We start from the raw sequence: 72089 nt of genomic DNA, 5'->3' as shown, positions 1-72089 counted from the left end.
GGCTCCAGACTGTAGCGCCTAGAACCGCACGGTCACTCCGGCCGGCGTCTGATAACAATAAATTATATTGTTGATGACCTGTGTCCCCCAGTTAAGTTGGTTTATGTGTCGTATTTAGGATCAAAGCGGTATGCGATAACAGCAGAATTGAAATAGTCTTTACGGAGGCCGCTAATTGACCGTAATTGTCTTCCCAACGTTCGCTCTACGAATTTGTAACACCTATGGGAAATAAACACACAAGCGAGCGCTAATCAGGCAGCGTTAACGACGCCTGTTATAATATTCTGTCGCGTGGAACTTCACTAATCGCCCGTACGTTGAAATACTGATTGGCACCCATTCAGCAACGGTTGTCCACTGGGACTATCACATTCACCCATTCACAAGGGAATGGTCCAGCCAAACAACTTGACACCTACCATGAAATTTTGATCCAGGAAGAGTACACCGAAAGGAACACAATGTCAATACTTTGGCTACTAAATCATACTGCAAGCATTTTTAAAAATGCTGAAAATTGCCAAATTCGTAGCTCGCCAGGCAGATAGAGAATTGTACACCCTTGTCATCGCTGTAGCAGACAGTGCATCCGTAAAATATCGGGCACACATCCTTACTCGATGGCACAGTGGGAAACAGATAACACGGTACAACGTCACTATAGTTCTTAAAGCCAATTTCAGTTTCCAACTGCAGTTTTTTAACACAATTGTTCACAGTTATCATTCACTCAAATTTGTAATTTATTCGATATCCATAATAATTAGCAGTTGCCTTTCGGTATCGCCAAGTATTAATTACGGAGATAAAATTATTTAATTTTCTTTGTTATTTCTTCGTACATGCTCGCTAATAGCGTCCATCTTTGTTCAAGTTCCGGAGTTTGACAGGCGCCTGGAGTGGGCACGCGGTTTGAGGCGTCCTGTGACGGGCTGCGCGACCACTCCCAGCGGAGGTTCTAGTCCTCCCTCAGGCATGGGTGTATGTGTTGTTCTTAGCATAAGTTATTTTAACTTAGTTTAAGTAGTGTGTAGGTACCGATGACCTATGCAGTTTGGTCCGTTAGGAATTCACACAGATGTTTGGAGTTTGACAGTAATGTGGAATCCAGTTAATGTGTTGAGTCTTGCAAAGAAGAATACGAAGAATGTTATACGCAATCGAAATCACCTACTTCACCTAAAGATCTATATATCTGTTATTTATTAATTAATTTATTGGTCGTTAAATCCAATGATATCGACATTTCGTAAAAAATTACAGTCCTGATTTATGAATGTTGTCAGCAATGTAACATTCTACGCTACATCGATTTTCATTCCCCTGTTGGTCGCTTGTGTAGAGTCCACGCAAAAAACACTACTGGCCATTAAAATTGCTACACCACGAAGATGACGTGCTATAGGCGTAAAATTTAACCAACAGGAAGAAGATGCTGTGATACGCAAATGATTAGCTTTTCAGAGCACTCACACAAGGTTGACACCGGTGGTGACACCTACAACGTAAAGACATGAGGAAAGTTCCAAACCGATTTCTCATACACAAACAGCATTTGACCGGCATTTCCTGGTGAAACGTTGTTGTGATGCCTCGTGTATTGGAGGAGAAATGCGTATCATCAAGTTCCCGACTTTGATAAAGGTCGGATTGTAGCATATCGCGATTGCGGTTTATCGTATCGCGACATTGCTGCTCGCGTTGGTCGAGATCCAATGACTGTTAGGAGAATATGGAATCGGTGGGTTCAGGAGGGTAATACGGAACGCCGTGCTCGATCCCAACGACCTCGTATCACTAGCAGTCGAGATGACAGGCATCTTATCTGCATGGCTGTAACGGATCGTGCAGCCACGTCTCGATCCCTGAGTCAACAGATGGGGACGTTTCCAAGACAGCAACCATCTGCACGAAAAGTTCGACGACGTTTGCAGCAGCATGGACTATCAGCTCGGAGATCATGGCTGCGGTTACCCTTGACACTGTGTCACAGACAGGAGCGACTGCGATGGTGTACTCAACGACGAATCTGGGTACACGAATGGCAAAACGTAATTTTTTCGGATGAATCCTGGTTCTGTTTACAGCATCGTGATGGTCGCATCCGTGTTTGGCGACATCGCGGTGAACGCACATTGGAACCGTGTATTCGTCATCGCCATACTGTCGTATCACCCGGCGTGATGGTATGGGGTGCAATTGGTTACACGTCTCGGTCACCTCTTGTTCGCATTGACGGCACTTTGAACAGTGGACGTTCCATTTTAGATATGTTACGACCCGTGGCTCTATCCTTCACTCGATCCTTGCGGAACCCTACATTTCAGCAGGATAATGCACGACCGCATGTTGCAAAGTGCTGTACGGGCCTTTCTGTATACAGAAAATGTTCGACTGCTGCCCTGGCCAGCGCATTCTCCAGATCTTTCACCAATTGAAAACGCCTGGTCAATGGTGGCCGAGCAACTGGCTCGTCACAATAGTCCAGTCACTACTCTTGATGAACTGTGGTATCGTGTTGAAGCTGCATGTCCAGCTGTACCTGTACACACCATCCAAGCTCTGTTTGACTCAATGCCCAGGCGTATCAAGGCCAGAGGTGGTTGTTCTGAGTACTGATTTCTCAGGATCTATGCACCCAAATTGCGTGAAAATGTGATCACATGTCAGTTCTAGTATAATATATTTGTCCAATGAATACCCGTTTATCATCTGCATTTCTGCTTGGTGTAGCAATTTTAATGGCCAGTAGTGTATATCGTGGCCGGTAGATATGTAGTCGGCAGGTCGCATATGAGCACGGCAGTGGTGGAAGTTACGGGCAGTCGCTGTAGGCTAAATGCCGAGTGGTGGAAGGGAAGTGCCGTTCCAAACTGAAGCTCACATTTTTTGTAAACGTTAAGCGGAGCCATCTCTATGCCCACACTTTGTAACGTCTGAAGAGTTTTTTTTTATTTCCGTAACCTCGGAATAAATGGGTGACTAACCTCTCAATAAAATTGTGACTCATGTATAACCTTTCAATAATTAACTGACTGTGAACCTAAACTGGTAAATCTAGACGTCAGCAATGCTGCGTCGTGGCCCTGAAAAATCATTCTGAATAAATTGAAAATTCTTACCTCAATGAAGTCGCCGGATAACGAGTATATATCTGCTCCTATTAGAAATTTTTCTGGCACGGCCCAGTGTAATGCTGGCCGCTAGATTTGTCATGTATAAAAAGAAACAACTGATTTTTCTTTACGATAGTCGGGATGACCATGGATAGGAGAAATTGGTAAAATCTTTAAATTCAGATGAATGACCGTCAAAAGTTATTTTTATAGGAAAGATTATAATTAAAAGATTTTTTGAAAAAAACATTTAGATGGGAATTGATATAACGATGTAGAAAAACAGTTGTTACAAATTACATATTCGCGGGCAATAATTTTTTTTATTTTTATTTATTTATTTATTTATTTATTTTATTTATTTATTTTTTATTTTTTATTTATTTATTTTATTTTTTTTTTTTTTTTTTTTTTTTTGCTTATACTACATCGCTCGGGCACCGCCATCGCTCTCTACGACTGGCCCCGGTAGTTCCATACAGGACACAAGTGCTCTGTGTGAGCTATACAACTGGACAACTGCTCTCTACGAGCGATCTGACCCAATCCCCCGGCTGCGAGCTACTACTACTTCTACTACTACTGACACTACTGTCTGGTCTGCGATTCTATTGTAGCTTACGTATCGCAGGCAGAGCGTGAGCAATCCATCGATATTACATCTACTCGAGTGCGCTAGCAATAAATTCTATAGTCATAGACCTCTTACAGCTTGTTTGGTGATCATTTAAAAAGATCTGCCACCTCTGCTTTGGTTAGTATTTAAAAAGAATTCTGCTGAAAACGCAGAGATTTATTCTCTCTTGGCTCATTAACCATTACTAATATTCAGAGAAGCGTCGTGAACGACAAATTTTGAGTATAACCAACACATTCCTCTTTTTGCCATGTCTAAATTTTCTTCTTTTAACAAAACACAGCGGAGTTTGCAAAATGTCATCTCACTAACACGTTCCGCAGACATAACTGCGAGAGAATTCTGAAACAGTGTTTTATTAGTTTATTAAATGGGGAACTGACGAAAAGTAAGTTCAGTATCTTATGAAAAGCACATCCTGGATACAAAATAAACGTGTAATGCCTTCGGTTATGTTGTTCACAAACCCACTGCATATATTGTTTCACCAGTTATCGATGGCCCTTAAGAATTAAATTCTTTAATAAAAAAGCCCATAGTTAGTGGAATAACACTGTAGAGAATGAGGTTTTATATAGCAAATATATGACAAAATACTCTTTGCGTGCTGTTATTTGCCACATTCTCTTTCATATATCTCAAATCTTTTATGAAATATGAGGAATGTTGTGGATATTTCGCTCTGGTTTTACCGCTGTCGCAGCGCGACGTAAATGACTGTGCTACATCAGATCAGTTTTCTCGAGATTGGCGATAGACTGAGACCTCTACCCAAGTCTGAAGATAATTCGATACGATAGATACACTACTCACCATTAAAATTGCTACACCAAGAAGAAATGCAAATGATTGGACAAATATATTATACTAGAATTGACACGTGATTACATTTTCACGCAATTTGGGTGCATAGATCCTGAGAAATCAGTACCGAGAACAACCACCTCAGGCTGTAATACCAGCCTTGATACGCCTGGGCATTGAATCAGAGCTTGGATGGCGTGAACAGGTACAGCTGCCCATGCAGCTTCAACACGACACCACAGTCCATCAAGAGTAGTGACTGGCGTATTGTGACGAGCCAGCAGCTCAGTCACCATTGACCAGACGTTTTCAATTGGTGAGAGATCTGGAGAATGTGCTGGCCATGGCAGCAGCAGTCGAACATTTTCTATATCCAGAAAAGCCCGTACTGGACCTGCATCATACGGTCGTGCGTTATCCTGCTGAGATGTAGGGTTTCGCAGGGATCAAATGAAGGGTAGAGCCACGGGTCGTAACACATCTGAAATGTATCGTCCACTGTTCGAAGTGCCGTCGATGCGAACAAGAGGTGACCGAGACGTGTAACCAATGGCACCCCATACCATCACGCCGTATGATACGCCAGTATGGCGTTAACGAATACACGGTTCCACTGTGCGTTCACCGCGATGACGCCAAACACGGATGCGACCATCATGGTGCTGTAATGGATTCATCCGAAAAAGACGTTTTGCCATTGGTGTACCCAGGTTCGTCGTTGAGTACACCATCGCAGGCGCTCCTGCCTGTAACGCAGCGTCAAGGGTAACCGCAGCCATTGTCTCCGAGCTGATAGTCCACGCTGTTGCAAACGTAGTCGAACTGTTCGTGCAGATGGTTGTTGTCTTGCAAACGTCCCCATCTGTTGACTCGGGGATCGAGACGTGGCTGCACGATCCGTTACAGCCATGCGGATAAGATGCCTGTCATCTCGACTGCTAGTGATACGAGGCCGTTGGGATCCAGCACGGCGTTCCGTATTAACCCCCTGAACCCACCGATTCCGTATTATGCTAACAGTCATTGGATCTCGACCAACGCGAGCAGCAATGTCGTGATACGATAAAACGCAATCGCGATAGGCTACAATCCGACCTTTATCAAAGTCGTAAACGTGATGGTACGCATTTCTCCTCCTTACACAAGGCATCACAACAGCGTTACACCAGGAAACGCCGGTCAACTGCTGTTTGTGTATGAGAAAAAATGGTTCAAATGGCTCTGAGCACTATGGGACTTAACAGCTTTGGTTATGAGTCCCCTAGAACTTAGAACTACTTAAACCGAACTAACCTAAGGACATCACACAACACCCAGTCATCACGAGGCAGAGAAAATGTGTATGAGAAATCGGTTGGGAACTTTCCTCATGGTAGCACGTTGTAGGTGTCGCCACCGGCGCCAACCTTGTGCGAATGCTCTGAAAAGGTAATCATTTGCATATCATAGCATTTTCTTCCTGTCGGTTAAATTTCGCGTCTGTAGCACGTCATCTTCATGGTGTAGCAATTTCAATGGCCAGTAGTGTACATTTCATTGGCAGCAACATATTATGTGGTATGCACCAGACGCAAAATCATAGCGACCCCTATGTTTCACTGCAAACTTTTTCAAATTTCTCGCAGTGTCTTACTTCGATGTAAATATCACAATAACTATGACCATTAACGTAAGGATGGTCACATCATTATGAACCCGACATAAAACTGGAAGTAACGCAGAAATGACACTTTTCACCGGACAGTTTCCGTAAAATTGTTTGAGAACGACTGCAGGGCGTGCACCTCGATTCTTCCATCGCTGACGGGCGCGAAGGTGACAAACAGTGACGGCGTCCATTTCCGAACACACTAGTGAACTCACCCAGGGCTGTGGACGAAAATTGGTCACTGTGCATCGGCCATCGTATCCTGGGCAGACTATCGAGTCTAACTGTTGATATCAACTGCAATTTATTCAAAAATTAATGATCTGAGACATTTTCGATCTGCTTTGAAATTCGCGTGTTTGCACTTCAGATTTCGCGTTACGCGTCGCTATTCCCTCTTGTCACAGCTGCATCTGATAATTAGCCGATTCGATCACCAGGCACGAAGAACCGTGCAAACCGCTATTCTGAACGGTTCTCTATGCGGCTAAAACGAGTAACTTCTATATTTTTTAAATACTTGCGGTGCATGCTAGCAGCTAAAATTTTGACAGTGGACTTCTTTCGGTGTTTCTTCCTGTGTAAAAAATTTCATGGTATGTTTCGACATGACGGAAGGGACCATTCCCTTGTCATTCGCGACCATAAGGCCATCCGTGGTTATCCGAACAACACAGACAATATCGTGCAGCATGATGGCTGCATATCCCTACTTGCCGTTGCAGTATCGAGCTATGACGCAGTGTCGCGGTGTAAGCTTCGTTCATCACTGTCTGTAATTATTGTCACTATTAAATATAAAGCATTTGTTCACCATTCAATGTCACGTCCATTGCGGCTTTGTATGTTTCACTTGGTAATATCAATTGAAGTACTAATTCGGTTTGTTTCTCTACTGTTCGACCGTCACCTGCGATGTAAACTGCTCTCGTTCATCTCGCATCACGAACTTTCCTGTCGGCGTTGTCAGATAAGCCATTTTTCTTAATCGTTATATTCTCTCGGATCAACTATTACGAGAATTTTACTATGTATAATTCTCTTCCAGAAATACAGTGACATACAATTTTGTGTCTCCTGCAACATCAAGGACATGGACGAGTCCATTATTCCAGATCCAAGGGGTAGCCCTTCAATCAAATCGCATTGCTGATACCTGTGCTGATTCTATCATTGAAATGGAGATGTTACGCAGCATATTTTCAAGCCTGTTACATAATTTCTTCTTTAAACTTCCGTAATTTCGTAGTATAGAGTCAATAATGAGTGTGCGTGGGGAAACAAAATTACCGCCGCCACGTATCCCATTGCCTTATGACGGTGACGTCACAACTGTACTCTGAGACCTGCTATATCTGCAATTAATTTCGATCTAGGTTTTCCACAGTTCGCCTGAATTGCGTAACATGAAATATAAATATGGAGTGATTCCTTTGGGCAGTACACAGTTGATTACATTCCCCATCCTTGTCCAATCAAAACCTGTATTCCTTCTCTACTGTTCTAGACAGCAACGGAAAATTAAACATTAATATTCCTTCTTTCCTCTGTTGTTGTACTTTTCCCGATTTGAACTTCCTATGTAGCAGGTACAAAATTTAATTCTGATTTAATTTTCTTTCTTACAGTAATATCTCGTTCGATTTGAGTATTGTAATGCAAACAAAACGAAGCCAGAATGTCTTAACTGGTAAGTACAGCCAATATGAAAATCATTTTGTAAACCGTGTGGAAATTGAAATAATGAGGAAATCGAACAAATACATTTACGTTACCAGCTACAAACCACTCCTATTCATCTCGCTATCGGTGCAACATTAAACTGTAATATTTCTTCCTTCCTTCCGGTTGTACATTTAACGCAGTTTTACACTGATACTATTTTACGCTGAGTACTACCTTTCGTTGCAGTTATTCATGTATTAATCAGTGTACACATTCCTCAGGAAACTACCGTAGTTAACGTTAGCAGTATTAATAACTTTGGTTTTGATCGTCAGGAGCACTCGTCCTCTCGTGCTTCAATCTGTCTACCGCTCAGTTCAAAGTATTTCCATTCTGAATTAGTAAAAAATAGAGAAAAGGTAAGAGACTGTTTCAATGCATGATGTCAGTGCCCTTCTGCCCCTCCCCTCACCATCCCCACCCCTCACTTGAGAAAAATGCACAGATCGTGTGAAACTTCCAGAAAAGTCCTTCTTTTGAATGTTGTTCAACTTGCGAATCATATTGGCTCGAACGTCGATTATGCCTTCAAAGCGTTGAGCCTTCACATGAATTTCTGCGCTTCGTCGCTTTGTGATAGTTTCGTACTGATAACACCAAGTCTCGTCACCCGTGATGAATTTTTTTTTACAGTTTAACCCGCGGCGGGCGTCAACGCATCGTTGTTTTTGACTGGGCGTCAAGACGTGTGCGTGACAAACTTTGGACACGCTTTTCTCTTCTCAATTGATTTACAAAGGAGAATTTGCTCCATTTCGATTTGTGACTACATCTTTGACATATTACGGCCGCATACATACTACTTAACACTACGTGCTCACAACTGACTGGCCGAATCCACATCTGTTGTTTATAGTTGTTAACTGAAGATGGAACCGTAGTTACTGCGCTAACGTCGCTTACACGCCAGAAATAAAATCAGGTTCCGGACTTTCTGGGCAGACGATGTAATGTAAGTGACCTCATGTTGCCAGCTCAGGTTCGCTGTGACGCCTGTGGCATGGAAAAGTCTCGATTCAGCGCATTAGCCACATCCGTCGGTTACAAAACACACAACGATAAACAATCTCCATAACTGATTAATTTCTGCCTCGTAAAGGCTGTATCTTTTTTCTTTTTCCTACCGAACAGGTCAGAGTGGGTTGTGCGAGGTTCGATCCATTCTAGAGCCCAAACATTTTCAACCAAAGATCAGGCGAGCTCGTAGTGGGAGAGACGAGGTCTCAATCTGCAACATTTAGGAGGAGATTTCCAGTTAGGTCATGTGATTCAGGACCAATGAAAACTTCCCGTAACTGTGATCACACTTGGAGGTTGAAATTGATTTTACGAGGGCAGTTCAATAAGTAATGCAACACATTCTTTTTCTCGGCCAATTTTGGTTGAAAACACCGGAAATTTCTTGTGGAATATTTTCAAACATTCCCGCTTCGTCTCGTATAGTTTCATTGACTTCCGACAGGTGGCAGCGCTGTACGGAGCTGTTAAAATGGCGTCTGTAACGGATGTGCGTTGCAAACAACGGGCAGTGATCGAGTTTCTTTTGGCGGAAAACCAGGGCATCTCAGATATTCATAGGCGCTTGCAGAATGTCTACGGTGATCTGGCAGTGGACAAAAGCACGGTGAGTCGTTGGGCAAAGCGTGTGTCATCATCGCCGCAAGGTCAAGCAAGACTGTCTGATCTCCCGCGTGCGGGCCGGCCGTGCACAGCTGTGACTCCTGCAATGGCGGAGCGTGCGAACACACTCGTTCGAGATGATCGACAGATCACCATCAAACAACTCAGTGCTCAACTTGACATCTCTGTTGGTAGTGCTGTCACAATTGTTCACCAGTTGGGATATTCAAAGGTTTGTTCCCGCTGGGTCCCTCGTTGTCTGACCGAACACCATAAAGAGCAAAGGAGAACCATCTGTGCGGAATTGCTTGCTCGTCATGTGGCTGAGGGTGACAATTTCTTGTCAAAGATTGTTACAGGCGATGAAACATGGGTTCATCACTTCGAACCTGAAACAAAACGGCAATCAATGGAGTGGCGCCACACCCACTCCCCTACCAAGAAAAAGTTTAAAGCCATACCCTCAGCCGGTAAAGTCATGGTTACATTCTTCTGGGACGCTGAAGGGGTTATTCTGTTCGATGTCCTTCCCCATGGTCAAACTATCAACTCTGAAGTGTATTGTGCTACTCTTCAGAAATTGAAGAAACGACTTCAGCGTGTTCGTAGGCACAAAAATCTGAACGAACTTCTCCTTCTTCATGACAACGCAAGACCTCACACAAGTCTTCGCACCCGAGAGGAGCTCACAAAACTTCAGTGGACTGTTCTTCCTCATGCACCCTACAGCCCCGATCTCGCACCGTCGGATTTCCATATGTTTGGCCCAATGAAGGACGCAATCCGTGGGAGGCACTACGCGGATGATGAAGAAGTTATTGATGCATTACGACGTTGGCTCCGACATCGACCAGTGGAATGGTACCGTGCAGGCATACAGGCCCTCATTTCAAGGTGGCGTAAGGCCGTAGCATTGAATGGAGATTACGTTGAAAAATAGTGTTGTGTAGCTAAAAGATTGGGGAATAACCTGGTGTATTTCAATGCTGAATAAAACAACCCCTGTTTCAGAAAAAAATGTGTTGCATTACTTATTGAACTGCCCTCGTAATATAGAGGTTTATTCTAAACGATGGACCCATTTTCAAAAATTCGTATGTATTCAAGTATAAATCCAAAATGGACAAACTTTATACCAATGAAAAGAGGAAGTTTCAAAGTTTATGGCGGGCGGTGGTGGGCGGGCAGTGATTGTTTCAGAAGCGGCCGGTAGAGTTCGCGCGGCAATAGGGCGGTCATTCCGTTTCACTGTCAGTTGTGAGTGAGATGGCGACTGTGGAGCGCAAGGTTTTCTGCGTTCCTGAGTTTGCGAAAAGTGAGTTGCAAATTGCAGTGCAGCGGGTTTTTCGTACCAAATTCGGTATTCAACACCAACTCGCAAAATCATTAGTCGTTGGTTTAACAACTTAAACAGACTGGAAGTGTGTGCAAAGGAGAAAAGCACAGGCCGACCGCGTCTGTCAGAGGATGATGTCCGACGGATTCAAGAAAGTTTTGTGCCCAGTTCAGTAAGTCTACCAATAGAGCCAGTCGAGAACTTCGAGTACCCCAACCAACTGTATGGAAAGTTCTCAGACGGCGTTTGCTGTACAAGCTCTACCGATTACAACTTGTGCAGGCTCTCAACTCCAATGACAAAGAGAAGCTTCTCACATTTTGTCGGATGGAGGATGACGAATTTCTACAGCGTGTAATTTTTAGCGATGAAGCGACGTTCCACCTTATTGGAAAAGTCAACAGACACAATGTTCGCACATGGGACTTGGAAAATTCACATTCACCATTGCAACACGAAAGAGACTCACCGGTGATCAACGTGTTCTGTGCCGTATCCCGTGCAAAGGTTTATGGACCATTTTTTTGTGTGGAAAGAACTGTAACGGCAATCACGTACCTGCACATGTTGCAACAATAGCTGTTCCCTCAAGTTATGGAAGATTTCCAGGACTTCATTTTCCAACAGGATGGAGCTCAACCCCATTGGCACCGTGATGTACGAGGCTTTTTGAATGACTCACTTCCTCAGCACTGGGTCGACCGCTTGGGACTTGAGGACCTGGCCTTGCACTTCTGCCCACCGAGATCTCCTGATCCCACACCCTGCAAATATTTCGTATGAGTTAATGTGAATAAAGCTGTTTACATCCCGCCTCTACCAACCACTCTGAATGATCTGCAGAACCGGATCACTGCTGCCGTGCACTCAGTAACAGCAGATACGCTTTCGCGTGTGTGGGACGAGTTTGGGTGCCGCGTCGATGTTTGCCGTATCACATTTCTAATTATTAACTAATTATTAAAAAGTAATTAATTACAAATTATTAAATTTTAAACTGATATCAAACATTATGAAAAAAAAACTTTGAAACTTCCTCTTTTCATTAGTATAAAACTTGTTCCTTTTTATTTGTACTTGAATAAATACGAAGTTTCGAAATGGGTCCATGATTTAGAGTAACCCTGTATTTCTGGGACAACATATCCCAGCCAAAAACAAGAAGGCCTAGTGTGTATATGTATAGTGTACGTTTGTGTAATATATGATTGTGTAACTGTTGGTGAGTGTAGTAAATTCAATTTCCGTAGTCTGAGTACCTTATTTAATCTACATATAAAGGCCACAAGGTAACATATGGCGCCTGGCGGAGGGTATCTCGTACCACTACTAGCCAATCTCTTTCCTGTTCCGCTCGCAAATGGAGCGAGGGAAAAACGATATCTATATGTCTCCATACGAGCCCAAATTTCTCTTATCTTGACTTCGCCGTCCTTAAGGGAAATGGGGCAGATGAATCTTTTTGGAGTTTCTGTCAGTTCTTTTTTCCAATTTTCTCAACAGAATTTCGCGAAAAGAACGTCGTCTTCTTTCAAGGGATTACCATTTGGGTTCACGAAGCACCTGCGTAATAACCGCGTGTCGATCGAATCTACGGGTAACAAATCTGACAGCACTCGTCTGAACTGCTTCGACGCCTTCCTCTAATTCCACTTGGTGGGGATCTGAAACACTCCCCAGCACTGAAGAATGGGTCAAACAAGTGTTCTGTACGCGATCTTCTTTGTGGATGAGTTACACTGTTCTAGAATTCTCCCGGCAAAGCGAATTCGACCATTCGCCTTCTCTACTAACGACCTTAAGTGCTCGTACCATTTCATATCAATTTGCAGTGTTAAACATAGATAATTAATCTTCGTAACTGTGTCAGGCAGCACACCGCTAATGCTATATTCGATCATTACGAGATTCTTTTTCCTAATCGTCTGCATAAACTTACAGTTTTCTACAGCTGGGACAATCTATCATTCTCAATAAAATCCTTCAGAGTATGTGACCGCAGTGTCGACGTGTAAAATTGTCCGACCTTTCGCCCACTGTTGCAGATGGCCTTCCTCAGGTCGTTTTTGCTGAAAAAAAAAAAAACCTGATGAAGGCCACTTTCAACAGTGCCCGAAACGTCGGACAATTTTACACGTCGACACTGCGGTCACAAACCCAGAAGTATTTTATTGACTGTGACAAATTCCGCGGAGGCCTTTGTTTACATTTAACCTTACATTCGTCACGCTAAATAGACACTCTAAGTTACCCTGTATATTCCTGCAGTCACTCAACAATGACACTTTCCCGTAAACTACAGCGACATCAGCGAACATTTGCAGGTTGCTTCTCACACTTTTGGTCAGATCATTTGTGTATATAGAGAACATCTACATCTACATGGTTACTCTGCAATTCACACTTTTCACATTTAAGTGTCTGGCAGAGGGTTCATCGAAACATTTTCATACTACTTCTCTACCATTCCACTCTCGAATGGCACGTGAGGAAAAGGAACACCTAAATCTTTCCGTTCGAGCTCTAATTTCTGTTATTGACTCACTTGACGACTGAAGTGAAGGTTGGTGGGCGGTGGAGGATTTGGGAGGGGGGCGGTATTATGTAAGGATAGAATTAGGGAAGCGCGTGAAATAAAAGTGCAGGTGAGAATTCTGTTGCCGAGGGGACAGGTGCAACTGATAACGTGCCCACACGATAAGATCCTTCTGAACGAAACCGAGGATGATTTATGGATATCGTTCTGAGAATGAGCAAAGAAATTATCACTCTTTTCTCCTAAGATCGATCTCACTATTATATCCAACTAACATAACGGCCTTACAATAGTTATGAAAAAATTTAAATAACTGATTTGTTACATTTTTCGTCCATAGGTTGTAACGTAGAAAATTATTACTAGTTGTCAAATTGCGTTGAAAACGTAGCTTTCCATGGAGTCGGGAGGAGAAGAGACGTTGGTTCTCACACTCGTACAGCCGCCGCTGGCTGCTGTGCGGGGCGAGCGGTGCACTTGACCAATGCTGCGTGCACTACGTTACACATACTCTCTATGAATCTGAAGAAATACTATTAAATAATAATCGATCTTTTTCATCCTTTTATTCCAAATTCTCCGTATAACACAACCATAGTGTTAAAATTTCAAATCAGTAACTTCACTGCCAGCCGCGGTGGCGTAGCGGTTCTAGGCGCTTCAGTCCGGAACCGCGCGACTGCTACGGTCGCAGGTTCGAATCCTGCCTCGGGCATGGATGTGTGTGATGTCCTTAGGTTAGTTAGGTTTAAGTAGTTCTAAGTTCTAGGGGACTGATGACCACAGATATTAAGTCCCATAATGCTCAGAGCCATTTGAACCATTTTTGTTTTTTTGTTTTTTTTTGTTTTTTTTTTTTTTTGTTTTGAGTAACTTCACTACTTTCGGAGATAAAATGTTTTACCTAAAACACATAATAAGCGTTCTGCCATTGTGAAATCGAGCTGGTCCTGTAATGCATCTATAGTATTAATTGAAACTACAACCACGAGGATAGGTTCATATAATCTAATTTTCTGGAATTTTCTTTAGTTTCAATGCTACAGATCCTAGAAATAATTAATAGTGCATTCTAAAATTATTATTTCATCCCGTTTTGGTTGTATGAGTCTTTTGGAGGGACAGAGAGTGAATGGAGATCATATATAGAGTGAGAATGTGAGATTTAATTAAAAATATAAATGTAAGAGAGAAAATTGTTGTGTAATAGAGGAATTTGTGACGTATGTCCGAGTGAGATTGATTTTGTAAAAGGCAGCAAGAAAGAGCGTTGAGTATTACATTTATTAGTAATTTATTTTGTGAAAAGGTATAGTATTTTGTTTTCTCTAAGTTTTATCTGGTTTCGAAATTACGAGATCTCTAGTCCAATTTACGTGTTGTAATTTAAATGGCTGACATTATTAATACCGCGAGTACAGAAGTGCTCGTGATGATTTGATTGGCTGCTTAACATACACAATACGAGTTCAGCATTTCCCGTGCGTTTGAGTAAGGATTTGTGCCTCACATCTATGAGTCGAGATACGCGCGGGACCCGTTTTTTGTTAACACCTATTTTAAATCGCTGTGATCAAATCTGCACCAAAATGAAGATCTCTGTGCGTTGATTGGTTCTCGTGTAGTTGATGAAAAGCGAGTATAATGTTTAGTATTTTGAGAAAGTTTGAGCTTTGTAAATGATTTATTTTAGGAGACTTCAAGTCAAAGGTAAACTCCACCTGGCGTGTTTTGTTCGAATTACTAGACACTGTGCCCAGCACTTCTGTGAAAGAAGACTATTGAACGACTGATTGTGTTCACTCGAAAGTAGTCGTGGGTCAGTGACTGTTTATGACGTTTAAAATATCGGGTTGGACTAAATATCTTCTGGCTGCTTTTGGGTGTGAACTTGTTACAGAAACAATCATTAACATTACATAATTAGTGTCCGGATATTAAATAAGGACTTGATAGCCATTTCCTGTGGTTAAAAGACAATAAACCAGCTCACAGGAAATTTTAGACATTTCTCAGACGAGTCATGCAAGAATCCCGAACGCCCAATAGTTCAACTAACTTTCAGATGTTGCCCATGGACTGGAGTTACATGGCCTTTGGATGGTAGGTATTTAGTTGACTCTTTGTCAAGGCTGCTTTTATCGAATAAACCAGTATTTACCATCGCATAGTGAAGGCGTAGACAACCTGAAACCTATCCAGTTCGGTGGACTAATTGTTTAAAGGATAGTGAGAGAGCAAACCCGTCCTGCCACAAGGTGGCACTTTACCCCCACCCCCCGGATGTGCTGTCGATCGTAACCTGAACAGATTTTCTACCTGATAATTCCCACACTTCGCGTGACTGCATACATTAAGCAATGAAAATTTGCGTGACGATCGAATTCCGTGAATTGTAAAGTTAATCAGCCTGCACTTAACGTTTCTCACTTAAGTGAAACGTTCTGTCGAGATAACATAGTCTATGATACTTCTGGATAACCTGCTATCTTGTCACTCGGCGGAAGAACGACGCTTCGAGGAAAAACTTCTAAAACCACGACCTCAGTCACATCGAACTCATTTGCGATGTGCTCAGCGTTAGTGGCATTCTACAAACCAGAAAATATTGGACGTTACTGCAACATTATCCGACTTTATATGTGTATAAATAACCTGTTGATCACGGATTTTGATGAATTTTAGCTACGTTCTAGAGGAACTTCCCGTGAATATCTGGCTAGCGGCTGTTCATGCGACGGCTCCTAGCTTCAGAGGAAATGGATGTTGACGTGTTCTTCGTACCTACTGTATCCTCTTTAACGTTAAATATGTTTCGACAGAGCTAGCTTAGTGGTGGTGTGGGAGGGGGGCAGGAGGAGGTGGGAGGGCGGGGAGGGGTAAGGTTTACAGCTGCCAAGCTCGTGGTCCAAGTGCAAACCCTGCGTGAGGGAATTTTTGTCACTTTCAGTGTACAGAATATCGTTAAATAGCATAGGTCATGCAAAGTAATTCAAAAATACTGAGTTTCACAGTGGTAATTCATTAATAAATCAATCATCTAATACACTACGCCGGGAAAAAGTAGGTTAGAAACAATATTAGGTGGTATCCCACGGCCGGCCGGAGTGGCCGAGCGGTTAAAGGCGCTACAGTCTGGAACCGCACGACCGCTACGGTCGCAGGTTCGAATCCTTCCTCGGGTATGGATGTGTGTGATGTCCTTAGGTTAGTTAGGTTTAAGTAGTTCTAAGTTCTAGGGGACTTATGACCACAGCAGTTGAGTCCCATAGTGCTCAGAGCCATTTGAACCATTTTGGTATCCCACGACGTTTGGCACCTCAATGTATACAAGTACTTTCTCAACCACACCACGTGGCCGCAACGCCACCAGATGGCATCCAATCTCGCGATGGGCAGTGGTCATAATATTTAGGCTCATCTGTGTAGTTTCACTTTGATTTGAAAAGGTTATACGAGGGTAATCCCAAAAGTAAGGTCTCCTATTTTTTATAGGTACAGAACTCCGTCTGTGTGGCAGTTGATCTCACTGTTATGAAGAGAGCTTCACGCGCTGTGTGTAAACATGCGCACGCCGCGCTGAGGCGCTCAGTCTTGGCTAGGCAGCCGTTGAGAATGGAGCTCCCGTTGGATGTTACCGCCAAGTGCGGAATGCGCACAGTTATTCGATTTTTGAACGCAAAGGGCACTGCGCCGATTGAAATCCACCGCCAATTGACGGAAGTGTGTGGTGAGTCGTGCATGGATGTCAAAAATGTTCGTAAGTGGTGTAGAGAGTTTGCAGCTGGTCGGACCGAAATTCACGACGAACAAAGGAGCGGGAGACCGTCAATTTCTGAGAAGACAGTGTTGGAGGTTGAGCAAACCGTGCCTGTAGATCGGCGGATCGTGCAAACCCTGCGTGAGGGAATTTTTGTCACTTTCATTGTACAGAATATCGCTAAATAGCATAGGTCATGCAAAATAATTCAAAAATACTGAGTTTCACAGTGGTAATTCCATTAATAAATCAATCATTACAGCGCATTTCTTCAAATCCTTACTCCTTTTGTTACATAATAGATTATATGATCATTTACTCAGAATCACTTGCATCCCTTGCAGTGCTATAACAAAGCTCCGGATGCTACTTGACTCAGAAGCAACGGAAACACAAATTTGTAGAGTACCAATCACACCTAATGAGAGCTACAGCCTTGCAGGCACACCGATTTTCCAGCAACGATATCGGTAAACACAGTTCGGTTAAATTTAAAAAGATTTGTCTGTCTTCTATCCACTTCAGTGCAAACCACTCGTATTTGATCATTTCTTTGAAAGAAGGTGCAATACATTGATGCAGAATTAAAGAACGTATTTTACCCGATCTTCCCTTGAAGCGATTTCTCTATAAGTCTTTAGCAAGAAACCGCATACGCGGAACTTACCTCGCTACATTTTAGTTTTGTTTTCAATGGTAGCGCATATAAATTATATTGGATATGAGTACACGAGTCTTGCAAATTCAGCGACGAACAGCAGCTATGGGTGAGATGCATTAAAACATTAATTTGTATAATTTATTTGATAGCCCGGCAATTACAGGTGATTTTCTTCATTAGTACGCATCATAGCGAATTCCAGAGCAAAGATAATTGGATTTGCCGCTGGGAAACTAATGCTGTGCGCCAACCATTGAATAAAAATCGCAAATTTTAATTTTTAGCAACAGCAGCAATAAATATTGCGACATGAATATGAACACATCTATGCTGTATGTAGTAATTTATTTTATGTCTTTATGGAAAATAGCTACAAGCTGTAAAATGATTAACATTATAAGCACACCGGCCAAAAATGTTATTCTCCCCTCCTACGATGCATCAGGCTAATACGGCGTAACACGGTCTATAACTCTAATAAAATGGTCTCGATAAGGCGAGAAAGACAGTCCCCAAGGTTCTTCCGTTACGCCAGAACCAGCTGGAGTCACCCACTAACAGGGACAGGAAAAACCTTTTTTTTGTGGTCAAACTCAGTGTTATCTTTTGCCAATTTCTTTGTAACTTTTTGCCGATCTTGGTGTTATTTTTTGCCAAATTCAGTGCTGTTTTCAGTATGAAATTTTTACTCTGCAACGGAGTGTGCGCTGATTTGAAACTTCATGGCAGATTAAAACTGTGTGCCTGACCGAGACTCGAAATCGGGACCTTTGCTTTTCGCGCGGAAGTGCTCTATCAACTTTTTCTTCGTTATGTACAGCATGGACATATAGATATCAATGTGCGAACAGTCATGGATAGTCAAGCCTGGAAAACTAAAACAGAATAAAGACACAATCGAAGATAGTAAACATAAATAACATGAAAATAAAGCTACCACTTCGTAATCAGGCTTCCCAGCAACTGCGCCCACTGATAAAGATATTTCAAAGTATGATCGTTTGCACTTCGTTCTGGCCTCATCTACCACTGCGTGGAACATTCCAACTACATGGCGGGCTGTGAAAGGCACTCAATACGTAGGTAGCGAAGCATCGTCGATATCTGGTATGCCCGGCAATAGCATGACGTCTTTCTTGCAGATAGAGCCATCAGTCAAATAAATTCTTGTGTCCGTCACGATAGAGGTAATAGGCCGCATGTCCACGTATCCAGGTGACGGAGTTGGTCCGAGTCTTGGGGTAAAATGTCTCATCCGGGAACAATAACGTGCGTGCAGATATGCGCTCCGGCGTAACTCGCAAGAGATAAGCCAGCATCTGCCGCACTAGGTGCCAAACACAGCTAAGGCGGTGCTCGTCAGAATCTACTGTATTACAACCCACACAATTGAGAGATTCTGCCATGTGGATGTTGTAGAGGCTTTCTTGTGTCACCAGCTACCCATTAACGACTACGTAACATTGGGAGACAACATCGGAATCAAGCATGACATCGTGTACAGTCTTCCACACCACGCGCCACCGTACATTTGGATATTTTAGTTCGACCACATTGAGGGGCGTCGTTGCAGCATGTCGTGATATAGGCGTCGAGTTGCAGCCATTCGTGGTGTCGTGAGCGCTGCACTGGAATAACTTTGTTCTAAAGAGAAACTTCCTACATAAAAGAGGGACGCTGGGATGTCCTGGCGGTCTTAGTGAAGCAGGTCGTAGCGCCGTCAGAAGCAAACTCGTGAGGCTTGTAGGACAACGGCGCAGCAGACATAAATGTGAGGGCAATGGCCCTATCATGGACGTTTAGGCCGAGACCACCTCTTTCCTTGTGGAGGGTAAGAGATACGTATCTGATCTTCAGTAACATACCAGAGGTGACGAAGTATCCCAGCGCTGCCATAATGCTACGCGCCAACGGGTTCGGAATGGGTAGCGTTTGGGTGACACGCGGGATGAAAGGTATACATTGGCATAAGGCGCCCGCTGAATGATGTTGACGGATCGCAAGCGCTGATTTGCAATTCCGGCCCTAATTTGGTTAAGAAGGCGTCGATAATAGGGCGTCGTCGCGCGTCGCATGTCATGAAATCCAAGCCCAAGCAGCGGACAGGATCACTGAAGCGTAAGGGGCAAAGTGTGTCACCCAAACGCTACCCATTCCGAACCCGTTGGCGCGTAGCATTATGGCAGCGCTGGGATACTTCGTCACCGCTGGTATGTTACTGAAGATCAGATACGTATCTCTTACCCTCCCCAAGGAAAAAGGTGGTCTCGGCCTAAACGTCCATGATAGGGCCATTGCCCTCTATGTTAGCTCACATTTATGTCTGCTGCGCCGTTGTCCTACAAGCCTCATGAGTTTGCTTCTGACGGTGCTACGACCTGCTTCACTAAGAGCGCCGGTGCCGCTATAGGACATCCCAGCGCCCCTCTTTTATGTAGGACGTTTCTCTTTAGAACAAAGTTATTCCATTGCAGCGCTCACGACACCACGAATGGCTGCAACTTGACGCCTATATCACGACATGCTGCAACGACGCCCCTCAATGTGGGCAATGTGTTACGGCGGTAGCCCCATCCCGATGCTCAAGGCGACGAACTTTTCCACGTTGATTGGGTACCAGAAGCTGTGCCGTAGGTTGCAATCCAGTCCAAAGCCGCCGCCATATCGTCAGCTCCACGTATGACGATCATGAAATCATCTGCATATGCGGTGCAGCGGTAATTGGAGCCGCCAAACTGTATCCCAGTGAGCCTGTCTCGGAGACCACACAGCAAAGGTTCAAAGGCCAATGCAAATAACAATGTAGGTATTGGACATCCCTGACATACTGATCGGCGGATCGGCATGGATGCTGTCACTCTTCCATTAACAAGAACTCGAGAAGAAGGCGTGTCAAAATTGTGATAAAGAGGTCGGGGTATTCCATGCGGCGTAGAACGGCCGTGAGGAAAGTGTGGCCCACACGGTCAAAAGCCTGGCTAAGGTCGATAGATGCCAGGGCTGCCGGCAAACGTCTCACCCGTGCGTCTCACCCGTGCAAGGGAGATGAGATCTCTGTAACGACATCATAACGCAGTTCTGATGCTGTTGGGTCCTCCCCCCCCCCTCCCCAAGGACGTATGATCGCTGCACAGGACGTGCAATAGTGTGCCTCGAAAAGATCTTGAAGTCGCTGTTCAACAACGTTAAGGGGCGATAATCGCGGACATAATTCCGTCCCTTCGGCTTATGGATGGGTGCTATCAGTCTTTCCAAGAACGGTGTAGGCAACGGTATACCTGGGGACATCAATTCCTGACAAATTTCAACCCAACACGTTACCAACAGTTGTTTAAAGGCTCGATAGAACTCTAATGGTAGTCCGTCGATTCCTGGTGATTTATGGGGAGCACCTTTACGAATGGCGTCGAGCACTTCCGCTTCTGTTATTTCTCGCTGTAAAGTCGGTACCATGTCTGGTGGAACTGTACCGTAGACATGTGCAGAAGCGGTGTCTACCGTCGCCAAATCAGGGAGCGCTGCTGAATGAAGGTGAGCGTAATGCCCGTAGAAGTCTTCTGCTATATCTGCTTGTTCTGCCACGTGTCGACCGTCGTCCCTTATCATGTCGGTCATCAGCGCCCTACGGCGCCTCCTGCGCTCTAAGAGCACGTGGGGGATAGATGGCCTTTCTGATTGTATCGTGTCTGGAGCACGCGACCGTATAACAGCGCCTTGTAAATGATGCCGTGCTAAGGAGACGAGCTGCGCTTTCGCGCGATTGACTATGATCTACCTGTCAGGTGAGGGCTCCATAGCAAGACATTCCCTTAGGACGGTGTAATAAAAGTTTTCTGTGCTCCTTCTCCATGCCGCCGCTTCCCGGCCGTAAACCATGAAGGTGCACCTAAGTAAGAGCAGGCTTCGCACATTCAATCCACCAACTGAGGGTCGATAAGTAACGACCACGAAGCTGTAAGGACGCGTTCCACGACTCTTCGATAGCACCTTTACATGCCGGTTCATCCAGATGGGTGACGTTCAGTTTCAAGGGGGGCCTACTGCGCCACACACGTGCAGGTTCGAGGGCAATGGTGCAAATATAGGCTGTGTGGTCGGTGAATGCAGTGGGTCAGAGCTCTGCTCCTCTCGCCGCAGTCGAAAGGGTGCTTGTGCCGTAAATCCTGTCTAACCGACTTGACGAATGACTTGTATAACGGGTGTAACCAGGAGCTGGGCCATGGATCTGGCGCCACGTGTCGAGCAGGTGGAGGTCATGCACTAGCATTTCCAATGCCGCACGCGGGACGTGATGTGCTTGTTGATCAGACGAAGATAAAGTACAGTTAAAATCGCCTCCGATCATTATATCGTCTATGCGGCTCATACAGAGGCGTAATATCTTCAGAAAAAAAGCGGGCTCGATCTCTCCGTCTCTCTGATCCTGAAGGCGCATGTATATTGATGAGTCGTTCACCGTTGACAGTTACGGCCATGGCTCTTGCACTCGGTAGGTACAGTACGTCCGTAACCGCCAAGCCTTCCCGTAGCAGGACAGCCACATCACAATCGGTAGAAGAGGCGTGTATATCCGTATATCCGTAGAAGTCTGGGAAACTAGCGACACATACTTACTGTAAGAGTGACACGTCGATGTCCGCCGCGTCGAGCATACGTTGTAGCATTGTCAGTTTGTGTTGTACCCTTATCGCATTGATATTGATTGTAGCAAGGTGAATGGTGTGCTGCCTAGCCTCTTCACCTAGGGTAGACGCCATGACAGTCGAAGATAACTGCAAGAGATGCCGGACCCACCGAACCCGTTACACCGTTACCGTCTTTCACGCTTGGAGTGGCCACCCCGTCCCTGTCACTCGTGCCCTCTCCAGGAAGTTCCTCAACAACGTCCGACCACTGTAGGTGCAACACGATGCTCTGTAGCTGATCGACACCTACATCTCTTTCACCCACATCGTCTTTGGAAGAGGTGGACGGAGCGTCATCCATCGACGCGACCTGCTGCATCTGTGGTGCAAGAAGTAACTGGGCACTCGTGGTATGGGCAAGCGAACCATCTAAACCACTTAGATCTTCAGCAGGCGCAGCATCCATATCGTCTGACGAGATGTCACCTTCTTGACCGGCCGTGCATAGGAGGCAATCTTCAGAAGGGGTCCGCCGACGTAGCTTGCGTCATGTAGGCGAACGTTGCTTTCGAACGTGGACATCTGTATCCGAATGTGAGAGGCAATCCAGCGTTGTTTCACCTTCAGCTAGAAAAGCCGCGGTCGGGACAATGTTCGCGTCCATTCCATCGCGCCCTGAATGTTATGTTGCGTCTGGATTCCGCGGGACTGTTGAAGCTGTTGTTGCTGTGGATGGGGCGACATCTTGGTTGGCATCGTAGGTCCTTTCTCTTCCTCCCTTGGTCCTTCTGACGTCGATGGATGTGCCAGACCGCCCGTTTCTTCCTCATCTATGGTGCGCATCGTCGTCTGAGGGTATGTGAGGGGCAGGATTGTCGTACCCGTCTCCCACTGGTTTCTGCGTAAGTCTTCGTTGTAAGCAGCCCGAACAAACATATCCTTCCTGCCCACATCCGGAATAGGTATGCGGTTGACCGTCGTACATTATGATTGCACGACAGCCACCGATGTTCAAACAGGGCGGCACATGTTTCTTGAGCTCAGGTTTAATTTGGCGCACACCATTGTAGACCTTATACGTCGAAAAAGTTTGCCACTTTTCTGCAACGTGGCTGATGACATTGCCACATGGTCGGAAGGCGTTCTTGACAACTTCCTCTGGGACCTCGAAGGGGAGCTCAAAAACCCTTAAAGTCCTCAGGCCCATGCCTGCATGGTACACCGTCACTGCACCGATATGCCCGTCAGAATGTTTGAATCTGAGTGAGTTCGCGTATTTAGACACCGCTGTTGCGCAGACCTCTGCACTGGTCATTTTGACATAAACCACGCTCGCCGTTATAGAAAAATGCTTTCCGACGACAGTCGCCAGATCTAAACGTAGATCGTCGCGTATGAACTGTTCTATTTCATAGACTCGAGCACGTGCGTGATCTGGTTGGAAAGTAATTCTGATCGTATCGTGGCGCCATGTGTGTGCCATAGTCACACTGAACTTGAAACAAATACAACTCGCGCCGTGAGAAGGTAAACACAAGCAATCGCTCACGGTCGCGTACGGCCGGACGCAGTGTTACGTTCTCGCCCCACCACTGCTGAAAGCGAACTGAGCTCCCCAAGTACGACTAACGGACCGTTCCCACAGTATCTCGCCTCTCACCTTCCAAACTTTTCCAAATCAGCGCACAATCCGCTGCAGAGTGAAAATCTGGAAACATCCCCCAGGCTGCGGCAAAGTCATGCCCCCGCAATATCCTTCCTTCCAGGAACGCTTGTTCTGCGAGTTTCGCAGGGGAGCTACTGTGAAGTTTGAGAGGTAGAAGGCGAGGTACTGGCAGAAATGAAGGTGTGGGGACGGTTCCTCAGACGTGCTTGGGTAGCTCAGATGGTGCAGCACTTGCCCGCGAAAGGCAAAGGTCCCGAGTTCGAGTCTCGGTCCACTATACAGTTTTAATCTGCCAAGAAGATTCAGTCGGCTTTGGGCCGTGGTAGCGTGCGGACCGGCTCCGCGCGCTGTACAGTACACCACAGTTGTTTACTTCCGCGTCGCGGTATTTCGTATTGTGTAGCGTCCGTTACTACTGCACCTCGTATCGCACTGTTACCGCCGAGTGACACTTAAAGTAACAGTCCAAGTCGAACATTCACGACCACGCGCTTATGAAATTGAACAATTCACTCGTGAAGAGCTACGTCTGGACCCCCAGGAAGTGATAGGTATTCACTTCTCTATTACTGGCAGTATCGTCTGTACTAAAATGACGACGGAGGAAGCATGTGCTGAGATAGTCCGACAACACGCACACGGACTCATGTTTAAGCATTCTCACGGACATATTGGTGAGGTAACGGTAGATCTCGCTGGTTTCGGTCTTTGAACAATTCGGGTCTTTGAGCTCCCACTCTAAATGCCACAAGACGTGGCCGTCGAAGCTCTCCGACCCTACGGCAATGTTGTGGGCCATATCGCGGAAAAATTGCAGACGTCCACGACATACCACGTGTTGAATTGTGTCCGCCAAATCAAGATCAAACTCTCCAAACCATATACCATACTATCTGCTGATAAGTGGCGTACGAGCCATCGTTAAGGACGATGGCCAGCCGCAGACGTTGTCGGTTGCGGACAAAAGGACCATGCTTGGTCAGATGTTTCCGTCGATGTATGCTCCAGGTCCCGACCAGTGACTCAGTTCCCAAAGCGACGAACACTTTTTTATCGGAGAGCTATACCACAGCTGTACGATGCCCCAATGCGTCACTTCAGGAAGCACCTGTTCTCCCCCCGGCACTCCCCACTGGAAATGAGTGGGCTTGATGACGACCCCGCCCACTGCGATGGACTTCGATGCGAGTGTGGTGCCTACCTCTGCTTTTCTTCACACGGGCGCAACCTCGGACATTGAACATCCACATTCTGACACAGAAAAGCACCACTGCAGTAGCAGTCGCCCCCAAAACGGAAGAAGAGAAGTCAAACGCCATCCGACGACATACTGCTTCATGTGGTGTCCGCAGCTCGTGGTCGTGCGCTAGCGTTCTCGCTTCCCACGCCCGGGTTCCCGGGTTCGATTCCCGGCGGGGTCAGGGATTTTCTCTGCCTCGTGATGACTGGGTGTTGTGTGCTGTCCTTAGGTTAGTTAGGTTTAAGTAGTTCTAAGTTCTAGGGGACTGATGACCATAGCTGTTAAGTCCCGTAGTGCTCAGAGCCATTTGAACCATTTGCTTCATGTGGTATCACAGACATTGGAGTGGATACAAGACAGTGACCTCCCTTCGAGTGCCCTGACGACAGGAGTGGTCGGTCCTGATGTCCCACCTGAGGAACGATCCCACCTGACAACGATGTATCCCATGGAGGGAGATTCCCTGGATCCCGCTACAGCAGCGTCACAACACCTCGCCCTCGATGAGTGCGACAGTCGCTTGCTATCTGTTCCAGTCTCCTGGGCTGATGATGTCGCCAATGAACCAGATCGAGATCATGGCTCTCTTGCCAAAGAGTGCCCCTTGGAGGTGCCTGACCCACCTACCACCCAGTGATTGCGGCTGCCGTGACTGTACCAGATGTTAAGCGCCAGCTGGACAACTCTGCCAGAAGATCTGTGCCAATGGTGGGAACACGCCCACAACACTTCCGCATCGCGACTATGAAGCTGGCCACCATTCGGGCTTCACACAAACTGGCAATGTTCCATGAGGCCATTTATGTTGCTGATGTCGACATAGACCTCTTCCAAGAAGTGATCGTTGCTGATTTCTACGCTTCCAATGGCTACACAGCACACATCTCCCATGCTTCTGACCATTGTGTAATGGAGGCCATCCTCCTCCGCTCTGGACTCCCTGCTGAAGATATAGCGTACCTTCCTAATGCTAGAGGTATGACTCTCACGCTGTTCGGCGTCCGCATCCTCAATGTATATGCGCCGTCCAGCTCCAGTCAACGTCGTGACCGACACTTCTTCTTTGCTGACGAGGTAACGCCGCTTTTAGAGGGACCCCTGGATGAAATGGTCCTCGGTGGCGATTTCAGCTCCACACAAGGGCCTGATGACCAACTTCCACGTCATTCTCCGTGTGCGGTCTTCTTTGTCATCATAGACAGACTTCAGCTTGTTGACACGTGGACAAAGGTTAATGGCACCTGCGCAGGTTTCACTTACTATACGGCGCATTGGTCCAGTCGCCTCGTCCGTATATACCTCACACGTTCCCTTGCTGCCGACAATCGACATGCCGAAGTATGGCGTCTGGCTTTCTCTGACCACGAAGCCTTCATCTGCAATGTCGTCCTCGCCCGCCAACAGGTGTGGCACAGTAACGACCTGTGGAAGTTAAACGTTTCCCACCTGTCTATCTCTCACTGCCGACGGATCTTTGAGGATGCATGGTTCCTCTGTTGCCAACGTTGCCCCGCATATACATACACCTTATCCTGGTGGCTATCATGCGTGGAACCAGCTCTATGCAGGGCACTGATGGGATATGGCAAAGACTTCAAAGCTTGGCAAGCGAGCACCATGAACTTTTATTATGCACTGCTTCGTGACTTCACTTCGATGGCACTCTCTGCTGTCGGTCAGATGATAGTGCATCGTGCTAAAGCGCAGATAACTTCACTCATGCGACGGTGCTTCGAAGGGACCCTTGTCAAAACCTGCACTCATGACCATATGCCTCACGAAATGCCACCTATGTACCAGCTCCTCACAGAACGCCGACGTCGTCCTCGAGCTCACATTCATGACCTCACCGAAACAGAAGGACGACGATATACTACGAAGTGCCCCGTTCAGCACTGACTGTCAACACCGTGCCAGAGGACGTGGCTCAAGAACTTCAGGAATAAGTGAAACCCAATGAAGTCCTAGAATCTATCATAGTGGGAGCTCCCAACAAGTCCTCTGGACCTGACGGCCTCCTCCTCGAATTTTTCAAGTGTTTTAGCTATCTTTTGGTACCTACTTGGATGTCCATCTGCCTTGAACTGATGTCACCCACGCCGGCCTTGGTGGCCGAGCGGTTCTAGGCGCTACAGTCTGGAACCGCGCGACCGCTACGGTCGCAGGTTCGAATCCTGCCTCGGGCATGGATGTGTGTGATGTCCTTAGGTTAGTTAGTTCTAGGGGACTGATGACCTCAGATGTTAAGTCCCATAGTGCTCAGAGCCATTTGAACCATTTTTGATGTCACTCACAACGACGATCCCAGCCACCTTCCTTGATGAGGTCATCATCCTGGTCCCTAAGCCACAAGGGCGATCACGGATCTGTGGTTACCGGTCCATCGCTCTACTCAACAGTGACATGAAAATTTTTACCCGTTTGTTGGCCTCACGACTCAAGAAGGCAGCAAGATCAGACTTCGCTGTGCGGTGACAATAACATCCATACGGCCCTTTGTATTTACAGGGACATGATCGCGCTCGCGCGGTCACAACATTACCTGGCGCACTAGCATCGCTTGACTTCAGTCAGGCATTCTATCGTGTCGACCATACCTTTCTGAAATCTGTCCTCCAACAAATGGGTTTTCCGGCTCGTATAGTTACAGTGGTAATGCGGCTCTTGAGTGGCGTGACTTCAAGAATACTCTGTAATGGTCGCCTCACCGCGCCTCTAGCTATCCAGCGCTCTGTCCGACAGGGTTGCCCACTTTCCACGATACTGTATGCTTTGGCATTAGAGCCTTTACTCCAGGGTCTTTGCCGACGCCTGGTGGGTTTGACATTGCATGGACTCCGCTTCTGTTGTACAGCCTATGCTGGCGATCTAGTCCTCTAAATCCGCAATGAAGACGAAGTTCGCGCGGCTCTGACTTGGGTGGCGACATATGAGGAGGCATCGGGCAGTTCTCTTAAATTTCCAAATCGAAGGTTCTGCTCATTGGCGAGAGTCTACCTGAGAGATATTTCGCTCCTGTAAGTGTGTCCACGAGCGTCCGCTGTTTGGACATTGATTTTATGAATGACCTCCGCAGTTCAGCGGCAACACACAGTAGAAGAATGGTGAAGCCACGAATAGGTGATAACGGGTTGGAAGTCCACTGCTCATCACAGGACCTGGGGTAGGATGGTTGCAATTATCTGCGCAGGTCTGGAGACAGAATAGAATGGTGGTGCAGGCATAAGAGAGCGCATCTTTTAGCGCACTTGGTCGAACATGGGCCTCCGCAGAGGTCGTCCGCTGTGTGTACCCATGTTGGTTCAACAGGGTAGTTAGTTAGCAGTGCAGTGCCCTCTAAACCACGGAGGTTTGACTGTGGATCGATTGAAACGTGTGGCATGTTCAGATGAGTCAGGTTTACTGTTACAACAGGTTGAACGTCCTGCCGGATATTTCATAATCCAGGCATAAGCCAGCATCTCGAGCTGATGAGGGTAGTATAATGTAATGGTAAACATTTACCTGGATTTACAAGGGACTTGTGGTAATGACCAAAAGCACCATGACAGCTGTGGACAACGTGAAATTTTTTGCGAACCACCTGCATTTCTTCATGCTTCGAACCACCGGCCCGTAATTTACAGGAATTGCACGACCTGTGTGTACACATCTGGTGTTACTTGCCTCCTGGAACTTAACAACTGCTTGTGGAAGCCATGCCCCAGATAATCCCTGCTGTAGTGCTTTCCGAAAGAGGACCAGACACCTTTCAGCAGGTACAGTTCTGGATTCTAAGTGTATGTGTAAATTAGGAGAAAAGCAGTTAGGAGGCTGTTCTGGAAAGATCCCGGTCTCGCCCATGGATCGCAAAAAATAGGTGCGTGGTTTTCTCCCAGTCGACGGTGCAATGTCTGACATGTTTTCGTAAAACCAAAGACTGATTTTCTGCACCTGTATGAGACAACGGATGAAACATAGATTCAGCATGACACATCAGCAGAAATCAGTTCTTTACCTCCAAAGAAGGCGAAGACATTGTCATCAGTAGGGAAAGTCATGTCTTCGGTGTTTTTGCGCTCGGAAACAATTACGACCACCAACTACCACCAAAAGGGTAGTACAAGAACTGGGAAAAATTATTCTATCTTTCTACGGTATCTGATCCAAAAATTGGAGAAAAGAGACCTGATTTGCAGAAAAAAGTCATTTTGATAAGGTGTCTAGGCAAAAGGAAAATCACGGATGTGCGCTATGTCACATTGGAACAACCATGTATTACCCATCTTTAATTCCTTTAAACATCACCTCCACCCAAAACCCTACGTCCTCCTGACAGGTCAGCAATTTTCGTACAACTAAAAAACACTTGCAGCTGTCAACAAGTGTTTTACTGCACTACCACAGAAACTCCAGAGAGGTGGAAGAATGTCACTGGAATAGCAACGAATGAAATCTATAAATGTTCAAGAGGTTAGGACGAACTCACTAATCCTCATTTTCACTATCAGGCCGAGAACTTTCCAATCCACTATCGTAGTTTGAGAAAGCCACTGCTGCTTGTCCTTCACTAGTTAGTCATCTTGTTACCTCCTACTTACTCTTGAGACTACGGTAGATTGGAAGCATCAAAAACCTTTTTAAAAAGCGTCTTATTATTAACCTAACTTACATCCTCAAGCTAAAATATTCTGCTATATTATAGAAGAGGAATTTCCTTTCTGGTATCTGCGAACAACCTTTTGTGGACTTTTGTACTAGAATACAAATTTTCATTATCTACCCTAGACAGTCTATAAGGAAATTATTCTAGCTTCTAAATTCCACAGTCACCTTAAGTAAACTATTATTAACGACAATTGCCTATAAGTGATGGATGTATATGAACGTGATTACAAGAATTACAATGTCCCTGAATAGGCTCCAGAAAGGTGTTTGGTTATTGACTTAACATGATATACTTACTGAACGTGTCTGTAGAATAAGTGCTTCTTTACCTCAGCCACATTGCCACAAATTATTATGCCACAGATCGGTATTGACTGCAAGTATGCAATCCAATATAGAGGTCAAGGCAGTGGGATGTATGTCTACTGCAAAGCAGTCAGAAGTAATTATTGTAGTTAAGGTATCCATGTGTTGGTGACAGCTGAATGTGTTATCCATATGGATGCCTACAAAATTTACACATGTAGCCTAATGCAGTGTGTGAACATTAATTTTAGCTTCTGATAACTGTTAAGTCATTTTTACTTGATGCAGTTGCATAATATGAGTCTTTGCTGAATCAAGGATAAACGTATTTACTGTGAATCAATTGTAAGCCTGTTTGATTATTTTCCTGGCGGTTTCCGGTATGGATTTGTTTGTGTCCTTTATCAGCTTACGTAACTGACTTGGTTCCTCTTCCAGAAATCTTTAGAATGGCGATTTAAATTCTATAGATATGGCATTCTGTTCGTTATCTTTTGCTAAAAAACTGTAGCTCATTTTTTACAAATAAATGTACAACTGGAAGAAAGGTGAAAAGACATATTGCTATAACTACTGTGAGTGTGGTGTGGGTGCTATTCTGTCATTCTGTGCAACGAATTAATCTGAAACGTACCCTTTACCCTGTGGCTCATGCAAGACGCAATTTCCACCCCCACACTACTACAGACGTCAGACAGACGCTCCTAACGTTCTAAAGAGAAATGCCTGAAAAACTTTCAGCAATAAATATCGTCTGGAGTCATCCGCTGTAAGGAATTGACACAAAAAATCACAAAATTTCTTATGTAACTAGTGGGATACTTGGGTACTGGAGTAGTGCTAGTTAGTGTCAGAAAAACATGGAACTAACGAAAATTATTATTTATTTTGCAAAAATTCTGAAAAATCACAATGGCACTTTTAGTTATGAACTGAACAAGTTATTTCCGGGTTCTTTTCGGAATTTGAGGTTACCTCTTAAGGATAGCATTCGCTAATGAAATTTCTATACAAAGTTTAAGATTGTTATTGTCTTGGCAGAATGGCTGAGAGCCGTACCTACTCAACTTGAATAATTATCCATTAGAATGTTGCTATGTACAGTCAAGGCTGTCTTGTGTGAAATGCAGTCAAGAATACTGTTGTGGAGGAAATATGGGGCTCGGAAGAACGTAGTGCACAATACCGTAAGCTGCGATGACTGCTGTCTATGCTGCTCGCTGCTGACAAATATGATAACTCTTGTTCTATCTGGATTGACCTTCGCCAATCAAACTCTCCAACTCTCCCTACACCTTGTTGATGTCAAGGACTCTTATTCGTCCCTAGTCTAACTATTGCCGTGGTACACTGGTCAGATAACCAGTCCACCGCGATGCCACTCAAAGATTCGCTTGCAGGCGTTTAACTATCTCTGTCCGTTCACACCACACAATAAGTGTGGCAGCCTACACAGTGAACAATGCTTCATTGCAAGACTCAATATCGAGTCGCACTCCGTTTCGCTCTCGACAGAGGTGCTCTCCCAGTGAAGTACTGAGGAGAGACTTGTTCCTGTATGAGCGCACATGCTCTCGTTATGTGTTCTCGCTCCAAGAGTGACAACGGAACGGCCCATCTCCATGCCATACATGTAGGGGCCAATCAGCATTGCTCTTCTAAAACGGGAGAATGACGTTTTGTTTAAGGCGACCAATCTGGATATCTGTAGCATCGGCGTTTGGCGTTTGCTATCTCCCTGCCAAAACCTCTGAAACTGCGTGCTATGTATGTAAAGAATGCATAGGCTGGGCGCTCCCACACAATGTAGTGGAATTTGCTTTTAAGCCGAACATGGGGTCATTCTCCCTTTCACTCGGGCAAACACTGTCTGCTCTACGGGCGGTCGCTGGCCGACGTAGATAGGTTGACTCGTCCTCTGAAGGGACTCGCCTCCTGGCATGTGGTTTGCCTCTCCCGAACTAGAAGCTTCTGTGACCGTCGTGTTTAATGTGTGTGTGTGTACGCCAGCCTCGAGTATTTCAACCTCAGTGTGCACTTGCTATTTGCATATCGTTTACATGAATTCACACGACATTGACTTTATCTTATCGAATTTGGGTTCGAATAAAGCGTCTTGATGTGCGGAGTATGATTGTGAGGGCAGAATATGTAAGCTATGAAGGTCAGGAGACCACGACGTCTTACACTACAGATGTATCACTCTGCTGAATGCAGCATATAAGGTTTTATGTGGAATCCTATCCAATAGATTAGTATCATATGCGGAAGATATAGTATGGCTTTAGGCTAACAGATCAACTGTGGGCCACTCATTTATCCAGAGACAAATACTGGAAAAAGCATATGAAGATAATATAGGACTCTGCACTATCTCCGTGGCTTCGAGTAGTCCTTTGGCTGTCTACTAAGGGAAGAGATGTTAGAAGATATAAAACTGCTTGGAATACCATCCAAACGTATTTCGGTTACTAAGACAACATTGCCAGGTTTCAAGACAGTGGGGAGAGTGGATCAGGAGTTAACCGACTGTGTCGAGATCAGTAAATGAGTCAGACATTGCCATTTGACCTTAGAAGCAATTATATGGAGACAGTAAATATGTACTGCAAATATGTGGGCACATAAGTATCAGAACCGCACAGTTTGCTGCGTAGTGCTGAGGACATTTCAGTTATTAGCAGATGAAGGATGTCGCTGGAGAGAGTAGTCGCAGAACTGGAAGAAGCTGCACAGCACAGGGTACTAGAAATTAGCGAATCTAAACTAAATATACCAAATTCCATTGAACAGGGGACAATAACCTGGATAACCTGTCAGCATCAAGATTAATTTTCAGCATATAGAGGATTTTGAATGCCTATGAGCTAATACAAATAAAGAAAATTCCGTATCCCCTGAAATAAAAACCCGTATTTTATGTGGTAATAGTATTACCATACATTTAAAAGGCTAATGACATCTAGGATGGTAAATCGACAGTTCAGAATGACTGTATCTAAGGTTATGTGAAGCATGGACGCTCACCAGCAGTGATAAACAACAACTCAGAGTAGTCTATTTGAAAGAAAAATACTATGGAAAATTTATGAAGGGATCCTAAGTAGTGATGATACCTGGAGAGCAAGAATCAGTTATGAGTTAGATTATATCATACATGGAGCTGATATTGTAGGGTTAATTAAAGTAAAAGAATAGCCTAGCTGGGAGATGTCCTAAGGATGGAAGACACAAGAACTACAAAGGAGGTCTTCCAATGGAAACCGACAGGAAGGAGATTAAAAGGAAGATCACCTAAGCAATGGACGGGCGACGTGAAAGAAACCATGAGAGCTCTTGGAATCAGTGGATGGAGAAGGAAAGTAAACTAGAGGGAAGAATGGAAAGAAGTTGTTTGGAAGGCAAAGACCCACGCGGGGTTGTGAAGCCACAGAAAGAAGAAGAAAAAGAAGAAGAAGAAATGCACAATTGTATGTAACTCAATTACAGAGAAACGGCAATCATTAGAAAAATAGATTCTAGATTATGAATGTAGCTGCTGCGTTACAAACCTCCACTTCAGATTCAGTTGCCACTTCTAGTAGCCGTGTAGCAAAGTTTTGTTTTATCAGTTAGAGGCACACCAGTAACAGCGTCCTCCCTCCAACTTCGATTGTTTAAAGAATCGACCTCGCGCGTACAAAGTAGCTTCAAATGTCTTACCACTTTATAAATCAGTCAGTGTGTTAAATATTTGACGTTACACATGGTAAATCTGTATGGTTGAAGACTCATAACCATAATTATGTTGGTTTTATTAATTTCGGATTATTAAGCCACACACTAATGAAAATGTCAAAACTAAAACTGGATGAGTGTAGCATGGGCAATCTGTGCCCCGATTTAAGAAAAGCTAATATTTCACGCTTCTCAATGTTTTTGAAATCATGTCTCCTGAAGTAAGTGTCATACAACGGCATAATTTTGCACGTACGTACATTCTGTAGTATATAATAAAGGTAGATTAGAAAATTTAAGAAGGGAAATGGATAGGTTAAAGTTAGATATAGTGGGAATTAGTGAAGTTCGGTGGCAGGAAGAACAAGACTTTTGGTCAGGTGAATACAGGGTTCTAAATACAAAATCAAATAGGGGTAATGCAGGAGTAGGTTTAATAATGAATAAAAAAATAGGAATACGGGTAAGCTACTACCAACAGCATAGTGAACGCATTATTGTGGCCAAGATAGACACGAAGCCCATGCCTACTACAGTAGTACAAGTTTATATGCCAACTAGCTCTGCAGATGATGAAGAAATTGATAAAATGTATGATGAGATAAAAGAAATTATTCAGGTAGTGAAGGGAGACGAAAATTTAATAGTCATGGGTGACTGGAATTCGACAGTAGGAAAAGGAAGAGAAGGAAACATAGTGGGTGAATATGGATTGGGCGAGAGAACTGAAAGAGGAAGCCGTCTGGTAGAATTTTGCACAGAGCATAACTTAATCATAGCTAACGCTTGGATCAAGAATCATAAAAGAAGGTTGTATACATTGAAGAATCATGGAGATACTAGAAGGTTCAAAATGGTTCAAATGGCTCTGAGCACTATGGGACTTAACATCTGTGGTCATCAGTCCCCTAGAACATAGAACTACTTAAACCTAACTAACCTAAGGACATCACACACATCCATGCCCGAGGCAGGATTCGAACCTGCGACCGTGGCGGTCACGCGGTTCCAAACTGAAGCGCTTAACCGCACGGCCATACCGGCCGGCATACTAGAAGGTATCAGATAGATTATATAATAGTAAGACAGAGATTTAGGAACCAGGTTTTAAATTGTAAGACATTTCCGGGGGCAGATGTGGACTCTTACCACAATTATTGGTTAAGAACTGTAGATTGAAACTGAAGAAACTGCAAAAAGGTGGGAATTTAAGGAGATGGGATCTGGATAAACTGACTAAACCAGAGGTTGTACAGAGTTTCAGGGAGAGCATAAGGGAACAATTGACAAGAAAGGGGAAAAGAAATACAGTAGAAGAAGAATGGGTAGCTCTGAAGGATGAAGTAGTGAAGGCAGCAGAGGATCAGGTAGGTAAAAAGACGAGGGCTAGTAGAAATCCTTGGGTAACAGAAGAAATACTGAATTTAATTGATGAAAGGAGAAAATATAACAATGCAGTCAATGAAGCAGGCAAAAAGGAATACAAACGTCTCAAAAATGAGATCGACAGGAAGTGCAAAATGGCTAAGCAGGGATGGCTAGAGGACAAATGTAAGGATGTAGAAGCTTATCTCACTAGGGGTAAGGTAGATACTGCCTACAGGAAAATTAAAGAGACCTTTGGAGAAAAGAGAGCCACTTGTATGAATATCAAGAGCTCAGATGGAAATCCAGTTCTAAGCAAAGAGGGGAAAGCAGAAACGTGGAAGGAATATATAGAGGGTCTATACAAGGGCGATGTACTTGAGGACAATATTATGGAAATGGAAGAGGAAGATTAAATGGGAGATACGATACTGCGTGAAGAGTTTGACGGATCACTGAAAGACCTGAGTCGAAACAAGGCCCCGGGAGTAGACAACATTCCATTGGAGCTACTGACGGCCTTGGGAGAGACAGTCCTTACAAAACTCTACCATCTGGTAAGCAAGATGTATGAGACAAGCGAAATACCCTCAGACTTCAAGAAGAATATAAGAATTCCAATCCCAAAGAAAGCAGGTGTTGACAGATGTGAAAATTATCGAACTATCAGTTTCATAAGTCACAGCTGCAAAATACTAACGCGAATTCTTTACAGACGAATGGAAAAACTGGTAGAAGCCGACCTCGGCGAAGATCAATTTGGATTCCGCAGAAATGTTGGAACACGTGAGGCAATACTGACCCCACGACTTATCTTAGAAAATAGATTAAGGAAAGGCAAACCTACATTTCTAGCATTTGTAGTCTTAGAGAAAGCTTTTGACAATGGTGACTGGAATACTCTCTTTCAAATTCTAAAGGTGGCAGAGGTAAAATACAGGGAGCGAAAGGTTATTTACAATTTGTACAGTAACCAGATGGCACTTGTAAGAATCGAGGGGCATGAAAGGGAAGCGGCGGTTCGGAAGGGAGTGAGACAGGGTTGTAGCCTGGTTGGTTGTTTGGGGTAGGAGACAAGACAGCGTGGTCATCGGTCTCATCGGATTAAGGAAGGACGGGGAAGGAAGTCGGCCGTGCCCTTTCAATGGAACCATCCCGGCATTTGCCTGGAGTGATTTAGGGAAATCACGGAAAACCTAAATCAGGATGGCCGGACGCGGGATTGAACCGTCGTCCTCCCGAATGCGAGTCCAGTGCCTAACCACTGTCAGGAAGTCGTTTCTGAAAGTATTTGCATGGAGTGTAGCCATGTATGGAAGTGAAACATGGACGATAAATAGTTTGGACAAGAAGAGAATAGAAGCTTTCGAAATGTGGTGCTACAGAAGAATGCTGAAGATTAGACAGGTAGATCGTATAACTAATGAGGACCTATTGAATAGAATTGGGGAGAAGAGGAGTTTGTGGCACAAGTTGACAAGAAGAAGGGACCGGTTGGTAGGACATGTTCTGAGGCATCAAGGGATCACAAATTTAGCATTGGAGGGCAGCGTGGAGTTTAAAAATCGTAGAGGGAGACCAAGAGATGAATACACTAAGCAGATTCAGAAGGATGTAGGTTGCAATAGGTACTGGGAGATGAAGAAGCTGGCACAGGATAGAGCAGCATGGAGAGCTGCATCAAACCAGTCTCAGGACTGAAGACCACAACAACAACAACAAGTCGTTTCCTGAATACAAGATATTTGTTATGAGACAAAATTTGCCGTACACGTCTGACAGTTACTGGCAACTACAAATCAGCAATTTGGGAAGAATAACCATTTGCGGATCTTGTTTTGCTCAAAAGGGACAGTTTTGATGCGTCAGATAATTTTGCACTATGTCGATATTTTCCTTTCTGAGCATATCGTGCAGGCAATCTAAAGAAATTATCAATCACCGGAGCTGAACTTTTCAACGCGTTGACGATTTAACGACTAGAGAGTCCCATTTCTTTGTATGCACGAATTTTAGGTTTTTTCATCAGATGATAATTGTTTTCTGTACGACAGTGTCACAATCGTCTTTTATGTACACAAGACGCACTGTCACAAATGGTCTGTTTCCTGCCTGCAATAAGGCATGTACGCACTAACACCTACGGAGCCTTTATATTGAGTTCCACCAGCTACCATCTCAATCGTTGATTTCTTATTATACATTGCACTACTGACATCAACTGCGATACCATTTGACGGCATTTGTCGGTGGACTGGATCTCTTACTATTCCATATACATTGTGCACAACGACTCCTATTCCAGCCGACAATGTTAATTTTCCTACAAATACTTTATACCGATTTCCACTACCGTACGCAGTTTGTATCTGTAATAGTTACATTATTGTGTCAAACGTTTATCGTAAGATTATATCTCTTAATGGTAGGATTGAGACAGGATTTAAGATTTTTCACTTGTGTCAATGATTATATAAAATACTGGAATCTAAATATTTTGCTCTCTCTTGAAGCTGTTAGACAGGCAACCTGAAATAGGGATTAGATGACTGGATAACCGCAATATGAGTTCAGTAGTACAGATAAATAGTTAAAAAATACCAGAATAAATGACAGGATATACACTACCAGCCATTAAAGTTGCTATACGAAGAAGAAATGCCGATGATAAACGGGTATTCATTGGACAAATATATTATACTAGAACTTACATGTGATTACATTTTCACGAAATTTGGGTGTATGGATCCTGGGAAATCAGTACCCAGAACAACCACCTCTGGCCATAATAACGGCCTTGATACGCCTGGGCATTGAGTCAAACAGAGCTTGGATGGCTTGTACAGATACAGCTGCCCATGCAGCTTTAACACGACACCACAGTTCATCAAAAGTGACAAGCCAGTTGCTCGGCCACTATTGACCAGACGTTTTCAGTTGGTGAGAGATCTGGTCAATGTGCTGGCCAGGGTAGCAGTAGAACATTTTCTGTATCCAGAAAGGCCCGTACAGAAACTGCAACATGCGGTCGTGCATTATCCTGGTGAAATGTAGGGTTTCGCAGGGATCAATGAAGGGTAGAGCCACAGGTCGTAATACATCTGAAATGTAACGTCTACTGTTCAAAGTGCCGTCAATGCGAACAAGAGGTTGTAACCTCCCCCTCACTTATCGACCTTAATGACAGTGAAAAATTAAACCGCGTGTACCTAATGGAAATTTGGGAAAAGCAATCGTCACCGAAGTTAAACTGTCGGTAAAGAGGGAGGAAAGGGTTACATCTAAATGAAAGGAAAAATGCAAATGAAACTGGTGGAAATTAATTTTGAAAAGGGGTAAAGTTAGTAAAGAAAGTAAATGTGCGGCCATTACATTAACAATTAACTAGCGGTAATTAGATACTTGAGATTTTGGGGGAAATTACGGTCGCCAGTCCTAAGGACAATTACTATAGTAACTGAAAAAGAAAGATTATTACACATATAATTAGCACTAGAAGCGTGGCAACTGAAGGTTGACAAGTGTAGTGTGAAAACTGAAAGTTAGTCAGAAGTAATAAATTTCGCTACACTCTGACTTAATTTAGCAGAAGAATTAATAAAACCGGAAAATCGAAAGTTGATTTAGTGACTGAAGTTAATAGTGAGCTTTCTTTCTGAAGCACCTCGAAATTCAGTAAAATACTGTTAGTCTTGGACTACCTAAACATTCATTTCAAAAGCTACTTGAATCTACGTAATTTAGAAATAAGAGATTTAACTTTGAACTTGAATTAAATGATTCTGAACAATTAACAATAGTAAAATTTAGTACGTATTAAGCTGAGCTGCAGTCACAGGTAAGCTAAAATACGGTAACAAAACTCGCACTCTTAATTTGTGCTTGTGTAATCTAAATATTGTAGCCAGCTATGAATACTTTAATTGAACTTTGAAATTTAAGCAGTGGAATGCTATAACATTACTTTAATGCTGGCGTTTGAATTTCAACGACACTCGGGTTCATTCCGGAAAAGGAAAGGACCCTGCTTGGTAATGCAATTGGGACAATGAGCAACAAATGTTCATGCTAAGTTGCTGTAATTATAGTTACGAAAATGGTACAGTTTGAAAAGCTGAGGTCTGCCATACAGTTCTAAAACTTTACGTGCTTCCAGTCTTCCTTGTTGGTTGATTGAAGGTTTGAAGCCGTCGATCGAGGAGTGGCGACAGTCACTCATTGTCGGCCGTCGCTGTTGCAGAAGCTGGATGTTGGCGCGCCTTCTTCTCGACACGGTCACCAGGCGAAACAGGCTCTTGATGTGCGCCAGCTAATGCTTCCCGTCCGCGACACCATGTCAGAAGCTACACTCCTGGAAATGGAAAAAAGAACACATTGACACCGGTGTGTCAGACCCACCATACTTGCTCCGGACACTGCGAGAGGGCTGTACAAGCAATGATCACACGCACGGCACAGCGGACACACCAGGAACCGCGGTGTTGGCCGTCGAATGGCGCTAGCTGCGCAGCATTTGTGCACCGCCGCCGTCAGTGTCAGCCAGTTTGCCGTGGCGTACGGAGCTCCATCGCAGTCTTTAACACTGGTAGCATGCCGCGACAGCGTGGACGTGAACCGTATGTGCAGTTGACGGACTTTGAGCGAGGGCGTATAGTGGGCATGCGGGAGGCCGGGTGGACGTACCGCCGAATTGCTCAACAAGTGGGGCGTGAGGTCTCCACAGTACATCGATGTTGTCGCCAGTGGTCGGCGGAAGGTGCACGTGCCCGTCGACCTGGGACCGGACCGCAGCGACGCACGGATGCACGCCAAGACCGTAGGATCCTACGCAGTGCCGTAGGGGACCGCACCGCCACTTCCCAGCAAATTAGGGACACTGTTGCTCCTGGGGTATCGGCGAGGACCATTCGCAACCGTCTCCATGAAGCTGGGCTACGGTCCCGCACACCGTTAGGCCGTCTTCCGCTCACGCCCCAACATCGTGCAGCCCGCCTCCAGTGGCGTCGTGACAGGCGTGAATGGAGGGACGAATGGAGACGTGTCGTCTTCAGCCATGAGAGTCGCTTCTGCCTTGGTGCCAATGATGGTCGTATGCGTGTTTGGCGCCGTGCAGGTGAGCGCCACAATCAGGACTGCATACGACCGAGGCACACAGGGCCAACACCCGGCATCATGGTGTGGGGAGCGATCTCCTACACTGGCCGTACACCACTGGTGATCGTCGAGGGGACACTGAATAGTGCACGGTACATCCAAACCATCATCGAACCCATCGTTCTACCATTCCTAGACCGGCAAGGGAACTTGCTGTTCCAACAGGACAATGCACGTCCGCATGTATCCCGTACCACCCAACGTGCTCTAGAAGGTGTAAGTCAACTACCCTGGCCAGCAAGATCTCCGGATCTGTCCCCCATTGAGCATGTTTGGGACAGGATGAAGCGTCGTCTCACGCGGTCTGCACGTCCAGCACGAACGCTGGTCCAACTGAGGCGCCAGGTGGAAATGGCATGGCAAGCCGTTCCACAGGACTACATCCAGCATCTCTACGATCGTCTCCATGGGAGAGTAGCAGCCTGCATTGCTGCGAAAGGTGGATATACACTGTACTAGTGCCGACATTGTGCATGCTCTGTTGCCTGTGTCTATGTGCCTGTGGTTCTGTCAGTGTGATCATGTGATGTATCTGACCCCAGGAATGTGTCAATAAAGTTTCCCCTTCCTGGGACAATGAATTCACGGTGTTCTTATTTCAATTTCCAGGAGTGTATCATAGCAAGTAGAGCGCAATTACATGCTGCCCAACCCCGAAAGCGCGGCAACTCGCGGGAGCGTCACACAACACACCTGCTCCACTGCACTACTCCAGCCAGACTCTCTCTGCCCGCGCTCCACGCAGCAGAGTTAACACTACCAAAGATCCTACACACTTTGATTCTTCACACGACCTATCGATGTAATCGTTCGATAGCAGTCTTCCCTAGGCAAGACCCAGCGTAAAAATACAAATAATATTTACGAAACAAACCAATTATACATCGACATAAATGCATAAATATATATATACAAATAGTAAAACAATTACAATATGCAAAGACACAGAAATGTCATATATTCAGGTAACAAAAATAACGAAAACAAATTTATAGTACAATAGATGGAAATAGGAGGATATGCATTTCCGGCGTTACAAGGTGACCGAGACGTGCAACCAGTGGCATCCCATACCATCACGGCGGGTGATACGCCAGTACGGCGATGACGAATACACGCATCCAATGTGCGTTCACCGCGATGTCGCCAAACACGGATGCGACCATCACGATGTTGTAAACAGAAGTTGGATTCATCCGAAAAAATGACGTTTTGCCATTCGTGCACCCAGGTTCGTCGTTGTGTACACCATCGCAGGCTTTCCCGTCTGTGATGCAGCGTGAAGAGTAACCGCAGCCCTGGTCTCCGAGCTGATAGTCCATGCTGCTTCAAACGTCGTCGAACTGTTCGTGCAGATGGTTGTTGTTTTGCAAATGTCCCCATTTGTTGACTCAGGGATCGAGACGTGGCTGTACGATCCGTTACAGCCATGCAGATAAGATGCCTGTCATCTCGACTGCTGGGAACCAGCACGGCGTCCTGTATTACCCTCCTGAACCCACCGATTCCATATTCTGCTAACAGTCATTGGATCTCGACCAACGCGATTAGCAATGTCGCGATACGATAAACCGCAATCGCGATAGGCTACAATCCGACCTTTACACGAGACATCATAACAACGTTTCACAAGGCAATGCCGGTCAACTGCTGTTTGTGTATGAGAAATCGGTTGAAAACTTTCCTCATGTCAGCACGTTGTAGGTGTCGCCACCGGCGCCAACGTTGTGTGAATTCTCTGAAAAGCTAATGATTTGCATATCACAGCATCTTCTTCCTGTCAGTTAAATTTCGCGTCTGTAGCACGTCATTCTCGTGGTGTAGCAATTTTAATGGCGAGTAGTGTATAATGTAAAGAATGAATAACACATCTGCAATGACTGTGATTACTGCTGAACTCAAGATAGTTAGAGGTTACATACTAGATTGCAGAATGTAATTACATCCAGTTAGGAAAATCTGTCAGCCTGTAATTAGTTCTGCTACTCCAGAAATAACGGACTCGGCACACGAAAGACAGAGGTCGGCCAAAACAGACAGCCTGCCGGGGCTGCAGCGATACGCTGCCTGCTGGTCGCTACCCTCCTTAATGGACGCCCGTCACACCCTTCCCCAGATGGAGATGTTCTCCTGCTCCCTTGCATCTTCCACCTCTGCAAAAGTCTGTCACAATTAGCATCACTTCAAACTTCGTAGAGCGGGGAATATACAGTGCTTTGCGCTGAGTTGCCTCTGGCTTTTCCTTGAAAGAATACACGAAGTTAGACGCGGGAATTTCGGCTCCCAACAAATGAAGTGTGTTGCAAACATTAAGGTTCATAGTTATATAGACGGTGCTGGATCCTAAACAATGTACATATTGTTTCAAAAACATTGAGCCGCTTAACTGGACTGTATCTTTTACTCTATCTTATCAGAAGTATCTGGACAAAAAAGTGGCGGGGGGGGGACAGTAACAGTAGAGTGGGTCGGTCAGGAGACCTCTGTAACTTTCAAAGTGGACTAGTCATTGAGTGTCACCTTGGCAACAAATCCATCAGGAACATTTAAACCCTTCTAAAACTGCTCAAGTCGAATATTGGTGATGTTATTGTGAAGTGTAAGTGCGAACAATCTCAGTTAAACCAAGATCTTATGTTCCGACGGACAGGGATAATTGAACGTTGCAGAGTGTGGTTGTAAAAGGTGCATAAAATCAGCGGAAGGAATGAGTCGTGAGTTCCGATGTGCTACCAGCAGTCCAGCTAGAACAATACTCTGCGTACAGAGTTGAAAGGAATTACGTGTATTGGTCGAGCAGCTCCTCATAAGCCAAGCGTAATATATTTATGTAGTCAACGCTAAGCGGCACTTAGGATGGTGTGAAGAGGGACGTCACTGGACGGTGGATGATTGGAAACGAAAGATTTTGAGTGATGAGTCACTCTATACTCTATGGTAATCCGATTAAAGTGTTTGGGTTTGGCAAATGCCTGGACAGGATTTGGTCTTTATATTGCGCTTTAGAAAACGCTAAATGCGGAAGGATATGAAGACATTTTTCAGACTTGTGTTCTGTATACAATCGAGGAACGTTTCGGAGGCGATGACTGTTGAATCAGCATGGCAACGCACGCTGTCATAAAGCAACATTTGTGAGGCAACGGCCTACGGGCAGTAGCATTTATGAAATGTACCGACCTTCGCAAAATGCCTACATGAACCCAACTGAACACCTTTGGAATAAGTTAGAATGGAGACTTCTCCGGAACAGACAGCGCCCAGTATCAAAACCGTTATGGTTTCGGCTCTTGAAGAAGGATAGTCTGCCATTCCTACACAGACATCCAGACACGACACTGAAACCGTCTCCAGGACAGTTCAAGCCGCAATAAAAGCTAACGGTGGAATCACCCCTATTAATGTCCTCTAATAAGTGTTCTGATACTACTGATCAAATTGTGAACATGAACGAAGATAGAAGCCAGAGTGAATTTTAGTTTATACCTCAAAACCGCACACTTACCTTGGTGCCAGCTCCAAATTCCCGGTTCATGTGGTTGCCGGTAGGTCCGCAGCTAGCTGGCTATCTCACTCGGCCGCCTGATTATGGGATTCACATAACTGGCTAGATATATAGCATGTCTCCATTCTCCCACAGTTGTGAGAACACGTCGAAAAATTTCAGTTCGTGGCTCCACCACTCTGGCTCCTGCAGGTCAGAGCGTTTCTTAACTACCTTAATGTCGTATGCATCGTAAAGGACCTCTCGGGATCTCTCGTTGTCGTGTGTCCGGTTGAGGGCACACTGAACATTTGTGGAGGGTATGGTATGTTCGGGAGAGTTGGATCACTTGGTGACAGTGACCAGTGGCGTATTTCATAAACGAGCAGCTAGAGAGAAGCTCCTGTTACTTGTGAGGAAGCTCTTTTGTGAACAAACATGGTGCCAAAATGTTGCTCTTATTTTCGTGTTAGTTCTGGAGAAAAATTGTTGTGATACGCCGGGAAGTTTTTTCGTGTTGTTACACAATCTTGGTAGTTACGCTTAGTTTGTACAATGTTGATGCAGTTTCTTTACAGCGAGCTTGACGAATGTGTAGGCATGAAACTAAACTAAAATGACTATCGAGTTCGCTACTTGCAGATAGAAGTCGCAGTGGGTCGTCTCCCCCTGGCAATCGGGAGAGATGGCCCAGTGTTATTGCGAGTGATGGACCACTTAAGTAATGTGGGAGAGATGGTGCGCAATTAAATTTAGCTTCAAAGCATGAGCAATAATCCGCTGAATGTGGTCACAGTTCGAGACTATGCTTATTTGTCGGAACACATGTCTACGCCAACAAATGGAAGTGCAGAATGTCATGCACAGGTCAACGAACCAATTCAAAGCTCATCAGAAGGCCTAATGATCTTAAGCACATCAAAAGACTTATCTGCACAAACCAAATTTCTTCACTGATTCCCGCGTCCGGCCATCCTGATTTAGGTTTTCCGTGATTTCCCTAAATTGCTCCAGGCAAATGCCGGGATGGTTCCTTTCAAAGGGCACGGCCGACTTCCTTCCCCGTCCTTCCCTAATCCGATGAGACCGATGACCTCGCTGTCTGGTCTCCTTCCCCGAACCAACCAACCAACCATCTTCACTGATACCGCTTCGGACTCCATTCCTACCAAACTTAAACTTCCAAAATTACCACTTCAAAACTGACTACTGCTAACCGAACACAGACAAAAATTTTGGAAGAAATATGTTCCTTCTATTGGTAAAAACCATGAATTTTAAGATGAAGGCAGCAACTGTATTCAAATGGCTAAATTCTGCTGAAAACATTGAAATTATAAAGAAAAAGGGAGATAAGAAAGTAAAGGAAATAGGAAAAGGCAAAAAAAGATCATCAAAGGGAACTACTAGTGGAGACAAAAACAGACTGAAGAAGCTAAAAAGAAAACGTACATCATGTAGCTCACCATCTTCTTTAGATGCAGACATTGTAGAAGATTGTGAAAATACCTTCCATAAATGGTATGAAGATGAATGTATTGGGTGTTTTAGAATCTACACTTTCTTTCTTGGGGCCTTTGTACCACTTCAACGCGGGGTCGGCCGTGTTACTATTGATTTGGCAGTGTTAGTTGCAGAGGGTGGTCGGATGCCCTTGCTGCCGCCACCCCAAACCCTCTGGGACGGAATTAGTGTACCCCAGCTGTCTGCATCTAGTTTAAGCTATGGAACAGTGCGAACGATTTGTCAAATGTCTGCGAATCTTGTAACTGATGCGGAAGGTGGGGACCATCCGGGTATTCACCTAGTGGTATGTGGAAGACAGCCTGAAAAACACATCCAGGCTGGCCGGCAGACCGGCCCTCGTCGTTGATCCCCCTAGCTGATTCGATCCGGGCTCCTACCCATGTCCAGGAAGCTACGCATTAGCGCTCTCGGCTGCCCTGGCCGGTGTTTTGGAATCTACGCTAGTATTAAAAATTAAAGCAAACCGCTGTTTCAACGTCCCGCTTTTAATTCACGGTATAATCATGCAAACTGTGCAGATGTCCGTACGATAGTGTTCTGTACGGAAGGTGGCATTTCGGTCAACGAGAAACCACGCCAACGCTGACGTCAGCGCATCTATCAAATGGAGTAGTGATTGTCGGGTAGTCCCACCTCCACAGTCGCTGTGGACACAGTCAGAGAAGACACCTACCGGACTCTCTGCGTTGGAGGACCATAGGAAGAATGGAAGTAGGACAGTCGTAAACTCGTGTGGCCCGTTGGCTTAATGTGAATTGTTCTGTTGTTTCTCGGATGTGGCGAATGTTTATAGAGATTGAAACTGTATCACGGAATCCAGGGCAGGGCCGAACACGTGTGACATTAGAAAGAGAGGGCCATTATTTGTCTTTAAAGGCACAATGGTACCGCCTAAGTACTGCGTAGCAACTGGTATCGAACGTCACAGGATCCACTGGACGTGTTGTATGGAGGCAAACGGTGCAGATAAGGCTTCGACAGAGTGGCCTTTACTGTCGGAGAGCTGCCTTACGTGTGCCTCTGACCCGTCTTCACAGAGGAAACGTCTAGAGTGGAGTCGTCAACATGCCACCTGAACGGTCGAAGAGTGAGCCACTGTTCTTTTCACAGATGAGTCCCGATTTGGTCTGGAGAGTGAGTCTCGACGGATTCCTATCTGAAAGGAATGTGGAACACGATTTCGAGACCCTAACATTGTGGAAAGAGACCGATATCAAGGAGGATCGCTGATGGTGTGGTCAGGGTTTGACGACTCTCAACACCTCTTCATGAAATTGTACGGGTGAATCGGAAAGGTTTAACTGCTGTCAGGTACAGTGACGAAGTCTGATGTATTGTTGTTGAGAGGTGCTGTGCGTCCAGACTTCATATTGATTGACGATAAAGCTCGACCTCGTAGAGCACGAGTGGTTGATGTTTTCTTGGAAACGGAAGATACTGCACTCATGGCGTTTCCTGTACGCTCTCCCGATTTGAATGCCATTGGGCACGTCTGGGATGCACTTGGGAGACGGGTTGCATCACGTTAACATGCACCAAACACTTTGCAAGACTTGCGAGCAGCTCCGCAGGAGAAATGGGCGTTATTGCCTCGACATGATTTTGATGACGTTGTCATGCCTCCATTTCTGCCAGAGGTGATCACACCCCATAGTAGGCACATTAACCAATTGTCGGAACGTGTGTGCAAATCTGTTGAGTTGGAAAAACGAAGAACATTTTCGTCAACTGTTCTGCATGTTACAGATGTTTATATTCTGTTTTCTTTACTGTGTTTGTACTTTGGTGTCATCTGTTTATACTGTTTTGTGGGAAAATAAACGGAACTTCGCAAAATTTCCGTTTGTTGTTTTAATTTTGGACACCATTGTATTACGAAAGTAATAAAAATGTCGATTGCAGACAGCGTGTCTCCTAATCACTATGGTCATATGAACTTTGTTCAACATTTGGTAATAAGTGTAACTGCTGTGGTGAGAGAAAGACAGGCTAATGCTTCAAAAACCAACAACTCATTAGGAAAACCAATGTTCACTCAACATTTATAATAATCTGATATTGTTTAAATGTGTGTGAAAACTTATGGGACTTAACTGATAAGGTCATCAATCCCTAAACTCACACACTACTTAACCTAAATTATCCTAAGGACAAACACACACACACACCCATGCCCGAGGGGGGACTCGAACCTCCGCCGGGACTAATAAACTGATATTCTTTTCGACTAAAATAATTTATATAGTTCAATAAAATATATTCGAAATTAAAATATATAATTTGAATTGACTCTTTTCTTCGTGTATAGCCATTTTTATATGGTCCATCTCTCTCAGTCCACCTATCACGTACATGTATGGGCGAGATGGCCCACAGACTTATATTTTCATTTTATCATATCTCTTGTATTTTAAGCGACATTGCCTGAATAATATAATGTAGTTGAGCTTGTATGACGTTCTATAAGACCATGCTGCCCGAAGTTCAAAAAGTTGGGAAATACACAAGGTGGTCCAACTCTCCTGTACTTAGCCTACACAAAATCTTTGACCATAAACGGAAATACCTAAAGCTTGTATGTGCATACGTGTAAAAGACGTACCTTTCTAAAACTCAACTGTTCTTCTAGAAATAAAAATTTTGTAGGCCTAGATTTACCTCAATTTTCATTTAGAAGCTATGGTCTTATGAAAGGTGGTGAATCTTTTTGAATCTGTCGGAAATGACTGTTTTGCCTCTCACAGCTTATGACAGAAAACATCCAGCCCTCTCTCCTCTAGCGTAAATATATCCTCAATTTGCACTGGTTAAATGTACTTTTACATCATTTACCTACTAAGGTACAGACCTTGAATGAACGGTAAGATTCTCAAACTATCTAAAACTGCAAAAAAGACAGGTTTTAGCGTTATAGTTTTGTACAAACAATGTTTCAATGTTTTACAACATTTTAAAAGGATAATGCTATGTGCCACTAATTATCAACGCTTAACATCAAGAAAACATCAATAATTGCGTCCTCTCCCCCCTTACCCGCAATCGGATGCTCATTTCTGCTAACCCTACGTAAAAATGGAAAAAATCGAGTATTTCATGATAGGTGCTTCTAATTGTCAAAGTTCCCTTCCTAATACAACGCCATTTCTTACCAGCTAAATTTAAATTCAGAAAAATGAAAATTAGTACGAAAAAATGTTGCAGAACACATGATCGCACAAAAAAGTTGGTGCCTTGACCTGTTTGGTCCATACGGCGAGACAAATTGGGCATCAGCTTCTACTTTCTCCTCAGCGATGAAGTCTCCCCATTGTCGCAATCCCTCTGAGCAATCTCTTTGCTGAGATCCAACACGGATAAATTGTCGCTTGCATCACACCAACAATGTTTTCCAAAAACCGACTGCCGGCGCCTTGCTTTTTTGAAGCCGCAGGCCCTTGTGCCATACTCTTTCGGATAGGAGTCCGCATCTGCGTTTTTCGTTATCATGGGAATCAGCCCTCTTATTTTTTATATATAACTTTAGTCATCAACAGGTATCACATCGTCCAGCCCTAAACTGATGGAGTCACTTCGCTACCGCCATGTCTATAGTTGTAGGCAGGTACAGAAAGGATGTTACTCCCGCGTAGGCAATAGTCTCACGAGTTGTAATCTGTTTTTTTTTCGCAGATTTAGAAAACTATCAATAGTAAAGGTCGTATAGTGTGTCTCTGTTCATGTCTCCATCGCACAATACCAAAGGAAATGTTTTGCCTGCTTCAGAAATTTTACATGCTGTTGCTTCTGGCAGGGAAGGGTTATGCCCGTAAGTGGTGTTGACTTTCTTCTTCCTTTGTCCACAGGGGAAATAGTGTCATACCCGCTTGCTGCATGATGGGAAAGAATATCCTGTGGGATGAACCTGCATGATGTTGGCGAGCACAGGACTTTGAGGCAACTGTCCCTCCAATTCCTCTCTAAACGTATGTTATTTTGAGATGAGGTTAATGCTATCCGCAGTACCAGGATACCTACGTCTTCATGTGTGATGCTACCGGTAATTGAGACATCAGGCTACCCGTTATTCAGAGACCAGGAGATGCCCCTCCATAGCTCTTCATCGTCGACTTCAGGACCTGCTCTGTGGTCATGTCTGACCAGATGCCTGGCCAGAATTTTTTACTGCGACGAATAGTGAAGTAGACGTGCAATCTTGGCGTAGGTCAAATAACCTGCTTCACGGAAGCAGGGAATCATTTCTTTTATACATTCGACGTGCAGGTTCCGATCCGACATCATCTTAGCTGTAATGAAGTCTTTCATTAGGTTACATATGCTAAAAAGTGCATTAACGTTTGACGACTTTCCGTTAACAGTAAGCTTGTCAAGAACTGAGGCAGCCATTTTCTGCTTCTGGTTCTGCATGGATAAGGAAGTCAGGATGAATTCTTATGTGTAGGGCTATTTGACTACAATAAATGTATAATTATATTTGTGTATTGTACCGGTTCAAAATACGATTGACGTACCGCCCTGCTACATCTGTGTTACTGGGTGACAGCTGTGTATTCGTACCTAGTTGATTTCTACATCTACATCTACATCCATACTCCGCAAGCCACCTGACGGTGTGTGGCGGAGGGTACCTTCAGTACCTCTATCGGTTCTCCCTTCTATTCCAGTCTCGTATTGTTCGTGGAAAGAAGGATTGTCGGTATGCCTCTGTGTGGGCTCTAATCTCTCTGATTTTATCCTCATGGTCTCTTCGCGAGATATACGTAGGAGGGAGCAATATACTGCTTGACTCTTCGGTGAAGGTATGTTCTCGAAACTTTGACAAAAGCCCGTACCGAGCTACTGGGCGTCTCTCCTGCAGAGTCTTCCACTGGAGTTTATCTATCATCTCCTTAACGCTTTCGCGATTACTAAATGATCCTGTAACGAAGCGCGCTGCTCTCCGTTGGATCTTCTCTACGTCTTGTATCAACCCTATCTGGTACGGATCCCACACTGCTGAGCAGTATTCAAGCAGTGGGCGAACAAGCGTACTGTAACCTACTTCCTTTGTTTTCGGATTGCATTTCCTTAGGACTCTTCCAATGAATCTCAGTCTGGAATCTGCTTTACCGACAATCAACATTATATGATCATTCCATTTTAAATCACTCCTAATGCGTACTCCCAGATAATTTATGGTATTAACTGCTTCCAGTTGCTGATCTGCTATTTTGTAGCTAAATGATAAAGGATCTATCTTTCTGTGTATTCGCAGCACATTACACTTGTCTACATTAAGATTCAATTGCCATTCCCTGCACCATGCGTCAATTCGCTGCAGATCCTCCTGCATTTCAGTACAATTTTCCATTGTTACAACCTCTCGATACACCACAGCATCATCTGCAAAAAGCCTCAGTGAACTTCCGATGTCATCCACCAGGTCATTTATGTATATTGTGAATAGCAACGGTCCTATGACACTCCCCTGCGGCACACCTGAAATCACTCTTACTTCGGAAGACTTCTCTCCATTGAGAATAACATGCTGCGTCCTGTTATCTAGGAACTCCTCAATCCAATCACACAATTGGTCTGATAGTCCATATGCTCTTACTTTGTTCATTAAACGACTGTGGGGAACTGTATCGAACGCCTTGCGGAAGTCAAGAAACACGGCATCTACCTGTGAACCCGTGTCTATGGCCCTCTGAGTCTCGTGGACGAATAGCGCGAGCTGGGTTTCACATGACGGTCTTTTTCGAAACCCATGCTGATTCCTACAGAGTAGATTTCTAGTCTCCAGAAAAGTCATTATACTCGAACACAATACGTGTTCCAAAATTCTACAACTGATCGACGTTAGAGATATAGGTCTATAGTTCTGCACATCTGTTCGACGCCCCTTCTTGAAAACGGGGATGACCTGTGCCCTTTTCCAATCCTTTGAAACGCTACGCTCTTCTAGAGACCTACGGTACACCGCTGCAAGAAGGGGGGCAAGTTCCTTCGCGTACTCTGTGTAAAATTGAACTGGTATCCCATCAGGTCCAGAGGCCTTTCCTCTTTTGAGCGATTTTAATTGTTTCTATATCCCTCTGTCGTCTATTTCGATATCTACCATTTTGTCATCTGTGCGACAATCTAGAGAAGGAACTACAGTGCAATCTTCCTCTGTGAAACAACTTTGGAAAAAGACATTTAGTATTTCGGCCTTTAGTTTGTCATCCTCTGTTTCAGTACCATTTTGGTCACAGAGTGTCTGGACATTTTGTTTTGATCCACCTACCGCTTTGACATAAGACCAAAATTTCTTAGGATTTTCTGCCAAGTCAGTACATAGAACTTTACTTTCGAATTCATTGAACGCCTCTCGCATAGCCCTCCTCACACTACAATTCGCTTCGCGTAATTTTTGTTTGTCTGCAAGGCTTTGGCTATGTTTATGTTTGCTGTGAAGTTCCCTTTGCTTCCGCAGCAATTTTCTAACTCGGTTGTTGTACCACAGTGGCTCTTTTCCATCTCTTACGGTCTTGCTTGGCACATACTCATCTAACGCATAATGTACGACGGTTTTGAACTTTGTCCACTGATCCTCAACACTATCTGTACTTGTGACAAAACTTTTGTGATGAGCCAACAGGTACTCTGAAATCTGCTTTTTGTCACTTTTTCTAAACAGAAAAATCTTCCTACCCTGTTTAATATTCCTATTTACGGCTGAAATCATCGATGCCGTAACCGCTTTATGATCGCTGATTCCCTGTTCTGCGTTAACTTTTTCAAATAGTTCGGGTCTGTTTGTCACCAGAAGGTCTAATATGTTATCGCCACGAGTCGGTTCTCTGTTTAACTGCTCAAGGTAGTTTTCGGATAAAGCACTTAAAAAAATTTTGAAAGGTCTCTGTTGGATTCCTTTCATGTTTAATTTCTTAAATCTGTTGCCATTTATGGAATAAATTCCTCTTCTAAATGTACTGTGGCGTTTCTGACTATCTGGGAGGAGACTGAGCAGTGGAACGTGTTACTTTTACACATAAACAAGAACGATCTGTCACACTACTACACTTTAAAGCACAGTTTATATGTAATTCTTATATGTAATTCATGTCACACAGTCTCATACGGAACCTACATCCGCTTTCTTTTATATACTGTATATGATAAGATACTGTCATCCCCCTTCCCTTTTGTGTGAGAGGATGAATGAGCATATGTATTTCTAGTTGCATGCTTGAGGGTAGCAGACAAGGCTGTCTGCTAGAGAACAGTAGGACCAACGTCGGAACAGGTAGCTACGCTTCCTAAAAGCAAAGAGGTTTCTATCCTTAGTATGGTCCTGTCCGTCCGTTGTCATGTTGGTATAGGAAGCTGCCCCTCTGGCCACTTCCGTGGGTCTTTTGTGAGCCACCCTCAGGAAGCAGTAGGCAGTTGCTGTGTGGCCGTGGCGAGCGTCTGAAGTGGTAAGATCTCCGGCTAAGCGCGTGTCTGTTAAGTCCGTAGGACAATGGATTTCTTAAGTTCGGCCTAACTGAAAATTTAATCACTTTTATTTCGGGTTTAGGTCTAAAATATCCGATGTTATCTTAAATTGCAGCGCAGTGTAATTATCGTGTAAATTCAGATTATTTTGCGGTAGTTGCTTTGTTACTACTTTGTGAGTAAAGTGGAACCACGTGTTGATCAGTAACTCTAACTAAGTTCATCAATCTTAAATCCGAATGTGCGTGAGATTATAACGTCCCGTCTTGAGAATATTTTTTTAATATAGCAACTTTTCTTTATGCTTTTCTTTATGTTCAACCCACGTGGGGTGTACTTTGCGAGACCAGTACCACGTGCTTATATAACTGTTTGACCCATCAGGTTAATAGTAAGACGTTAGTAACCAGTTCAAGGTTTTTCTTTTGTCAATTGCTTTTCGATCTAATGTATTTTAATTATCAAAATTATTGTGGAGTTGTACGCTTTGTGTAAACCAAGTTGACCACGTGGAGCATGTGGTGTAATCATCAAAGTAGCCCTCAGCTATTCTTTTTGCGAAGACTTCACAAAGAGTTAATATGAATTTAGTATACCAGTGTGTGGTAATTACATGACGGACAGGATTGTGGTATGAACGTAATTTCTTTGGGTAAAAACTGAATCTGTTGGTTGTGGTTAATTTCTTCTTGCTTATGTTTCAATGTTCTTCGTGTGTTATTTTATGAATGCAGTGTTGTATCCAGTCTCCCAATCTTGGCTCCATATTTTATGTGTTCCGTAAGATTACAATCTCACATTCTTTTCAATCGTAAATAAGACACCAGCTCAGTTATAACTCACGTATAATATGCTGAAATTTCAATGAACAATCTTAAAATAAATTTCCAAATATTAACTGATTTCTTTCCTTTTATTTAAATTCTCCTTTTTATATATGTATATTACCGGTTTTGTCTGCTTGGTAAACCTAGACTAAATATCTGATGAAACAGTTGCCCAGTAATCCACAATTAACGTCCCCAGACAGATCACGGCTTTTAACCCCACTTTCATTGTCAATTAGCACCGATTTCAGCATAGCAAATTAAAGCTGCAACATTACAATTTCACTGGATTCTTTGTCCCTGCCACCCGTTATGAACGTTTGAGTCTCCCAGTCTATATCTGGCAAATTAAAATCTCCACCCAGAACTACTCGTAATATTTTCCAAATTATCCTTCAGGTGCTCAGCCACATCATCTGCTGAGCCAGGGGGCCTATAGAGACATCCAATTACCATGTCTGAGCCTGCTTTAACCGTGACCTTCACCCAAATCATTTCACATTTCGGATCTCCGTCAATTTCCTTCGATACTATTGCACTTCTTATAGCTATAAACACGCCTCCCCCTTCACTGTTCAGCCTGTCTCTGCGGTATACATTCCAATCTGAGTTTAGGATTTCATTACTGTTTACGTCTGGTTTCAGCCAACTTTCTGTCCCTAGTACTATATGGGCGTTGTTATCGTTTATTAATGAGAGCAGTTCTGGAACCTTTCTATAGACGCTCCTGCAGTTTACAATTAGCACATTAATATTGTTATTCCCTGTTGCATTTTGCCTACTCCTACCTTGCCGCGTCTCAGGAGGCGTCAAGTCGGGCCTAGGGAGGGGATTCTCTAACCTAAAAAACCCCCATGTGCACTCCACGCGTACTCCGCTACCCTTGTAGCCGCTTCCGGCGTGTAGTGCACGCCTGACCTATTCAGGGGGACCCTACATTTCTCCACCCGATAGCGGAGGTCGAGAAATTTGCACCCCAGATCTCCGCAGAATCGTCTGAGCCTCTGGTTTAATCCTTCCACTCGGCTCCAAACCAGAGGACCGCGATCGGTTCTGGGAACGATACTACAAATAATTAGCTCTGATTCCACCCCGCGAGCGAGGCTATCCGCCTTCACCAATTCCGCCAACCGCCTGTACGAACTGAGGATGACCTCTGAACCCAGACGGCAGGAGTCATTGGTGCCGACATGAGCAACAATTTGCAGTCGGGTGCACCCAGTGCTCTCTATCGCCGCCGGTAGGGCCTCCTCCACATCTCGCATGAGACCCCCCGGCAAGCAGACAGAGTGAACACTGGCCTTCTTCCCCGACCTTCCCGCTATTTCCCTAAGGGGCTCCATCACCCGCCTAACGTTGGAGCTCCCAATAACTAATAAACCCCTCCCCCCATGTGCCTGCTCGGACCTTGCTGAAGGAGCAGCCACATGTCCACTCACAGGCAGAGCGGGCGATGCCACACGGCCAGCCTCCACATTGACCTTCCGCCTCGTGCGCCGCGAACGCCGCTGAACCCGCCACTGCTCTTGGGGAGAGGGTGGCCCAACCGCGCCCGGTACCCGCGAAGATGTCTCGACAGCAGGGACAGTGGGTGAAGCATGTAACACCTGGGGTGTACCTTGCGACGCACCAGACTCCCCACTGCCGCTACACTCCGAGGCAGCAGCCTGAAGACGGCTGACCGCGGCCATCAACACGCTCAGCTGTTCGCGAACAGTGGCCAGCTCCCCCTGCGTCCGTACACAGCAGTCACACATCCTATCCATCCTAAGGAATCAATTTACTGAAGAGAGTTAATCAACCTTTAACTAGACTGCTAATTCACTAAAGGCGGCTGTTTATTCACTAAACTGTGGTTGCTAGCCACTTCTTGTAGAAAACAATGAAAATAGCACTACCTGTCTCTGGACTGTATTGAAAACAAACACTAGCGCTACTGGCACTATGGTTGACTACAGGGAATCTCTCTGACTGTAGTCAAAACAAACACGAAATCTATGGAACACTATTACTAGCACTCGAAAATTAAAGCTTCCTAAAAGCAAATACACACGGAAGAAGAAGTGACAAGTAAGAAAAATACAGTTAATACTTAAATTAAGGTAGCTCGCTGCACAGCAGACGTGAAGCAGACGGCAGTTACGACGACACTGACACTGACTATGGCTGACTAAAGGGACTCTCTCTGACTGTATTCAAAACAAACACGAAATCTATGGAACAATAATACTAGCACTCGAAAATTATAGCTTCCTAAAAGCAAATACACACGGAAGAAGAAGTGACAAGTAAGAAAAATACAGTTAATACTTAAATTAAGGTAGCTCGCTGCACAGCAGACGTGAAGCAGACGGCAGCTATTTTGCGTGTCAGACAAATCCTGCACTTTTCGTTGAAGAGAATCACACGTCATTGATCTAGGTTCAATTACAGGTGTTCGCCTGCCGACTTTCGATCACCACAGTGCTGGTATTATATACTGTCTGGAACCACGCGACCGCTACGGTCACAGGTTCGAATCCTGCCTCGGGCATGGATGTGTGTGTGATGTCCTTAGGTTAGTTAGGTTTAAGTAGTTCTAAGTTCTAGGGGACAGATGACCTCAAATGTTACGTCCCATAGTGCTCAGAGCCATTTGATTATATACCGCGGTTCGCTATCGATGCCTACAAGTCAAACTGATCGAGTGGAGACTACTTTTTAGCGTCTAGTTCGACCTATTGTTTCTAACTGCCTCCAAAAACGCAGTGCACTAATCCATTGCATTCGTTTTGGCTACGTACGAGTCATTATTTATAAATACCGGTAATTAGGTCGTGTTACTGATCCCAGCCCAGTACTGTGAGGTAAATCTTTAATACCGGGTGATCAAAAAGTCAGTATAAATTTGAAAACTTAATAAACCACGGAATAATGTAGACAGAGAGATAAAAATTGACACATGTGTTTGGACTGAGATGGAGTTTTATTAGAACAAGAAAAAAAACAAAGTTCACAAAACGTCCGACAGATGGCGCTGGACAGCAAAACGTCAGTGACTGCGCATGACAATCGTGTGTAAAAGGAGCCGTAATTAGAGAGAGAATTAGATGCGCCAGCAGTCGCAGCATGATGACATTACTTGAAAAGGCGCTCTTAGTGAAGCTGTATTATCAGAATGGGATATGTGCTAATTCGGCCTTACAATCCTACCGCCGTAGGAAGGGGATTCGAACGGGTAAATGTCCGTTCACAAATGCAGCTGTGGCGAGAATGATTTCGAAGTCCGAAGCCACGGGTTGTTTAGACTATAGACCCCATAGTGGCCAACCTAGCACAAGGCTTAATGGTGCTGAGACAGTTCAGGAGAATAAACATAGCGGAATACACAAAACACTATAGAAAGATTAAAACGTAAATATATTTCGGTACAATACATACAGTATTAATAACGTTGTAGCCTTGAGTCTCTCTGCAGTCTCTCTCTTCGTTCCACTAGTGGTCACAAGAAGTTGGAGTAGCATCAGCGTCGTGCTTGGTTCGTAAGGATCTCACTGCACGTCTTCGATAAGCTCGGCTTGATCTGAGAATAATCTGAGGATAATCCGAGGCGGAGCTCAGAGACCGGCGGCTTTAAAAAGACGGGCGGTCCAATCACAACAGCAGGCAGTGAGGTGATGCGAATTCTGGATCCTCTGGTGGAGTGTGTGGGACCACCAGGAGGCTTAGAGCGAGCCCTCTGTAACAGCGGCGGAGATGTGAGCGGCGCGCGATGTGTCGCGTGCATCGGTGAGCAGAGTCGACACTGCAAATACAGTGAAACCCCGAAGACTTCTCAGTACGTCGAAAACGGTCTCCTTTTGCACATGTTGTTGGGGAGATCTAATGTTGTAATTTGTAATATTAGAAGCTTGATGTGTACTATTTCACATTAAGCAATCTCGGCTTCTAATTCTATAAATTAGTCCTTTTTTTCTTTTTCTGTTCAGAAATATCTTCCTCAACACTCTTTTGATCTCAGGTAATCGCTACAAAAAGTCAGCTGTGTAATTGAGCCTAAAATCAAACTGAATTTTCATCATAAATCAATCGTTTGCGCTGTGTATATATTCATGAATGAAACAGTTCGAGCCGGCCGAAGTGGCCGTGCTGTTCTAGGCGATACAGTCTGGAACCGCGTGACCGCTACGGTCGCAGGTTCGAATCCTGCCTCGGGCATGAATGTGTTGATGTCCTTCGGTTAGTTAGGTTTAAGTAGTTCTAAGTACTAGGGGACTGATGACCTCAGCAGTTCAGTCCCATAGTGCTCAGAGCCATTTGAACCATTTTTTTGAAACAGTTCGGCTTACGAAAGCTGTTCAGTAGATCAACTAGTCTCGAAGGGTGATTTCAAACACCATGCCCGCATTGTCAGTTTATGGAAAAAATGATTTGGGAAATTCGACCGCTGTCGTGAAACACAATATACCGGGTTATCAAAAAGTCAGTATAAATTTGAAAACTGAATAAATTACGGAATAATGTAGATAGAGAGGTACAAATTGACACACAGGTTTGGAATGACATGGGGTTTTATTAGAACCAGAAAATACAAAAGTTCAAAAAATGTCCGACAGATGGCGCTTCATCAGATCAGAATAGCAATAATTAGCATAACAAAGTAAGACAAAGCAAAGATGATGTTCTTTGCAGGAAATGCTCAATATGTTCACCATCATTCCTCAACAATAGATGTAGTCGAGGAATAATGTTGTGAACAGCACTGTAAAGCATGTCCGGAGTTAGGGTGAGGCATTGGCGTCGGATGTTGTCTTTCAGCATCCCTAGATATGTCGGTCGATCACGATAGACTTGCGACTTCAGGTAACCCCAAAGCCAATAATTTCTCGGACTGAGGTCTGGGGACGTGGGAGGCCAAGCATGACGAAAGTGGCAACTGAACACACGGTCATCACCAAACGACGCGCTCAAGAGATCTTTCAGGCGTCTAGCAATATGGGGTGGAGCGCCATCCTGCATAAACATCGTACGTTCCAGCAGGTGTTTATCAGCCAGACTGGTGATGATGCGATTCTGTAACATATCAGCGTACCTCTCACCCGTCACGGTAGCAGTTACAAAACCAGAATCACGCATTTCCTCGAAGAAAAAAGGCCCGATAACGGTAGATGTGGTAAATCCAACCCATACCGTGACTTTCCCGTCGTGCAATGGAGTTTCCACGACAGTTCTAGGATTTTCGGCAACCCAAATTCTGCAGTTGTGGGCGTTGACAGACCCTCGGAGCGTGAAATGAGCTTCGACGGTCCACAACATGTTACTAAACCAATCGTCATCTTCCGTCATCTTTTGAAACGCCTACACCGCAAATGCCCTCCGCTTCACTAAATCGTCAGGTAACAGCTCATGATGCCGATGGATTTTGTACGGATAGAATAGGAGGGTACCAACCAAACCGTAGTTTATGGAATGCCGGTGCGACGTGCGACTGCACGAGAGCTGACTTCCCCGTGCATAGACGAACCCGCTACAGTCTCCATTCCTTCCTGAACTGTCTCAGCAGCATTACGCCTTCTGCTCGGTCGGCCACTACGGGGTCTATCGTCTAAACAACCCGTGGCTTCGAACTTCGAAATCATTCTCGCCACAGCTGCATTTGTGAACGGTCATTTACCCGTTCGAATTCCCTTCCTACGGCGATAGGATTGTAACGCCGAATTAGCACATATCCCATTCTGATAATACAGCTTCACTAAGAGCGCCTTTTCAAGTAACGTCATCATGCTGCCACTGCTGGCGCATCTAATTCTCTCTCTAATTACGGCTCCTTTTATACACGATTGTCAAGCGCAGTCACTGACGTTTTGCTGTCCAGCGCCATCTATCGGACATTTTGTGAACTTTTTTTTTTGTTATAATAAAACTCCATGTCATTTCAAACATGTGTGTCAATTTTTACCTCTCTGTCTACATTATTCCGTGGTTTATTAAGTTTTCAAATTTATACTGACTTTTTGATCACCCGGTATTAAAGATTTATCTCACAGTACTTGGCTGGTATCAATAACACGACCTAATTACCAATATTTATAAATAATGACTCGTACGTACCCAAAACGAATGCAATGGATTAGTGCATTGCGTTTTTGGAGGCAGTTGGAAACGATAGTTCGAACTAGACGCTAAAAAGTAGTCTCCACTCGATCAGTTTGACTTCTAGGCATCCATAGCGAACCACAGTATATAATCAAATGGCTCTGAGCACTATGGGACTTAACATCTGAGGTCATCAGTCCCCTAGAACTTAGAACTACTTAAACCTAACTAACCTAAGGACATCACACACATCCATGCCCGAGGCAGGATTCGAACCTGCGACCGTAGCGGTCGCGTGGTTCCGGACAGTATATAATACCCAGCACTGTGTTGACCGAAAGTCGGCAGGCGAACACCTGTAATTGAACCTAGATCAATGACGTGTGATTCTCTTCAACGAAAAGTGCAGGATTTGTCTGACACGCAGAATAGCTGTAGAACCAACGAGGTACGAATACACAGCTGTCACCCAGTAACACAGATGTAGCAGGGCTGTACGTCAGTCGTATTTTGAACCGGTACAATACACAAATATAATTATACATTTATTGTAGTCAAATAGCCCTAAAAGTTTAGGCAGCAGAAATTTTACACATAGTCATTTTCAAAGTCACTTATTGAAGAAGTCCTTTCTGTGTGGAGTTCCGCATGGTAACTTTCTCATTTGTGGTTACACAGTTGATAATGATACATGCATTTGGTTCATGACGTGTTGTTGCAGATGAGGTGGTGGAAACCGCAGACTGCCGTTCCCGCAATCACCTGTATCATTTAGAAGTTTTCATTCGTCCTTGTTCGGTGATTCATGATCTCTGTGCTATAAAATTATAGACGAATTTCTTCCCTTTTTTCCCGTCGTGTTTGTAATTGTCTTCCCAAAGCGCCGTTTTTGTGTAGCATCAGGTGTGGTTGTAGGTCTCGGTGACGTTGGATTCCCTCGCCAGAAGGTGTTCAAGTACGGATCGCGTAGTTTCGGATAGCCCGATCACTTTCTTTTCGTACCTCGTTTTTACTCCTCCTACTCTTGCTACTTTTTTCACTGTGAGGTGTTGTCCGAAGATTTCTGTGGCGTACAAGAGCAGTGCTGAGGTCATGCCTCTGAACAGTCCCACTGCCGTCTCTAGGCTGAGGAATCTGATGTGTTCTGTTTCGTGAATAGCTACATTGTTAGTATTACTTTCTCTGTACTATTTTTTGTGATATATTTTGTGTTGTGGGTTGGCAGGAGAGCCAACACCGGGTACTAGAGGAAGCCGAAAGGCACGCGTTTTAGCTCACGCAGGCTGGCGTGAGGTCTGGAACAGGACAAGGAATTTAGACTTTAGAAAAACTGACGTAGCTGGTGGAATACTTAACTTTATTCCATTAATGATGAGCGTCGCTCTTGACTGTACATAATTCAGTATCAATAGTAACTGGTAATGGTGCCTTGCTAGGTCGTAGCAAATGACATAGCTGAAGGTTATGCTAACTATCGTCTCGGCAAATGAGAGCGTATTTTGTCAGTGAACCATCGCTAGCAAAGTCGGTTGTACCACTGGGGCCAGTGCTAGGAAGTCTCTCTAGACCTGCCCTGTGGCGGCGCTCGGTCTGCAATCACTGATAGTGGCGACACGCGGGTCCGACGTATACTAACGGACCGCGGCGATTTAAAGTGTACCACCTAGCAAGTGTGGTGTCTGGCGGTGACACCACATTTTGCACGTGTTTGTATCACGATGCCCGGGTAATTGAAATATAATATTTAGCTTTCTCTACGTCTAGACATTTGCCGATAATCCTACTTTCTGAGCAACTTCATTTCTGTTTTTGCCGCATTTATTTCGAAGTCGTGCTTGACGCACCGACCGTTTATTCTTTCTCAAATCTTTGTAATGTCTTTTGAGCCTATTACAATGTCGTCTGCATAGGCGTATTAGAGTACATTTCCTTTCGTGTAATCTTATAAGTTCTTCCGCTGTTAGGATAGGCAATAAACTTAGTAGGTCTCCCTGAAGTACTCGGTTTTTTTGGAGTTCCGGCTCTGATAGGGAAAGGCTGTCTGAGATTCTCTATTGCGGTGTTTCACATAAGATTCCTGTTATTTTTGGTTAGGATTTTCTCCAGCTTTTATGTCACTAGCGTTATGTTTATACGGCTGTAGCGTAGAATTTAGGTGGAGTAGTGTTGGGATTGGGGGTTGTGTGGACATGGGGCGCAATTTAACAGGTATTTTATTTAACATTAACAGAACAGAAATACATTGTTAGTAATTTTATTAGGTAGCTTTATTGCTTGCTTTTCTGTTAGTTGCAAATTTTAGCTGCGAATGATTTGAGGTAAGAAAGATTGCTGGTAACCCTTCGTGTGAGCCCTGTTCTGTATCATTTTTACCTTTACGGTCATTTCGCAATATGTACACAGGAGAAAGCAGTATATTGGTTGATCAGGTGGAGAGAAATGGAAATAAGCCTGAAATTTGCCAGATGTCCCTGTTGTAATCTAATCAAAATGTTCTAAGTAGGGCTCAACCGAATCAACATAAAAATGTTTTCGATAAAAAAAAGAATGAAATCCAACCTCTGCCCTCATATACACAATCGTGCAACAACACTAAAAATGTTATATCCTAGCCAGTCATGCCAACCGAGCCCGCTGCCAAAAGGTTGGCAGCATCAAAGTCCGGACGCCGTCCGCATAAGCAGCGCCAGCGATACAGGAAATCGCCGCAAGTCTGCGCGCGCCACCGCTGGCTTCTGGCTTCTTAAGCGCTGGAGTCGCGAGCGCTAGGACAGTTCTGTATTCGCCGCTCAGTTGTATACTCGCCACCGATTTGTGTACTCGCTAGTCAGTTGTGTGTTCATCGCAGCAGAGTTGTTGTTTGTCGTCAGCCGACGCTGACCTAGCCGCTCCGACTCGAACTAGACAGATTTCTGTAGACACGGAGTTCACTACTGTGTTTCTGTATCTTCGTTAATAAAGATAAGTACCGACTTTTATTTAATCAGAGTGTTTGGGTTTCCATCTTTCTGTTCACTGTTCCAGCGGACCGGTCGGTCCGCTATTAAAAGTGTGACGGTGACTTCGTAAGCAGTTTCTACAGCGAAGTGTTTGTCGCTACGAACGCCGCCACAAAAAAAAAAAAAAAATTAAAATTCCTGGCCCTCGGCCATAGTCAGTCATCATGTCTGAGAAAAGTTTAGCGGTAGAATGTAAGACGGCAGAACCAGTTTTAGATTTAACTAGGATCATAACACAATTGTTGGTCTACTACTAGTACTACTGTCACCAGATAGCTACCACAACAAACTGCACACAACCCTATACCAAACTACCTACACATACATCTTAAAAAATTTTTACACTATAACACAAACAGCTGATCACTCACGAAGAACATGTAACAAGATGAATTCTCAGCAGACTGTTGTCAGTAACTGAGTCACGCTCATGGGGCAGATGAAACATAACGCTTTCGGATTAATACTGTTAACCGTGCTTACAGTGTGTTTTAACAAACTGAACTTCTCTCGGTCGCAGTGCACACACCCGCCTTCCTATGTGACATCAATAAACAACACAACTGCTAAGGTCATCAGTCCCTACGCTTACATACTACTTAACCTAAATTATCCTAAGGACAAACACATACATCCATGTCCGAGGGAGGACTCGAACCTCTGCCAGGACCAGCCGCACAGCAAACATATAACCACCAGAGCAAAATCGCTCAAGTAGTGCACCTCTTGATAAGCAGAAGTCCTTTTCCCCGCCTCGATTGTGATCGCTGTATTTCCGGCAGGCAAGAAACACCCTCCTCCACCAGACTGCTGTTCCAATACGACGGCCGCATCCCGCTCACAGTAATGGCGTCCGGTTTACACAAGCGCAGCTCGCCAGATTCTCGAGCCCCCTCGCTCACGGCTGTGCCCAGAAGCTGCACGATCGTCTCCGGGCAGTGACTGCCTGCAACACCTTCAGGCCCAGTCCACCATTAGAGACACCGTGGCCGCTACGCCACTGACGCCCTGCAGAGTTGTCCACCGCAGTGAAGGCTCAGGCTCCTAGAAGATCCTGTGGGCAGCTCGAGGTCTAGTGGCTAGCGTTGCTGCCTCTGAATCACGGAGTGCCGGGTTCGATTCTGGCCGAGTTGAGGATTTTCTCTACTGGGGGACTGGTTGTTTGTCCTGTCCCCATCATTTCATCGTCCTCATTTGTGAACGTGGCTAAAATTGGACTGTCTAAAGATTGGTACGTCGTGCGGGCGCTGATGACCGCGCAGTTGTGCGCCCCACAAACCAACCATCATCATCCCGGAAGACGCTGCTGGTTCCGCTTACCACAGCTGACTGACCATACCACCGCCCACGCTTGCAATCACCTCGGCCGCGGCAGCACTCGTAGCTCTTAAGTGTCCGCCCTCTCACAGCTCCAGTGCAACACTCCACTAAAAGGAATCTCTGAATACTGGGAAAACGACCGCGCTGCTCCACATGGCACGAGATCAAACGGTTTTATGAAGTCTATAAATACTACGTAAAATTTTTCTTCCCTTCAGCGCCTTACCATGCGTTCTTTAGCTGGAGTTTCATTGCAGTCAGAGCTGATCTTCTCTTGAATCCAATTTTGTTTTTCAGGAAACCGTCATTGAGTGTTTCTTTTATTCTTTCCGTTATTATTTTTCTCATTATTTCGGAAGTTACGTTTCCTGATGCTATGCTTCTGTAGTTGCTGTGGTCCATATTGTCTCCTTTCCCTTTACATAGTAATTTTAGTGTTGATTGTCTCCATTGTTCGGGAACAGAGATTGTTTCTATGGACTCCACACTGGTGTTAGCATTTGAGCTGTCTGTCTTATATATTCCCTATACAGTGTGTCAAAGCTTTCGGATTTTTGGTTCTTGGTGCTGTTAATGATATCTGTGACTTCTTATAAGGTCAACGTGGCCCATTACGCACCAGTTTTTTGCGCCAATGTCTTCCGTTTGTCTTTTGGTCCCTCCTTGGTAAGTATATTGCCCAATTCCATCTCCCATTATTTCAAAAAATGGTTCAAATGGCTCGAGCACTATGGGACTTAACTTTTGAGGTCATCAGTCCCCTGGAACTTAGAACTAATCAACCCTAACTAACCTAAGAACATCACACACATCCATTCCCGAGGCAGGATTCGAACCTGCGACCGTAGCGGTCGCTCGGTTCCAGACTATATCGCATAGAACCGCTCGGCCATCCCGGCCGGCCCATTATTTCATGTCGACGTAATCTGTTTAGTCCTGTTTCCCGGAAGTTAGCACGACGTATGGGTTTTGTGTGGCTCCTCCTGCTTGTCTCTTTTTCTTCTTCTGTCTACAATGTTCTCTGCTCTCCTTTTAGTTTTTTTATTGCAGTTATGTCATTTTCTGCGTTAATCTGTGGGAAGTGCAGCTTTTCTACACACGGTCTTAGTTGGCGTAAGCTTTATTGTACCTCTTCTCTCAGTCTGTAGCACTCCATGTGGAATGATTGCGTTGCTTTTCTTCTGTTCCTGGAATTGGCGGCTCATCTTAGGACACCTCTCCTTACTTGTCTCGTGTTACCGACCTTTTTGCCATAACTGTCACATAACATAATTAAACTCCATTAAAGCATAAACCCAACCAATCTAAATTAATTCCCAGCTAAAAGTGTGACTACAAGCATCGTTAAGCTTGACGCCTGTGATTGCCAAACTCAACTATCAAATTTCTATAGTAATTTCTTATTCTGGAAAATTGTTTAAATGTATAGTTAGGAATCCTACTGACTACAGGCTGAACTTCAGCCAACGGAACAGAGGTGAACGAGTCTCCATGCGGCCATTAAGAGGGGCCGCAGTCCTCTTGCACCACCCTTACGAAAGGGGAAACCAAGTGAGATTTGGGACCAGTACACTGCGTGCGGGCGAAATCTCGCTGGAGAGGAACCATCCGTTTTTGCGTCCAAAGCGACAGGGAGCTATTTTGTGCTTTTTTTAACGTTGGAAGTCTGTTAACGCCAAGAAACCGCATCTCTAGCTAACGAAGACGTAGAGCTCAGTACTGTGATGCCCTGTGCCACGTAGGAAGGCTGTATTCTGGGGACTGCTAGGCCCAGGACGGTGCAAGGATCTGTGAAGTGGAATGAGAGAAGAGACACTTTGGCTCTTTTATGCTAAACGCAAAGTTAACTGATTTTTTGTTGAATGTGCTGAGAATCAGTAAAGCAGCTACCAAGGATAATATACATAAATTCTGATGTGGGCAATAATCGAACTCGATTGTGTGTACACGGAAATGGCTTGGACGGCTGAAACGCGAAATATGACGGATGGTGGGAGTTGGAAATTGCCTGTTTATGAACTCCAGCACTAAAAACTTCCACGATTGGTTAATTATGTGTATACTGAAATTGTGTATGGGAGGTAATTTTTTTGCATTGCTAGAACGGATCGGTTTGGTTGGTAAGCAGAAAAATCACAGCCATTGGTGATCAAGATCAGACACAAGCCACACTCTCAAAAAGGCAGAGTAAAATTTCTGCCTCTTTCTGAGAGTGCTCCGAGAACTTACTTCCATATGAGACTCGCCAGGGGACGTTTCATCCGAGAGACGGTCTTTGGTTTCAAGCTGTGAGGGAGAGCAGCGTCTGACCCACGCCAGATGAAAGAACTTTCTGCCACCACGGCTGCCGTTCATGGGCACCGGTAACGCCGAGTACCGTGACCAACCGCAGTATTCACAAACGAAGTTACAGACTGTAAGTGAAGACTTCAGATTGACATTAGCATTTTCACATTTCTAATTCAAGTACGTTCAGCAGTAATCCCGAGCTGAACATCTGTTTAATCTAGATAGTGGGTGCACGTATGATTCTTTTTGTAGTTCTTTCTTTCCCTCTGATTAACATTCGGCAATTACTGCCCTTGCGAACTTCGTTATTTCCCCAAAAGTTGTGTTGTCTTTACCGTATTCGCTCCAATCTCATTACCCCGTCTCTGTCAAGGTGCTGATATATTAATCCAGTTGTAATCTGTATTAAGACTCAATGAACGTAACAGTTTACTGTCACTCTGCACTTGTGTTTTACTTGAAGTCTACAGCGTATTCTGATAATAGTGACCATATTTTCATTCAGTTGTTTGACGAACTCGTTTTTATTATCTTGTGAGCTACAGCGCTCATGATTCTTGTATGCTACGGGCCCCTTGTTAAATAAATTCAATTTTTAAGTTATGTGTTGCGCAACCCACGTAATTAAATTCATGTGGTCATATGGGTAGCGATCTGTTTATCAACAAGGTCACCCCTACAGATCTTTGACGTCAATAGAGGTAGGTTGATGGCTCAGCCATTACATGATATAATTGGCGACGCCTGCCCAGGATTTAGATTACTTGCGATATCCTGATTCAGCTATTAAAACTTTGCCCATTCCTTAACAGTCAACAGGAAGAAGAAAGAATCACTACTGCAGTCTTAATAATTATTAAACTAATGAATCCAAAATATTACTAAGTTTCTGGTGCATTGTTAATCCAAGTATTTTTTTCAGCAAGAAGAGGTGGTTTGTAGCACTCAGTCATTGGACAGTTTGAAAAACATCGTTGAACTTTTGGAGAGATTTTGTCTGTCTTAGAGGGTTGTATTGTATTATGTACGCAGGTTTATCGTATTTGGTCGAGATCTTGTGAGGTGTGTTAAAGTTTTAGGAATATAGAAGGCTGACTTTATCGGGGTATGCAGAAATAATCCCGTGCCGAGCGAGAAGTCTCGTAAAGATGAGCAAGGTCGTGAGAGAGTCTTCCAGTAGTTAAGAAACAGTAGGTAGTGGCTTGGATATAGAGATTTGACACTAAAGTATTCATCTGGTTGAGTTCACAAGGTGATCACATTATTACACAGAATAGGAGGGACGCCTTATAAATAGAATTCAAGGACGAGAATAATGTGATAATTTCATAGGCGACGGAAGCATCCGGAGCCACCGGTCATGAAACCGTGGGACAGACTGTCGTAAATCGTGAAGCAAACCCTCAGATTTCAGAGGTATTTGATTTACAAACCTTTCTGATACAAAAGTTCCAAATAGAAAAGAAGTGTTACGAACACTTTCAAACAGAGGGAGGAAGAGCAAAGAAGACTCAAAGAGGAATCATGAGTGAAATAAGAGGCTTAAGGATCAAGTGAAGTAGATGCAGGATCAGTTAACGCAGAATGTAACGAACATGTGTGCGAGATTGATAATAAATAAGACACTAACACTAAACATAAATGAAACCACCGAAAATTTACATTAAAAACACAATCTTTTCTTAAATTTTCGGTGGTTTCTTTTATGTTTAGTGTTAGTGTCTAAGATTATTGAAACAATCAGTGTATGGAAAGGAGAAGTCGTGGAAGAAATAAACGTTGTTAAAGAAAGTATGAAGTCACAGAAAGCAGCAACCAATAAAGGAAGCAGATGGACGAGTCGAAGTTTTGACCACAGCCATGGGACAGATGTCTTTTGCGTAGTGGTGTATTGTATGATAGAACCTTCCAGAACAATTTGCGCGAACTTCCTGCAATTTATAAAACGACAGGCACATATTAATCGGTGGAAGTGGCTAACGTTGGTTGCATTACAGAAGGAAAAGAATAGGAGCGGTAACTCAAAACATATTGGAAAGAACAATGATGTGAGCATGAGCGAAGCAAAGAAGGGGCGAGAAGAGGAAGATTTAGGAAACCTAACACAGAGATACATCGTCGTATTACAGGCACGCCCACACATTCACCTCCAGCTGCAACGCTAGAAACAGAGTATCAGGATGTTGACCAGAATGAAATCCGAAACCATTCATTTCAGTACAAAAATTGTTCCGAGATCCTTCAAACATCTTACATCCTAAATGGCTCAAATGGCTCTAAGCACTGTGGGACTTAACATCTGAGGTCGTCTGTCCCCTAGACTTAGAACTACTTAAACCTAACTAACCTAAGGACAGCACACACATCCATGCCCGAGGCAGGATTCGAACCTGTGAACGAAGCAGCAGCGCGGTTCCAGACTGAAGCGCCTAGAACCGCACGGCCACAACGGCCAGCTGCTTACATCTCAAATTTTGGAGAAATTAGTTTCAGTCACATGCATTAAGAATAAATTTTATTTGTACGTATTTTCGTGAAGGAGTGAGTAATCGTGGGAGAATCTAAAACTTATGAGTGTTTTAAGGATGCATTCTTGAACAACAGTGATTGAAAACCAAGATGTAAACTTAAGAATTATCATGCTTGAAGCAACCGTAGATTTCAGATGGCCAGATCTGATTCAATATTTTAAAAAATAATTAGCCGAAATCAATTTTTAGAAGCACTCTGTGAGTCGACAGAGTTGACTATGATCTGTTCCACGAAGTTGCGCTATTGACTGTAAAGAAAGGTTGTGATATCAGGCGCAAATACACAAGACGTGAGACCATTCCAGCACTTACTTTAGGTCTGGTACCGCGCGCCGCGGAATTTGAATCCATGCCAGACGACATGGAGGTCGAAGACCCCTAGAGGTCTCTGCAGCATCGCGCTGTAAGCCGTGGCGACGCGCGCCTCCTGGCCCACATTTAGTGTGAGGGCGCCACAGTGGAACACGTGGTCCTAGCGGCCAACAGCGGCGCCCCTGATCACGTATTCAAGCGCCTGCCTCTCACTCAGCCAGCCAGTCTAATCTTGCGTGCGTCTCTAGACTTACCGTCTTACCTTACACAGCGTCTTTACTCTCTTGGACGTGGTTTTCTTGTGGTTCTGTTGTTTCGATCTTGTTGTTGTTCGTTTGGCCCTTCGTTGGTCGTGTCCGTCCTCTCCCGTTGTGTCGTTGCTCGCGGGTCGCTCCATGGGTCCCGCCGCGCTTTCCGTCACATCAACCCCGCGACCTTCCGGTCGCAGTTACAACATTAGGAGCTTCGATAAGATCATGGTACAGGTGCGAAGAAGCCAGTGCACCTTGTACAGACTCACTTCCAACCAAAAAGATAAGTTGAAGAGCGAGACATCCACCTAGAAGAAACGGAAATCGGTGGAACCGTCAGAACTAACATGGACAGTGGTGACTGCAGTACAGTCTGGATTAACGACGAAATAATGGGAGAAGAGACGACCACCACACACGGAGAGCTGAAATATTAGATATCCGCAATCCAAACTCTGGAAGCAATCAGTGGAATGTGGAGCAAAGAAATGACCAGAGAATTTAACTGGCGGTTGAGGCTCTGACTCCACCGTTAGAAATATGTTTACCAGGAGCTTGGATGCGAACTGTGAGGACCTAAAGAAAACATTGTCACGAGGAGTCAAGAAATTCGCCAACAGGACGGAGGATATGGCATACTCGATTATACGAGGGGCGTTCAATAAGTAATTCAACGCATTTTTTTTTTCTCGGCCAGTTTCGGTTGAAGGAATGCAGAATTTGATGTATGACATCGTGAAATTTCCCGCTTCAGCTCCTATAGTTTCATGAAGTTAAGATAGGTAGCGGCACTATACGTAGCTTTCAAATTGGCGTATCGAATGGAGGTGCGTTCCAAGCAGAGAGCTGTCATTGAGTTTGTTTTGGAAGAAAACCAGAGCATCGAAAATATTCATAAGCGCTTGCAGAATGTGTATGGAGATCTGTCAGTCAATAAAAGCTCGGTGAGTCATTGTGCGAAGTGCCTGTCATCATCGTAACAAGGTCGTGCAAACCTATCCAATCTCCTCCGTGCCGGCCGTCCTCACACAGCTGTGGCTCCTGCAATGCTGGAAAGTGAGGAGGCACTCATTGGAGGTGACAGACGGATCACAATCAAATACCTCGCTGCACAACTTGACGCTTCTGTTGGCAGTGTTGAATCACTCGTCCACCTTTTGGGGTACTCAAAGATGGATGCCTGCTGCGTTCCTCGCCTCCTAGCAGAACACCATAAAGAGTAACGAAGGACCATCTGGACGGGCCTGCTTGCGCGTTACAAGGCAGAGAGTGACACCTATTTATCGAAAATCGTCACAGACGATGAAACATGGGTTCATCAATTCGAACCGAAAACAAAACAGCAATCCGCAGAATGGCGCCACACCACTTCTCCTTCGAAGAAAACGTTCAAAGCCGCAACCTCGGCCTGTACAGTCATGGAGGCAATGTTCTGGAACTCTGAGGGGATTATTCTGTCACATCTACATCTACATCTACATGTATACTCTGCAAATCACGTTCAAGTGCCTGGCAGAGGGTTCATCGAACCACCTTCACAATTCTCTATTATTCCAATCTCGTATAGCGCCCGGAAAGAATGAACACCTATATCTTTCCGTACGATCTCTGATTTCCCTTATTTTATCGTGGTGATCGTTCCTCCCTATGTAGGTCAATATCAACAAAATATTTTCGCATTCGGAGGAGAAAGTTAGTGATTGGAATTTCGTGAGAAGATTCCGTCGCAACGAAAAACGCCTTTTTTTTTAATGATTTCCAGCCCAAATCCTGTATGATTTCTGTGACATTCTTTCCCATATTTCGCGATAAAACAAAACGTGCTGCCTTTCTTTGAACTTTTCCGATGTACTCCCGTCACTCCTACCAGGTAAGGATCCCACATCGCGCAGCAGTACTCTAAAAGAGGACGGACAAGCGTAGTGTAGGCAGTCTGCTTAGTAGGTCTGTTACATTTCTAAGTGTCCTGCCAGTAAAACGCAGTCTTCGGTTAGCCTTCCGCACAACATTTTCTATGTGTTCCTTCCAATTTAAGTTGTTCCTAATTGTAACACCTAGGCATTTAGTTGAATTTACGGCTTTTAGATTAGACTGATTTATCGTGTAACCGAAGTTTAACGAGTTCCTTTTAGCACTCACGTGGACGACCTCACACTTTTCGTTATTTAGGGTCAACTGCCACTTTTCGCATCATTCACATACTTTTCTAAATGGATTTGAAGTTTGTTTTGATCTTCTGATGACTTTATCAGTCGATAAACGACAGCGTCATCTGCAAACAACCGAAGACGGCTGCTCAGATTATCTCTCAAATCGTTTATATAGATAAGGAACAGCAAATGGCCTATAAAAATTCCTTGGGGAACGCCGCAAATCACTTGTGTTTTACTCGATGACTTTACGACAATTACTACGAACTGTGTGTGACCTCTCTGACAGGAAATCCAGTC

The sequence above is a fragment of the Schistocerca cancellata genome, chromosome 8, assembly GCF_023864275.1.
Source record: "Schistocerca cancellata isolate TAMUIC-IGC-003103 chromosome 8, iqSchCanc2.1, whole genome shotgun sequence".
Lineage (NCBI taxonomy): Eukaryota > Metazoa > Arthropoda > Insecta > Orthoptera > Acrididae > Schistocerca > Schistocerca cancellata.
Note: the sequence above shows the minus strand (reverse complement) of the source record.